Source organism: Grampus griseus, assembly GCF_964374135.1.
Source record: "Grampus griseus genome assembly, chromosome: 4".
In the NCBI taxonomy this organism is placed as follows: domain Eukaryota; kingdom Metazoa; phylum Chordata; class Mammalia; order Artiodactyla; family Delphinidae; genus Grampus; species Grampus griseus.
Window position 1 is genome coordinate 39,852,060 of NC_138997.1, and position 72,089 is coordinate 39,924,148.

The 72,089-nt window shown below is 38.5% G+C and overlaps 2 protein-coding genes across 6 annotated transcripts in view; one reads left to right on the forward strand and one right to left on the reverse strand.

The window, feature by feature from the left end:
* Positions 1-372: 372 nt before the first annotated feature.
* COPS4 (COP9 signalosome subunit 4) lies at positions 373-35,909 on the reverse strand. Of its 2 annotated transcripts, XM_082652953.1 has the most exons (10): positions 35,731-35,904; positions 27,038-27,117; positions 24,550-24,701; positions 23,351-23,454; positions 18,585-18,738; positions 18,274-18,424; positions 12,793-12,963; positions 7,950-8,065; positions 5,678-5,762; positions 373-875 (listed from the first exon to the last, which is right to left on the reverse strand). In XM_082652953.1, the coding sequence occupies exons 1-10, from the start codon at positions 35,802-35,804 to the stop codon at positions 742-744; spliced, it is 1,221 nt and encodes a 406-aa protein (XP_082509079.1). In that variant the 5' UTR covers positions 35,805-35,904; the 3' UTR covers positions 373-741. The 2 variants fall into 2 exon arrangements, with proteins under 2 accessions (XP_082509079.1, XP_082509080.1); XM_082652954.1 differs by lacking the exon at positions 5,678-5,762 and having other exon boundaries at positions 35,731-35,909.
* A 17,117-nt stretch (positions 35,910-53,026) lies between these two features.
* LIN54 (lin-54 DREAM MuvB core complex component) overlaps positions 53,027-72,089 on the forward strand; it is a 76,069-nt gene continuing 57,006 nt past the window's right edge. Inside the window, exons 1-3 of one of the 4 annotated variants that reach the window (XM_082652926.1) lie at positions 53,027-53,160; positions 66,747-67,459; positions 71,811-71,928. In XM_082652926.1, coding sequence (XP_082509052.1) covers positions 66,779-67,459; positions 71,811-71,928 — 799 coding nt within the window. In that variant the 5' untranslated portion in view covers positions 53,027-53,160; positions 66,747-66,778. Of the gene's footprint in view, positions 53,161-55,101; positions 55,470-66,746; positions 67,460-71,810; positions 71,929-72,089 lie in introns of those variants that run through there. The other 3 variants (XM_082652928.1, XM_082652925.1, XM_082652927.1) reach the window with 3 other exon arrangements.

The window sequence follows — 72,089 nt, forward strand, 5'->3', positions numbered from 1 at the left end:
AGACCAGGGCACGAACCTGCATCCCCTGCATCGGCAGATGGACTCTCAACCACTGCTCCACCAAGGAAGCTCCCAAACTCTTTTTTAAAAGTTCTTCCCTGTTTTCACTATAAAGCAAGGCTGAAATAATCCTGAGGAGTCTTCCCTGATCTCTCTCTGCTAAGTGAAAAGCTCCTGCCTATGTACTCTAGTACTTGGTACAACTACAAGTATTTCATATATTGACTCTTAGCTCTGTGACTCTGTGAATGCCTGGAGAACAGGCTTTTTGGCTTATCTTTGCATTTCTTGCATATGGTATAAATAAGTGTCTGCTTAATTGAAAGGAAAAAGGAACAAAACACTGTTCACTAATTAAAAACAAAGTACTACTTTTATTTGGCTCACTTCTCCATTTATTAGATAACCACATGTGGAGAGGCACAAAGCACTTAAGTTTTACATAACTACAAAGTTATCACAAATCCCAAACTTTTTAGCCACAGATACTTCACTTACTCTGTTTAAAGAAAAAGCTTTCAAAACATCTGAGTTAGCCTGATACAGAGACCCTGAATAAATGGGAACTACATATTTTTAAATGCTTGTACTTCCTGCTCTAATAATGTCTTCTTTAAATTGAATCCAGCATAAAAGGGATTGAAATATGTAAGGTCATGATGCAAATGCTTTTGAGAGATAGTGAAATTAATCTGTACAACATGGAAAAAGATGTAATGTGCACACAAGGTCTGCAAGGATTCACTGAGCCATCTGGGCTTCCATGGCTTGTGCTGTCCATTCTGGTGCTGTCTGACTGATTTTCTCCAAAAGGTTATTCACTTGGAAACAAAGCGATTGGATCTGTTTGTCCCATGTTGGCAGGGCTTCTCGTGCTAAAGAAAAAAGGAATAATGTACAAAGTTGAAATTACTCCTTTGCAACCACAGTGAATGTTGAGTTAGAAGATAAATACAGTAACATTGATTTTTAAAAGTTTACTCCAAAAATCTTAGTTAATGAAATTAAGCTAATTAAAAAATAGTTAAGAAAAGTACCCCAATCACTGGTACAAAGTATAAACAAAACAAAACAAAAAACACAAAATAAAACCAAACCACCTCAACTGCAGCAGTCAGACAGACAACTTCACTGAGGCCACCTGTTCCCTCACCAATGTCTACTGCTTCGTAAGACACTGCCACCAACTGGGGAAAGTGAAACTTGAAAACACTACGATCAGTGAAAGAAGCTAAAAGGTCACATATTGTATGGTTTCATTCATATCAAATATCCAGAACAGGTAAATCCATAGAGACAGAATAGAAATTGGTTGCCAGGGGTTGGGGAGAGAGGTATGAGGAGCAATTGCTTAAGGGGCATGGGATTTCCTTTTGGGAAGATGAAAATGTTCTGGAACTAGGTAGAGATGGTGGTTGCATAACACTGTAAACATACTAAATGTTACTGAATTTTTCACTTTTAAATGATTAATTTCATGTTATGTGAACTTCAACTCAATTAAAAAATAGTAGTGGAGGAATAGGTATTCCTTTATTAACAGTAAAATTTACTATAAATTTATTACCTAATATTGTTACAGATCAATGGAACCAAATAGAGTACAGAAATAGATCCGAACATATATGTGGAACCTAATATACGCCAAAGATCAGAAAGGATATTTTATTTAATAAAAGATATTTGCATAATTGGCAATCCATCTTAAAAAAAATAACTAGACCATGCCTTAAAATTATACACAAAAATGAACTGCAGACAGATTAAATTTCTAAATATAAAACAATAAATAAAATATTAGAAGAAATTTTAGGAAAATATTAATTTTATCCCAAAATGAGGGAGACTTTCTTTTTTTTTTAACATCTTTATTGGAGTATAATTGCTTTACAATGGTGTGTTAGTTTCTGCTTTATAACAAAGTGAATCAGCTATACATATATCCCCATATCCCCTCCCTCTTGCGTCTCCCTCCCACCCTCCCTATCCCACCCCTCTAGGTGGGAGGGAGACTTTCCTAATCAATACAGAAAACACAAAAGCCATAAAATTAAAAATGGACATATTTGGCTGCAAAAGAGCTTTTAAATGTGTTTATGGCATGCATTGCGTTACAGAAACACAACTGACAGAAAGAGAAAAATATCTGTAACAGATAGGAAAGGTGTGGAGGGGGAATGAAGGAAATAGACAAGAAAAACTAACATGAATTCACAGAAAAGGAAATACTAATGGCCAATAAATGGAAAGATATTAAACTTCACTAGTGCCAAGGAAATGCACAATAAAACAATAACAGAGTATTTTCCCCTCAACAATTGGCAAAAGATAAAAAGAAGAAGAATATCCAGATCTTAAAGATTCATTCTCTTATATTGGTGGAAGTGTAAATGGCTACACCTTTCTGGAAAGCAAACTGGCAGTAGCTATTAAGAATCAAAATATGTATATCCTCTGATGCAAAGTATGCAACTTCTGAGACTCTGTTCTATAGAACTAAGTGTCCCAGTATATAAAGATACGCACAAGGAAACCACCTGAATGTCCATCAACAGGTGAATAGTTGAACTCCACGAAATACTATGCAGCTATTAAAACAAATAAATTAGATTTATATCTAGTGACTTGCAAATATATTCACGGTACATTAACTTAAAAAAAAAAAAAAAACCACTTTGGGACTTCCCTGGTGGTCCAGTGGCTAAGACTCTGAGCTTCCACTGCAGGGGGCATGGGCTAGATCCCTGGTCGGGGAAGTTCCACGTGCCAAGCAGTGTGGCCAAAAAACCCCCCAAACAAACAAACAAACAAAAAACAAAAAACACTTCATAGAACACTATGTACTTTAAAGTATAATGCCACTTTAAAAAATCTCTACATGTTTTTACTTATCTATATAAGCATGTAGAAAGGCACACGAGACTTTAGACTGACATTAGTTATGCCAGGCAGCTGGGATCAGAAGAATGCAGGTGAAAGTGGAAAGACATTACGGACTCTTCCTTTATTCATCCTTGTAATGTTTTACTTCTTATTATGAGCAGATTTACCATTGTAGTTTTTAAATCTAAGAAAATTAGAAAGTAAAATATCCCATATTCTATCAAGTTGGTATACGTTAATTTAAATTGTGTTTACTTTGTGACGCTTCTGCTATACTCTTCATCATACACTGTGTTTGCTCATTCAATAATTATTTATTTCCCACTTACAACGTGCAGGGCACTGGAAAAGATGTTGAATATACCATGGAGAACAAGAGACACTTAATATCTATCACTAGGAAGCTGAGCTTGGTTAACAGAAACAGATATTTAGACAAATTCAGAAATTCAGGGTGACAAGCATGTATGACTTAAAGCCATACCTAACCTGGGAAGTCAGGAAAATCATTATTGATTAACATTGTTCAAACTAAGACATGGGGACAAACAGAAGATGGCTGGAGAGGCTGCTTGTGGAGAGGGATGACTATTTTGGAATGTTTCAAGTGGGAAAGAATTTACAATGCTGGAAAAAACAAAAAGTCCTGTGAGCTGGATTGGAAAGAGAAAACCATAAAGGATCATGCAGGACCTTTTGGAGACTTTGTAGAATCTTACTCTACAAGCAATGGGGAAGCCATTCATCAGCATGTCAAGGAAGAGAGTCACATTTAATAATTTGGTTTTTATTTCTTTTTTCTGTTTGTTCACATTTTTAAAAGATCACAATCCCTCTGGCTCTACTAGGGCAACTGGACTAGAAAGGAGCTATTGTAGATGTGAGAAAAAAAGCTAAAAGGCTATTTCTTAAGCCCAGAAGGGGTTTCAGGGGTTCAGAACAGGCTGGTGACAGTAAGAAATGAAGAAAAGTACATGGATTCCAGATACACTACAAGGTAAAATTCGAAGGATTCTGGGCAGTGAAGAAGAGAAGGGGTCAAGGATAAGGAATGCTGGAGAAAGCGAACAGTGTAGTTTCTGGCTGGCTGGCTGTTTTGGGAGGCAGGCAGTGGAGGAGATAGTGAATTCAGTTCTGGGTATATTCATTCTGAGAAGCCCACGAAGCAATCAGGTGGGAAACACCTATTAATCAATTAGAGCCGCTGAACCTGGGACTCAGAAGGGAGATTTACACTAGAAATCTAAGCGCTGTCTGCATAGAGATGGTAACTGAATCAATGGGAATAGGTGAGATTACCTAGGGTAACAGTAGAGGAGAAAAAGGCCGAGGAGTATGTCCCAAGCAACCCCAATATTTAAATTTAAAGCACTATAGAATCTACAAAGACAACTGGGAAGAATACCTGGAGAAATAGGAGGAAAAACAGGAGAACAGGGTGAAGGAGATGACAGAAGTCAAGAAGGGGCGGGGGCACTCAAAAAGGAGTGAGTGATCAACCCTATTCAATATGTGGAAAAGTCAGGATGAAGCCTGAAAGATAAAAGGATTTTTGTTAAAATGGAAGAGACCTGACCATGTTTAAATATTGATAAAAAGAAGCCAACAGAGAAGAAAAGGATGAAAATAGACAAAATAATTGCTAAGCTCAGGTTCCTAAAAAAGATTTCTTTTGGAGCAGGGAGTGGCAGAGTTCAGAGAAGGGATCCAAAGTACAAGAGGAAGAACTGGAGAGAGAGATAGAAACCATCTCCCATAAAACACGGAAGAAGAAAAAGACAGAATTAGATCTATATTGAACAGAGAGTGAAGGAGGAGAAAAGTCAGAGGTTTAGGAAAATGAAATTTGAAATAGTCATTGCAGAGTAGGGAAAAAGTGGACTAGAGAAAAGTATCAAGAATCCCAGGCAGCGTCGAGAATTCAGGACCTTGAATTTTGTAGTGGTATCAATCTGTCTGGTGCTCTGACTCTTCTCCAGCAACGTTAGTTAGTTACTTAAGTACAGGCATGGAAAAGATGGAGAATGGGTTCATTCAAGGTGAAGTTTTGCTGGACAGCAGGAACAAAAAGTTCGCAGGCAAGTGTTCTGGGGCATCTGTAAAAGAAGTAACTGAATCATGAAAATGATTGAAATCCTGATTTCATGATTCACGATGAATCATGAAATCTAAGCTGGATAGGAAGAACAGTAAAGGTTAAAAAAGGGCTGAGCTGACTGAAAGAAAGTGAAAGCAAATAGACCAGAGGCTCCAATGCAGTCAAGGAAGAGGTGAGGTAGAAGTACCTGAGAAAGACCACTAGAAAGGCTGGGAAAAGGTCATGGTCAGAGTGGGATACTTCAAATTAAAACTGTACAAGTGGAATGGTTCTGGGTAAGGTCCAGGGCATAAATGAGGTGGGAAGAAGGGCTGAGGAAGTATTAGACAATGAGAAAGACAAGAGATCTACTTACCTGTCTGTCTTCATCAGTTTAGTGAGCTGCTAAACAGGAAATGCAACTGTCATTTCTACATGCCCAATACACGGTATGTGGTCAATAAATGTTTGGTGAGTAAATGAGTGAACTAACATAACAATTCCAATTTCAAATTTTTCCACGGCATAGAAAATGCTGCATTAATTAGATTCATGAATATAAGTTCATAAAAATTATTTTAAATTATTTCTTTGGGAAATAAGCTCATTCCAGTAGTAAGATTCTGGGTCAAAGGAAATTGCTCAACATGTTTTAATCACAAATATACAACACTTCACTGCCATTTCATTATGATATAAACAAGCAAAACTTCTTACTTTCAAAATGAACTATTCCATCAATCTGATCAATAAATCCATTCATACGTCCTTCTGTTATCATTTGCGATGCTATCTTTTCTGCCTGTTTAAAAAAAACAATAAATTCTTAGACACTTTAATTATCATTTCTAGTTATTCACATATTCTCACCAAGAGAACTGAAAGCTCTTGGTTTAGCTACCCGTCACTAAACTTTACGTATTTGTTCATCTGCCAATCATTATAAGAATAAATCCTGTAAATCTGCCTGTTATATCCCCCCAATTCTTTCTGGGTACAATCCATTATTTTAAGTTAATTGGGATCTGTTTTTCTTGTTGTAAGATTTTAAGCAAGAATCTAGCCTTCTAACCAACTTTTCTCTCTGCTCAAAATCAAACTAACAATTTTTCCTCTCACTGGGATCCACATCTCAAAAAAATCCCTAGCTTTTCTTATTTTATTTCATTTCAATTTTCACAGTATTTATCACCCCCAAAACTCTCTAAGACAGTAATATTTTTGAAGAAAATATTGAAAGGAGGAATAATGTTCAAATTTAAAAGGGAAACGAAAGGATTTAAAAGACCATTAAAGGGGAGCAAAAGGTCCTCTACCTAATTCCTAAAGAAATACTTCATGTTTACTGTCTGTTTAGTAAACTGGGTTGTGACAGTCATTTTAGTAACTCTGACCATCTTCACAATCAACCCTAAATCACTCTTGAACAGACTGTGACTAGCATTTATTGTTAAAAATATATTCACTTCCCTTAGTCTCAGCAAGGGATCAATACGTCAAAGCCTAAGAAGAAAGCACCTTTTAATGGTAACTGAAGCCTTGGTTCCGAAATTGTTCCACGTCCTTTACTGTGTGTTGAATGTGTACACGTAAAGGAATTGTATTAGAAAATACTAAATTTAAATTTCAGTAACAGATAAAAGGGGATGTGACCATAACTACATGACTCTAAGCTCTACAAGTTTTGTAGTGAGGTGGATGGACTTGGAGTCTGTCATACAGAGTGAAGTCAGTCAGAAAGAGAAAAACAAATACTGTATGCTAACACATATATATGGAATCTAAAAAAAAATTGTTCTGAAGAACCTAGGGGCAGGACAGGAATAATGATGCAGACGTAGAGAATGGACTTGAGGACACAGGGAGGGGGAAGGGTAAGCTGGGACAAAGTGAAAGAGTGGCATGTACATATATACACTACCAAATGTAAAATAGATAGCTAGCGGGAAGCAGCCGCATAGCACAGGGAGTTCAGCTCGGTGCTTTGTGACCACCTAGAGGGGTGGGATAGGGAGGGTGGGAGGGAGACGCAAGAGGGAGGAGATATGGGGATATATGTATACATATAGCTGATTCACTTTGTTATACAGCAGAATCTAACACAACAATATAAAGCAATTATACTCCAATAAAGATGTTAAAAAAAAAAGTTGTACAAGTTAGGTAAAAGTAAGGTTGATTGCTTGCTTTTACTGTTACTTAAAATTAAGAGAATGTTTTATAGATGTTACGTGAAATACCCTCTACATACGACCGGTACTTTTTGGGAATTTATACATAGCCAACCAAACGTTACCATGATTAAGAATAAAATTAACTCCCTAATAACTCAGTCAACTTCTTAAGTTAAATCAAGCACAGAAGTTACAATAGAATAGCCCAGAGTATTACCATAGTCATTCTCTCAAAGAGATGAACTTTTTAAACTTTGAGTCAATCTAGGGCAGAAAAAAGAATTAAGGCATAGATCAAATGTTAGTTAAAAATCAGAAACCACTATGAAGTGGATTTAAACAGATACTAAACAAAGATATTCTTATAAAATGGGTATCATAACCTGAAACCCCTTTAAGATTTCCATTCTAGGTCACTTTACCATAAAATACAACTTAAAAAAAAAACCAAATCAAAGAAAATTCCATTACAGTACTATTTTGACATTCAAATAATTTATTTCCATTTACCTTAGGCTTTTAATGTATATTTTTGTTGCAACTGCCAATATTTATCAATTACAGTCGTCTCTTGGTATCCATGGGGGATTGGTTCCAGTAGCCCCCATGAATACCAAAATCCATGGATGCTCAAGACCCTTATATAAAATGTAGTAGTACAATGAATACAGTTGGCCCTCCAAAATATTCCTCCAAAATATCCACAAATTTTGTATCCGCAGATATGGAGGTCCAACTGTATATATTTTATTTTCTCTTTATGCCAATAATTTAGTCTCTTAACTTCCTTTTATGTATTGGAAATAAGAAAATACCTTAGCTGCAGGAATCTCTAAAAGGGCTCCAAGTTCCTCAAAGGTAATATTATTATATAATTTGCTTGCAGACAATAAATTGTGTTCAATAACAGCTCTGTCCAAGATGCTAGAACCTTAAATATAAATAAGAATGTTATAACTTTGAAACTAGTTTTACACTCTTAAAAGATGCATCTTGTTAAAAATTTTCTAGGCATGTACTAACTCATAATCATTGCCTTTATTCTTATCAAAAATTTAAAAGTAACCAAAATCCCTTAATACATTTTGAATAATATGCAGTTAAATACAAATAACATTTAGAAAATGATTGGCAAGTATTTATTAACTAACTGAACAGATTTAATCCTCTGGGTTTGGGGTTTTGCTTCCTCGGACTAGCTACCAACTTCACTAACTTTTCTTTTCTTGCTATAAGCACATACTTTTATTAGCAAGCAGCAGCAAAACAATCATGCAAACAATCATGCTGTTTGTAAGCCTGATAAGTCAAAAAATACTGCTCAATGGAAATATCTCTATTCCCCTGGGCACTTCACAAGCACTTTACTCTGAGGCAAACGTGAGAAATGTTTGGAAGGCAGGATCCCTTCATGAGATATCAGGCATAGGATCCTCCCTTAAGTAAGATAATACAGGGCATGACAAAGTTATGGACCTCAGGCCCCATCCTGAAGGTGTGGCTCACTCACTTCTTTTTTTTTCCTTTCCAGTTTTATTGAAATATAATTGACATATAACATTGTATTTATTTAAGGTGTACAACATAGTGAGTTGATATATGTATATATTGTGAATTGATTACCACTATAAGTTTAGTTAATTAACATCATCACCTCACACAGTTACAATTTTTTTTCTTGTGACAACTTTTAAGATCTACTTTTTTAGCAACTTTCCAATATAAAGACCTAAATAAACAGGAAAATATGGAAGACTTAATATTGCTAAGATGGCAGTACTCTCCAAATTGATCTACAAATTCAGTGCAATCCCAACTGGCTTCTTTGCAGAAACTGACAAGCTGATCTTAAAATCTATATGGAAATTCAAAGGACCCACAGAAGCCAAAACAATTTTGAAAAAGAACAAAGTGGGAAGACTCAAATTTTCTGATTTTAAAACTTACTACAAGGGACTTCTCTGGTGGCACAGTGGTTAAGAATCTGCCTGCCAAAGCAGAGGACGTGGGTTCGATCCCTGGGCCAGGAAGATCCCACCTGCCGCAGAGCAACTAAGCCCGTGTGCCACAACTACTGAGCCTGCGCTCTAGAGCCTGCAAGCCACAACTACTGAGCCCACATGCCACAATTACTGAAGCCCGCGTGCTGCAACTACTGAAGCCTGTGCACCTAGAGCCCATGCTCTGCAACAAGAGAAGCCACCGCAATGAGAAGCCTGCGCGCCACAATGAAGAGTAGCCCCTGCTTGCTGCAACAAGAGAAAGCCCGCGTGCAGCAACGGAGACCCAACGCAGCCAAAACTTAAAAATTAAAAAAAAAAAAAACTTACTACAAAGATACAGCAACCAAGACAGTGTGGTACTGGCATGAGGACAGGCATACAGAATAATGGAACAGAATTTAGAGTCCAGAAATAAACTCACATTTACAGTCAACTGATTGTCAACAAAGATGCCAAGGCAATTCAGTGGGGAAATAAGAGTCTTTCCAACAAATGGTGCTGGGACAACTGAATATTCACATGCAAAATAATAAAGTTGGACCCCTACTTTACACCATATACAAAAATTAACTCAAAATGAATCAAAGACCTAAATGTAAGAGCTACAATTATAAAATTTACAGAAGAGGGGCTTCCCTGGTGGCGCAGTGGTTGAGAGTCCGCCTGCTGATGCAGGGGACGCGGGTTTGTGCCCCGGTCCGGGAAGATCCCACATGCCGCGGAGCGGCTGGGCCCGTGAGTCATGGCCGCTGAGCCTGCGCGTCCGGAGCCTGTGCTCCGCAATGGAAGAGGCCACAACAGTGAGAGTCCCGCGTACCAAAAAAAAAAAAAAAAAAAAAAAATTTACAGAAGAAAATAGAACAACTTTTCATAACCTTGGATTAGGCAATGGTTTCTTAGATACAACACTGTAAGCACAAGCCACAAAAGAAAAAACATAAATTGGACTTCATCAAAATTAATAACTTTTGTGTTTCAAAAGATACCATCAACAAAGTGAAGAAACAACACACAGAATGGGAGAAAATATTTGCCAATCATTTATCTGATAATAAGATCTAGAATGTATAAAGAATTCTTACAATTCAATAATAAAAGCATAAATAACCCAATTTAAAAGTGGTCAATAAGCATATGAAAAGGTGCTTAACACCATTAGCCCCCAGGGAAATACAAATCAAAACCACAATAAGATACCACATTTCATACCCACTAGGATGACTAAATCAAAAAGACATAATATAACAAGTGTGGGAGAAAATATGGAGAAAACGGAACCCTCACACACAGCTGGCAGGAATGTAAAATGGTGCAGCCACTTTGGAAAACAGTCTGGCAGCTCCTCGAAAGACTAAATATAGAGTTACCATATGACCCAGTACTTCCACTCCTAGATATACATCCAAGAGAATTAAAAGCTTATGTCCACACAAAAACTTTTACATAAATGTTCACAGCAGTATTATTAATAGCCAAATAGTGAAAATAACCTAAATGTCCACTAACTGATGAAGAAATAAAATGTGGTTAACAGAATGTTATTTGGCAATAAAAGTGAATGAAGTACTGATGCACACTACAACATGGATGAACCTTGAAAACATCACGTTAAGTGAAAGAAGCCAGTCACAAAAGATCATATATTGTATGATTCCATTTATATGAAATGTCCAGAACAGGCAAATCTCTAGAGCAGAAAGTAGACTAGTAGTTACATTGTAAAACTCTGAGAATATACTGAAACCACTGAATTGTAATAACAACAACAAAACTATGTCTCAAGGTTGCTAGCCTTAGGGTTGTAATGACAATAAACAAAGATGTCCAAGAAAGATAAATAAGGAAGGCAATAAAGTCTAAAATGGAAGAGGAAGAAGACAAAATGCCTGTCCTATATATTGATACATAGTCTCCTATGAGAAATTTGAAAATCATTTGCATTCTCTGAGATCCTAGTGAATAGCCCTCATTTGAGAAAAGAACTATCTGATGTTATCTTTTTTTTTTTCATGGCCAGAATGCTCAAAGTCAAATGTGAAGCTCAACTACATCAATTCTAGAAACTCTTTCTTATTTATCTAGCTTTTGTTTGTCAGGTATCTTCTTGCAAAAGAATTTATTTAAAGCTGCTCAGAATACACAGAAGACAAGAAAATTTTAAAGTTAAAAAGAAAAAGAATAACAACAATCAAAACACACACATTACACGTGGGCTACAAGTTTAATTTTTTAAACTTTCTAGCAGCCCATCAAATTAAGAAAGCTGGGACTTCCCTGGCGGCACAGTGGTTAAGAATCCGCCTGCCAATGCAGGGGACACGGTTGGAGCCCTGGTCCGGGAAGATCCCACATGCCATGGAGCAACTAAGCCCGTGCGCCACAACTACTGAGCCTGTGCTCTAGAGCCTGTGAGCCACAACTACTGAGCCTGCACTCTAGAGCCCACAGGCCACAACTACTGAGCCCACATGCCACAACTACTGAAGCCCGTGTGCCTAGAGCCCATGCTCCGCAACAAGAGAAGCCACCGCAATGAGAAGCTCACAAACCGCAACAAAGAGTAGGCCCCGCTCACTGCAACTAGAGAAAGCCCAAGCGCAGCAACGAAGACACAATGCAGCAGAAAATAAAAATAAATAAATACATTTTTTAAAAAAAATTAAGAAAACCAACCAGTTTATCAACTCACAGTGTTTAAATAAGATAAAAATCAATTGCTCTGGAGAATCACAACTAATCCTAAGACTGAAAAGGAATTTTTCTGAGGATCTGCATAAAGAATATCCTATAGAATAAATATCTCCTTTAGACAGAAAGATAATAATCAATTGATTTGTTTCTTAAAGTACAATTAAATAAAAGAAATTCTATAGGTCAATATAATTGCTTCAATAATCTGTAACTCAGGGCAGTAAGACTGGTGAGGTATATACCTTTCAGCCAAATCTTACATAAATAATTCTTTACAGCTAGATTCTCTTCAATATGGGATGACAGTGAATCCAAGGCAATGAGTCTGACAGCTCTGCACGTTTGTCTTGACCTTTTCCATGTTTCTGGTGGCCTACATCTATATTTTTATTATCATGTGTGTTACTATTATAAGCTACTTAAAAACCTCTGTAGATAAACATACATAAAATAATTGATGTTATGAACAAGCATCTATTACAAAATTCTTTCCCAGCAAAGGCAGTCTGACTTAAGCAAATACCTAGGAAACATGACACCAAGTTCTATTCTTATTGGAAACACTTTCCCCTCAGTAACCTTGGGCAAGCTATTGTGCCAAATTTTGCTCTAAAATAGGACTGGATAATTATGCTCTGTTACAAATTGATGTTTAAGATTAATTAAGGTACTTATCAAATGGTTTGAGTCTTTAAAAAACCAGGCACTATAAGCCTAGCCTATAATTCTTCTGCTCTTAGAGTTTCCAAAAAATGCTTTATTCCATGAAATGCTTTCCAATAGAGCTACTCTTATACTTCAAACTCATATCTGTGTATAATATTCATCTTCAGTCAATACTTATTTTATCAAGTGTTACATAAAAATATTACAGAAAGATATCAAGATGCTTCAAATTTAACATATGTTCTACTAGTGTGACCTCAATATTTACTACCACATACTTATAAGAAGTAATCATTACCATCAGCTGTAGTTGCTTTCTGGTGAGGCATCAGCATGGCAGCAAATTCTTGAAGTTGATTTCCTCTGATGATCCTATCTAGGTACATTTTCTCGAGGATTCCATAAGCAGCAAGTTGCTGGCACCTTTCATCCTTAAAAAGAGTAGCAAGCATCCGAGAACGCTGCTGTCCTAAGGGGAACAAATGAGCATCACATATTCTCACAATCTGTTTTTTCAATGAAAAGCAATCTTTTTTATGACCCCATTTTTGCCTACTAAAATATGCAGGCTGATTCTCGTTATTTCTGGTAGTTATGTTCTATAAATTTGCTGCCAACACTGTATTAGTGAATACTCAACTCCTGCTCCTAGGGGATATATGGGGTTAGGTTCCATGAGCCTCTGGTCACAACATTTTTTTCAGCTGGTCAATATGTAACCTTGTTTTGTGTATTTCTGTTTAAAGGCACCACATTCAATACGTATTGTTGATTCAGTAACATTGAATTCATGGCTTACACTATAACTCATGCCTGAATTAAGCTTACCTAACTTAACACACATCGTTTCTCCAAAAGGCACATCACAGACTTCCCACACATAAGTACACAAGATAGTACTTCAGCACTATGCTAGGGGCCATTTTAGACAGCAAAACCACCAACAAAATGCATGAAAATGTGGAGAATGTGGTATTAAATAGACCACAAAAAGGACACTTGTTTATAGTATGAGAGCTGAAACAAGGTAGAGCATTGCCTTGTTCGATCCCAGCTAGAAACATAAACAGGGAGACTCAAATTTTTTGCTGCTCTGCACATGTCTGCAAATGACTGTGAAAGCATCATACTTTGAGTACTGATTTGGGGGTGATAAATTTTAGGAAGCAGGCAAAGTCACAAATGTGGAATCTGTGAATAATGAGGATTAACTGTATATTCATTTGTGAAGACTATGATATACAATCATTCCCTCAGTATCCAATGGGGATTGGTTCCAAGACCACCCCCCCAATAAATACCAAAATCTGCAGGTGCAAAAGTCACTTATGTAAAGTGATATTGTTTTTGCATTACCTTCATACATCCTCCCCTATATTTTAGATCATCTCTAGATTATGTATAATACCTAGAGATGATCTATCTATGTAAATGCTATGTAAAGCGTTGCTGGCACATGGCAAATTCAAGTTTTCCTTTTGGAACTTCCTAGAATTTTTTTTCCCAAAATATTTTCAATCCACAGTTGGTTGAATCTGAGGATGAGGAACCCCTGGATATGGAGAGCCAACTATATGCCAAAATGTTACATGTGGTTCCAGTTATAGTTGTTATTTTCTTCTTCTTGCTTATCTGTACTTCTACAATGAACATGCATTCTTCCCCTAATAATAAAAAATTTATAAAAGATGAACAAACATTTCTCAGATGGGAAACTTGATTTTCATAGTTTCAATTTATACCTTCAAGGACCTTTAAATGGTGAAAAAATACATGACAACTGATGACATTAAAAACTGAACTAATGGAAATAATATGAACAAACTTTTTCTTTTTAAATTTATTTTTAGCTCTATATACTGAAAGAGCCTAATGACAACGATACCCAGCATCAATGAGCATATCTAGTAACCTGATCTCACTATCCTCATTAAAAGGAACTAGAGATCCTCAAAAAATAGCTGATTTCATGTCTGAAACAGGGAAAATACAAAAGGAGCCTGAAGCATCTTTTTATGCTATTGATACATTTCAGGCAAGTACTCAAAGACTAATGGGGCTGTGTCAAAAAGACATAATTTGGTCATATTTGGGACAAGTTGAGCATCAAAAAGAATAACAACTATAATTTATTGTGACACACTGAATAAATAAAAAACAGAGTCAAATATACAAGAATGTTCACAGCAGTACTACTACTAATAGCTAATAAGAAGGCAATAGGATAAACAAATTGTGGTATATTCACATAATGGGATACCACATAACAATGAAAATGAAGAAACTGAATGTAACAATGTGGATAAATTTCATAAAGCTGAGCAAAAGAGGCAAGACAAGAGTATATATACTATATGATTTCATTTATATAAATACAAGAAGCGGGCAAAATAACAATTGCTCTTGGGGGATAGGGGTTGGGGCCAGTGGTTAGGAGAAAGCAGGACAGAATATTTCAGGGTGCTGGTAATATTTTGTTTCTTGTTCTGGATGTTGATTACGTGATGGTATTCATTTGTGACAATTCATCAAATTGTACACTTCTGATATGTACAGTTTTCTGTGTGTATATTATACATGCAGAAAAATAAGCTAAGAAAAAATCCACAGTGATATTTGGGAAAAAAAAAAAGGAGAAAAAAGGAAAGCTCCTGAAGAATATTATCTAATAAATACAGAAGAAAAGAATTAGTAAATCAACATTTTTCATTTTTATTTTATATTACACATATAATGAGTGATCCAGGCAAAGATTATTAATAGATATTAAATTATGGAAAGGAATATGTGAAAGGAATTTGGGGAACAGGATTTTTGTAGTGTCAAAGCAGCACCCCATGAATTATTTACAAAATACACAGAGGACAATGTACCTTTACAATGGAATTTCTACCTTAATCAAATGAACAAACTCAGCATCACTAACAGTGGGACCAACCTGACAGTGTGCGCTCTCTGACGTGATTCAACAGCAAGTACACAGCATCATTATAAGGTATTCTTGCTAGAAAAAAAATAACCTGAATCTAATCTCACCTCTGGCTAACTTCCATTTTACAGGAAATATAGGGGATTAAGGAATAAAAAAACAATATATATGTATCAAAAAATCTAGGATGAAGGACATTTTACCTAACAACTTCAAAGTCAGTATTTTTTCTTTTTTTAAGTGAGGCAACTATACAGTGTTGTATGTCAACTATATCACAATAAAGTTGGCAGGAAAAATAAGGAAACTACTCTAGACTAAAAGAGTCTAAAGACTAAAGAGCCATAATCACCAAATGCCACACATGAAGTTGCTCCTTGTTCAAGGGGAAAAAGGCAGGTATAAAAGATATTCTTGAGCTAACTGGGGCAGTGATAACATGAACCAGCTGCTAAATTCTACAGTGGAATCACTGTTAATTTTTTTAGGGATGATGATGCAGTTATGTAGAAAAATGTTCCTGTTCTACAGAGATACATAATGTATAAAGAGGCAGTGTCATGATGGCCTACAACTTACTTTAAAATGATACATCAAAAAATATGTGTGTGTGTGCATTAGAGTGAGAGAGAAAGCAAATATGACAAAAAGCCAGGAAAGTTTAGAAAAAGAGTAATGAAGGGGAAGTAGATCTGCAAGATAATAAAACACTATAAAGCTATAATAATTTGAAGAGCATAGTACAAGTATATTCATAAATAGACAGGCTAATTAACGGAACAGAATACTATGTCTAGAAATCTACTACAGTGTGCTTCAAATCAACAGGGAAAAAAAAGACGGATTATTCAATAAAGAATGCCAGGTCAAATAACTAGCCATTTAGAAAAACAAACAAACAAACGTTAATTTCCTATCTCATTTCTTACACTAAAATAATTCCAACTGGATTAGGATTTATAGGTAAATTTAAGTAGGTGAAACTAATCTATACTAGTGATTACTCTTGGGGGGCAAGGGTTAGAGATCATGACTAGGAGGAAGCATGAAGGTAAAAAATGAAACCCTGAAGCAGCGATTCTCAAAGGCGGTCCCCATGACCTTTTCAAGGGATCAGTGGTTGACACTAAATTTAGAATAACAAAGACATCCTGTGCCTTCTTCATTGAGTTGACATTTGCACTGCTGGTGCAAAAGCAATGGTGGCAAAGACTACTGGCACCATAGCACAAATCAAGGCAGTGGCACTGGCAACAAACTATATTATGCCACACACTCAACAGTCAAAAGAGATAGTTTCACTTAAGAATGTCCTAGCCGCAGTAAAAAATTATTTTCATTAAATCTTGACACTTGAGAACATACCTTTTTAATATTTTGTGTGACGAAATGCGAAATGTACTTACAGAACTTTTGCTATAAACCAAAGTATAATGGTTGTCCCAAGGAAACAGTGCAAGCTGAACTAGTCTCTCTTTCATGAAACACATTCACTTAAAATAACAACTGACAAATTATGGTTTCCAGACTTAGGTATTTGGCAGACATTTTCTTAAAAATGAACAAAGTGAGCCTGTTACCACCAATCAACAGCATTTGCTGCCCTTGATAAAATTTGAGTTTTAAAGAAAAAAATTAAAATTTCTGAAAACTTCTATCTGCCACTATGAAGCTGACAACCTTCCAATACTTAAAGGTTTTTCTGATGAGATCAGTGGTAATACATTGGATATTGGATAATAAAGTACATCAATATTTGGAAGCTCTGCATAAATCAGCAAACCAACATTTTCCAAACAACAAATACATGATGGTACAAAATCTTACATGGGTAAAAGATCCATCAATGTTGAAGACAGACCAAGATTTTGACATTATAGAGTGCAAAATGTTCACTGATATGGTTTCAGATGCCACATTCCAATTAACCCATAAGAACTACACTACTTGTCAAGTTATAGTATCAAAGATGAATACCCACGATTATCTGAAAAAATCACTAAACATGCCTCCTTTTTCCAACTACATATCTGTGTGAGGCTGGCTGAACATGTCATTAGGCTCTCAACTAAACACAGTTCAAAAATAGACATTCTGGGCTTCCCTGGTGGCGCAGTGGTTGAGAGTCCGCCTACTGATGCAGGGGACACGGGTTCGTGCCCCGGTCCGGGAAGATTCCACATGCCGCGAAGCGGCTGGGCCCGTAAGCCATGGCCGCTGAGCCTGCGCGTCCGGAGCCTGTGCTCCACAACGGGAGAGGCCACAACAGTGAGAGGCCCGAGTACCACAAAAAAAAAAATAGACATTCTAAAATGATTTAGAAAAGCAAGCCATGGCTTAGAATTATCAGCATTTCCTCTCAATGCCCTTTCCTGCTTTATAAGTTGAATGATTTACATGTTACAGTTTAGTAAAAAAGAATACAGAATAGTTTATTATTTATATTTATGGAAGAAAAAGATAAGCACCAGGTCTAAAACTGAGGCTTGAATATAAAAAAAAAAAACCCCAAAGCAGTACATTATCACAGCACTCATTTCTAGATTTTAATTTTCATTTCCCTTTGTCTAATTCTCAATTTAATATCCATTTTTTCAGTGATATTTTAGGAGAACTAAACTTCAGATTACCTCTTAGCTACTCCTAATACCTGACAGGCTGATAAATGCATATTTTAAAATGTCTTAAGTTAGCAATGCGCTGTTTTTAACTGTTTAAATTTATCATAATTTTATTAACAAGACATCCTCTTAAAGAATAGCTCCTTGCTAAATCCTCAAATAGTAATGAACCTGAAATTATTAAGCAAAGATAACTTACTGTTCATTAAAGTGTAAATGACATATTTACCTGCTGATGCTAAGATGGTACAGTGCAGAGCATGTTTTAAGGCCTCTAGTCTTTCACTTTCGTGCACTATTGTCTTGTAAGAGAGCTCGTTGTACCTTTGTGCAGCTTCAATGAATTTTCTTCTATAATCAAGAACACGTGCATAGCAGACCTATACGAGGGAAAATGTTTCAATTAGGGAGAAAAATTAAAAATAAAAAGCAAAAGAAAATTTCTATTATATAACAGTATTTATCAGATATTCTGGAGCACCTTATTACTGAAGGATTCTCCAATACAAAATTAATTTTCCAAATTAGCTCATCTGTTACCTTATAATGTATCTGTAACTGTTCATTGGTTGATTCATTCTGAAGCAATGATGCCCGATTTATGTAAGCCTCTGCCTGGACTGGATCATCATCCTCCAGATATAGCCTAGCAATCTTCAGGTATGTCTCCAGTTTATAATCTACATTGTACTGTCTAGGGTATAACAGAAAGACACAGAATAACTAAATATTTCATCAAGAAAATTTTGGGAGTGGTAGGAAATACATTATTTTTTCCTTATATATATTCTGTTAATATAAGGGAATCATACTTTTATTGCAGTATATTACGTAGACAAGCTAAAACATATTTCCAGAATAAGATTTATTGAATTTTTATTATTTTTATCATTGTTCATTTTATTTTAGCTTCTTCTAATCCTCAGATAATCTCACAAATCAAAGATCTTAAAAAAAAAAAAAAAGCTCAGTTCAGGGACATATCATATACTACCAGGGAAACTATGAACATGTACAGCCATCCTGGAAAACAATTTGGCAGTATGCTCTCCAAACATCCTTTGAATGCTTTAAAAATGCATATCCTCTTTACCTACTGTATTTTACCTCTAAAAAATAAATCCTTAAAAAAAATCATGGTTGTACATACATATATATGTACAGAACATTCATTTGTAAAGTTATTCATAAATATCCGTAATAAAAAAAATGGAAATCGCCCATAATCATATTTGTGGTAATCAATTAAGTTGTGGTACATAAAGATGGTAGATGCTATACAGTTATTATAATAATTACTTCTGATAATAGTCATAAGTTTTTGCTAAGTGAAAAAATTGGATAAAACAGTACATAAAACACCATCCAAATGTATTTCTATACATGCACATCAAGATAGTAATAGCAATTATCTCTGAGAATACAGGTGGTTTTCATTTTTCTTCTTTATCCCAATAGTCACATTTTATGCAAAAAATGTATAACTGAAGACCTAACATAATTCAAAACTCACATAATTCAAGATTGATCCTCACAGAAAAATTAATTCTATTTACCAGTAAAAGTGGAGCCACCATTTGGCAAGAACAGAGTTTACAACTGACTTGGCCCAGCTTTGAAATTAATTCTGCAAAAATTTTTATATCGAGCTTCCCTGGTGGCACAGTGGTTGAGAGTCCACCTGCCGATAAAGGGGACACGGGTTCATGCCCCGGTCCGGGAGGATCCCGCATGCCGTGGAGCGGCTGGGCTCGTGGGCCATGGCTGCTGGGCCTGCACGTCCGGAGCTTGTGCTCCGCAGCAGGAGAGGCCACGGCAGTGAGAGGCCCACGTACAGAAAAAAAAAAAAAAAAAAAAAAAAATTTATATCAATTCAAAATTTTCCATAAGTCATATATTATTATTTTTATTATATTATTTCCATTCACAACTCATATTTACATAAACTGCTACAAATAGCACCGTATTTTTTGCATTTCCATATTTTATGCCAAGATATCTATTATGTCCATTATTTTCAGAATCAGAGTGAATCATTTTTTAAAGAAACAGGCTCTCAATAATTTACCCAAATCACTTTAACTTGTTTAGAAAAACCACTGAATTTTCAGTTCTTGGTATCCTCACAGATAATGTTATAGTACTCTCAAAATGATAATTACCACCACTGCAAAGAACAATATCTATTTTATATTTACATCAACTACCAATGAAAATAAATCATTTGCTCTGTGCTAGGGAGAAACTGTTCCAGACAGAATAAGACCAAAGCAATTAAGAAAGCCTCCAGCCTTTTCAAACTATCCAAGAAAAAACCCAAATTAACAAGAGGCCTTAGAAAACAAAATTCAACATCTGCGTATGAATGAAGGCTTTTTAATATACTGATTGCTTTTTCAACGGGCATCACTGTCTAACAATTTCATAAATGCACAAAAGGCAAGATGCCTGAAGTAGTGTTTGACTTATGATCACAAATATTAATGAAGACAAAAAAAGAATCCCTTATTCACCTGGTAAAAGAGAAGTAACTGAAAATATTTTTTGTCATTCAGTTGGTATTTTTATACTTGCCAACTGAAAGAGGAAGTGTGTTTAATAATACAACCAAGAGTTTCACACCTTTCATCCTTCTATACAATATACTTTGGAGGAATGTTTCATAAAGAACTATAAATATTTTTTAAAATACATATCAAAGGTAAGACTGGCTGGATAACAGTCATCTTAATTTTTTCTAATTGTTTTTCCATCTCATTTTCTCTAGTATCTCAAACCTAACAATCCATTGAACCCATTGTGACTCCAAACCACTGATCCTACTACAGTTATTGTATTTTTCCCCTTAAAGGCCTCACTTCCTCCTTACCTGGCTTAATTCCTATGGTCAATCATTTCCATCACTGAATTGCACGTGCGCTCGTCTCCCTTGCCCCTCTCATGCTGTCATACTGGTTGGGCGAAATCATAATGCTGGTTAAACCTAATAGTTCATCTACTCCTTTCCTGCAACCATGTAGCCGAACTCTGATGAAGAAAAACACCCAACCAATCTGACTGATCCCATTTTAGTGACTACGACCTTTAAATGAGCCTTAATGCTGTACACCGTCTCACTCTCCCAGAGAATTTTTTTTGATATTCTTATATCTCCTCAACCTCACAACTCTCACCCCCATCCACACTTCAGCTGATGACTCTGATTCCAACTTCACTAAGAGTATTGAAACAATCAAAGAAAACAGTACTTGCACAAACTCCATCACCACATTACTAATATCTGCACCCATATACTCTGTGTTCCTGGCTGTTACCATAGATCACTGGGACTATTCTGCCCACCAGGGAACAATCTGCAATGTTTACAGACATTTTTTTCTTTTTTCGGTATGCGGGCCTCTCACTGTTGTGGCCTCTCCCATTGCGGAGCACAGGCTCCGGATGCACAGGTTCAGCGGCCATGGCTCACGGGCCCAGCCGCTCCACGGCATGTGGGATCTTCCCGGACCGGGGCACGAACCCGTGTCCCCTGCATCGGCAGGTGGACTCTCAATCACTGCGCCACCAGGGAAGCCCTACAGACATTTTTGATTGTCACAACTAGGCATAGTGGTGTCACTGGCATCTAGTGAGTAGAGGCCACTGATGCTGCTAAACATCTGCAATACACAGGACAGCCTCCAGGACAAAGAATTATCCGATCTAAAATGCCAAGAGTGCCCAGGCTGAGAAACTCTGCCACAAATGAACTGTCCATGCTCCTATCTGAAGCCTATCCCTCCACTGGATTCCTTCCCCTCTAGTCTACTCCTGCAAGAATCCTCTCCACTACTCCCCTATGTCAAATTTTTGCTTTCCACTGAATCATAAAAGAAAAAATAATCTCAGCCTAACCTCCGCTGTCATCTTCTACCCTACTTCTCTGCTCCGTTTTATGAAAACTTCCCCAAAGAGCTGCCCATGCCCACCATCTCCAATTCTTCTCTTCCCATTCTTTTTTAAACAGCTCCAATCAGGCTTTCACTCTCACCATTTCAGCAAAACAGCTTTTGCCAAGGTCACCAATGACCTCCACGTTACTACCTTTTACGGTTCACCTTCAACTCCTCATCTTACTTGACCATCAACACCATGTTGATCCCTTGCTCCTTCTTGATACATTTTCCTCATTTGGCTTCTGAGATATCACACTCCACATTCTTCTGGTTTTCCTCTTACCTCAATGGACAATCCTCACTTGCTGTATCTTCCTCCTGCCCCTGACCTCTTAATGTCAGAGTGCTCAGTACTCAGTGCTCTTCTCTACCTATATGCCCTCCCTTGGAGATCTCGTCCAATCTAAAGGCTTTAAGTTCCATTTATATATCAATGACTCCCAAATGTACATCTCTAGTCCAGACCTCTCTCCTAAACTCCAGACTAATATATTCAACTCCCTACTAGATATTTCCACTTGGTTATCACATGTCCAAAACAGAACTCTTGATCTTCCCTCAAAATCTATTCTTTACCACTCAGTAGATGGCAACTTTATTTTTCCAGTTATTCAGACAGAAACTCAGGACTTATCTTGGCTCTTTTTCTTGTACTCCATGTCCAAGTTGTCGAGAAACCCTTAGCTTTACCTTAAAAACACATCAAGGGTCCAACATTTCTCACAATCTCCATCTCACCTGCAGTAGCTCATAAGCCTCTTAACTAATGTCCCTACTTCTATCATCGCATGTCTACAGTTTACTCTCAACTCGGTAGTTAGAATGATCTAACATGATCAGATCATGTCAGTCCTCTGTACAAAATCCTCCAATGGCTCCCCACTGTTTTACTTAGAAAAAAAGCCAAAGGCCTCACAATGGCTTACAAGACCCCATGTAATCTGGTACCCAATACTCTCTGATCTCACCCTCTATCACACTCCCCTTTGCTCACTCCACCCACAGTGGTCTCCCTGCTCTTCTTAAAACACTCCAAGCATGTTCCAGTCTTAGGGCCTTTGCACTAGCCATCCTCTCTAAGAGGATCTACTGATAACTCTTCCCTCAGGCAGCTCATAGCTACTCTGTTACCTCCTTCAAGTGTTTGAAAAGGTGATATCAGGACTACCCTACCACTCTAATCACCCTATTTAATAATACATCCTGTCCCCACTTTGCCCCTTTTCCCCATAGCACTTATCACCTTCTAAAATAGTACAAATTTTACTTATTTATTTATTAAATTGTTCATTATCTGTTTCCTGTAACAGAATGTAAAAAAAAAAAGTAAGTGAACAATTATACATGTTTTATATCCACTATTTACTATACTTTTGTCCTGTTTCCAAAGGAATTCCCACCAACACTTGGGCTGCATTTCTCCAATCTTCTTCTTTTTCATATATGGATGCAAGATGCTGTCTTATGGAAGCAACCTGGAATAGGAGGTATACATGTTAAATTACTTCCGCTGATATTAGTAAACTAGTTAAAATAAATAGATGATAATCTATTGTGACAATGCTCTCATTCAACATATTATGCAGGCAAGTAAATAGTAAAAGTTTACCTAGACTACCCAAATTTTTAATGACTTTTGCATTTACAGAATATCAAAAGAGTGAACTAACACATTCTGCAATGTGGATTATGGCAATAATTTAGTTGAAATATTAAGTTTTGCTTTTGTGTCACTGCATATATAATGCTGGAGTTCTCCTATGTTCTTAGCCTAATCAACAATTTTACTGATTTTTAAAAATTATCTGGGGACTTCTCTGGTGGCACAGTGGTTAAGAATCCGCCTGCCAATACAGAGGACATGGGTTTGAGCCCTGGTCCAGGAAGATCCCACATGCTGCGGAGCAACTAAGCCTGTGCGCCACAACTACTGAAGCCTGCGCTCTAGAGCCCGCACGCCACAACTACTGAAGCCCGTGCGCCTAGAGCCCGTGCTCCGCAACAAAAGAAGCCACCGCAATGAGAAGCCCGCGCATCGCAGTGAAGAGTAGGTCCCGCTTGCCGCAACTAGAGAAAGCCCGTGCGCAGCAACGAAGACCCAACGCAGTCAAAAATAAAATAAATAAATAAATACATAAAATTTAAAAAAAAAATTATCTAAAGAGTAATATTTGGTTCATAAAACCAAATTATAGTATATGAGCAAATGTCAGCTGGACTTAAAACATCATGATATTTATTTGATCTTACATTGTAAAATGCTGTTTGGCACGCTGTTTGGCACACTGTTTTGTAAAAATGAAGTTGAATGATTACCTACTTTAAAAATTTAATAGTATCTCTCAAAATAACTGCTGCTATCTCAAGTTTAAAAATCGCCACTCTAATAGCCAATATTTTATAATAACTATAAATGGAATATAACCTTTAAAAATCGTGAATCACTATGTTGTACACCTGCAACTTATAATAATATTGTACATCAATTATATCTCAATTTTTTAAAAAAAGAAACACATAATAAACAGAGTCCTAAAAACAAAACAAAAACCACTGCTCTAGGCTTTTACCTGCTCCTCAAATGAAATGACTCTAGGCTGGATCTTTTCCAAGGTGAAATGATAGATTTCTTTGGCTGTGCTATCAGGTAGGTTAGGGAGATGTGTGCAGAAATCAGTCAGCAACTGGCGAGAGATCACGAGGCTGACATTCTCATTTACCACTTGTTAAAAAAAGTAAGGGATAAGAAAACATGAGTAATTTATGTTTTCATTAAGCAATCAATTTTCACCTAAAATTAATACTAAAAATAATATATACCAGTGTACTCTTCAAAGCATTATTTAGGGATCTCCACACCCCTGTGACCTTATATTATAGAACCAGTTTTCCTTATGCTGAATTATCTGATCACATAACAACTACAACAAAACAGTAAAAATACCACAACTTTTCTAAGAAACAGAAATGGCTGGGAAAAAGTTTTAACAGTTGAGAATTTTAAGTCATTCTTTTCTCTTCTTTATTTTTCTACAAAGTGAAGGCACAGAAACACTTAATATTTTTATTTATGTTCTTACATTCTACCTAGCTACAAAAAAAGAGTTAAAGAAGAAACAGTGAAATAATTTTCACGAAGTTTAAATAAAGCGAGTAGTGACAGTCACTGCCACTTGTACTTTCCTGATAAAAACAACAAATAAGAACTTAGGTCAGCACTAGATGCATAGACATATTTTATGACACTGTTTATAAACATTTATGAGGTATTATTATATATGATTAAGGATGAAAACTCTGGAGCCACACTGCTTCCAAATCCTCCTGATTACATGCCCTCAGGCAAGAGACTTAACTTCTCTGTGCTTCTCTTTCCTCTTCTGTAACATGTGGATAAGGTTGCTGTGAAGCTTAAATGCAATATACATAAAGTGCTTTAAACAATACCTGGCACATAGCACTCAGCAAATGTTAGTTATTATTATCACTATTATTACATTTTAAAAAGATGCATCATGCTTGTGAACCACTCCTTAGATAAGTTTAAATCAGTAGTTACTGGGGAAATAAATGACAGTTCAAAACTATTCAGTTGATGCAAATGATTTTAACAGTAGACTGCTTTTTTTTTTTTTTTTTTTTTTTTATGCGGTACGCGGTCCTCTCACTGTTGTGGCCTCTTCCGTTGCAGAGCACAGGCTCCGGACGCACAGGCTCAACGGTCATGGCTCATGGGCCCAGCCACTCTGCGGCATGTGGGATCTTCCCAGACCGGGGCACGAACCCGTGTCCCCTGCATCGGCAGGCGGACTCTCAACCACTGCGCCACCAGGGAAGCCCGACTGCTTTTTTTTTTGGTGGATCATTGGATTCAAAGTTTATATAAAGATCAAAGTTTATAAAAAGCACTACTCTTTTGCTACTAAGTGCAACGGTCTTAAAAAAAAAAAGCCACTAAAAGAGTTTTTCTGAAACCATTGCCAGTTTGTCTCACATTGCAGGCCCCAATTTTTTGAGGCAGTAACTGACAGGCCTTGTAACTAATCAGTTTATAGTATATTAATTGGAATTGGATGATACTGGATGTGACTGAGAACAGTTTCATTACAAGTGCCATTAGGTACCTATAACTGTTAGAAATTACTATACAAACTAGGACTTCTCAGGGAAATATAATTAAATAAGAACTATAAGTAAGAAAACTTAGTTTCTAGTCTGGGCTCTGTCACTGACTAACTGAATGTCCTTGGGGGAAAAAGTCACTTAATCCTGAGACTCATTTTATAATATTTTACATAGGGCTATCTATACCTGCATTGTTAGTCACAAGGTTATGAAAAGGAGCCTGTGTGATGGATAATGTGTATGAAAGCACACTGTAAACTGTAAAGCACTATCAAGTATCATTAATATTGTGAACTCAGGATAAATTCCAGCCTGAATGTTGAGTAATTTTCCAGATAACTGGATATGTTAGAAGTCAGGGAATGGGGAAGAGTGTCTTAAAGAATGGAAATTTCTAGCTCCCATTCAAAAGAAATGTTCTTAACATTAACAACAGCTAACACTTATCTAGTACTTATCATGTGCCAGGTACTATTCTAAGCACTCCATTATGGATATTAACTCATTTAATCTCCCAACAATTCTACAGGGTAGGTATCATATCCCCATTTTATAGACAAGGAAAAGGAGGCACAAAGAGGTTATATAACCTACCCAAGATCACATAGCTAATAAAATAGCAGACCAGGATTTGAATCCAGACTATTCTTTTTTATCATTTGCTATATTGTCTCTCCATCAGTTGCTTTATCAATAACTATACAAAACCTTAATTGTAAATGTAACAATGGCTTCACATTGAAAAACAATTGAAAAACAATCAAATATCAAGTTGTAAGTAGTTTAAATTCTAAAATCAATCAAGCTCAATGCATATTTAATTTAATCTCAATGTAAATTATACTGACAATCTGATATAAAACAAGGCTTGAGCAAGCTTTTAAGTCCTAACTCAGTAATACAAGGCAAACACAGAATTTTCATTCCACTTACTTGCTTCCACAAAAGCTTTCAAAGCTTCTAGCTGTTCTGCCCCAGATAACTGAATGGCTTTTTCCAGTATCTGACGATACCTAAAACAATACCAAAAAGAAAAAGTGTTTAGAAGGCATTATATAGTCTAATGCTAACTTTGATGTTTGTTCATTTCTATTTACCCTGGTTTCTTTCATAGTGCTCTAGTTTGTGGTTTTCTTCATAGTACACTACAGATTTTTTTTTTAAGTTTCTAGTTCATCACAAGAAACACTAATCTGTAATTCAAAGTGCTACTTCTTCTAGTTTTCTTTACAGTATATCACCATTTTTTAAGTTTTCATGTCTATCACAAAAAGAGTAAATCTAAGTTAATGGATCTAAGGTGCCACTTTTTCTTTCAAGTTTTAGTTTTGAATTTGAAACGTCAATTTTCTTTCAAGTGCCTCAAAAGATAAGCTATATTTCCTTCACTAAAGTACACACAAGAACATTACTTGAGGTGGCCCAGAACCTTTTCCTTATGGACCTAATGAATCTAGGTTTACCAACAATAGAATAATGTTGACTATGCAATGAAGCCAAATATTAGAGATTAAATGTCTTAGTGTGTACAAAATACATTCCACCAAGCCAAATGTCCTGACAGAACATCCTTCAGTGCCTATTAGTTCTTTATTTGCATTCAGTTCCAATAATCATTCTGCCTAATATTCATGATCACACAAAATTCAAATCAGCATTCTACAAATGATGGGGAAATGTTGAAAACAAGAACACTAACAATTATTAGGCAATGGTAAGTTCCTTCCTAAACTGTAAACTCCATGAGGACAGGGATTTTTGTTTTGTTTACTGCTATATATACAATGCCTAGAAGAGTACTTGGCACATCATAAGGACTCAAAGATACAGCAGTATTAGTAACATTTTATTTCTTAAATTGAGTGGTTGGTACATTGGTATTATACTATTCTTTATCCCTTTTGTTTGTCTCAATCATATTTATTAAAAGCATTAGTTAATGCATTTTACAAACCTAACTGCAATTATTCAGAGCATTATCCAGAATATAGTCAAGAAATAAAAATATACAAATAGGGCCCAAACTCATTCAAATTTATGACTTGTATTTGTAGGGCACACCCTCAAGCTACAATTCAGCACTTACTGATTATCAGCTCATACAATATTCTCACAGCCTTGGTGATACGATTTCTCAAAACAGCAGTGAATCAAACTGGCTTTGTAAGAAAGCAGGTATACTGACAGAAAAGATAGCTAACTCCAAAAGAAGAGACAAACAATTCCAAGAAAGCAAGGAAATATTATCAAGCTTTAAAATAAAAAATTGTCATTTTAAAAATTGCTACATTTGAGGGATGAAATACAGTTATCTAAAAATTTATTTACATTAAATATCTCATTCTCGGGAGTTTACCAGTGGCCTAGTGGTTAGGATTCGGCACTTTCACTGCCGTGGCCTGGGTTCAATCCCTGGTTGGGGAACTGAGATCCCACAAACTGTGCAGCACAGCCAAAAAACAAACAAACAAACAAACAAAACTCATTCTCTCTCTCTACATATATACATATATACACACACATATACACATATATTTTCCATATCTATATTTATACATTTACTTTATTGCCCTGGGCATGGTTCTAGTTAATGCATTCAATGGTTTATTATTTCTTTTTTAGATTGGCTTGTTTTTCATAATCAATTAAATGAAGACTATGGCTAAACCCTCTTACTCTTAAATCCCAGTTATTTTATACTAACAATATTGTATTCAAAGATGACAATGTCTCACTTATAAAAATTTGCTAATAATTTAAGTTTTAATATATAGTTTCATAACTTATCAATCAACTAATCTGTACTGAGAACACCAAAAAAAACCCAATCGAAATCAATGGAAAAGATGGAAAAGTGACTGATGTGGAGAACATGACAAGTACCAAATATTTTTTCATTAAAAAATATTATGGAGGAAAAGAAAATTAATTAAGGCACTTTGCATCTGTCCTATCCATTCATCATCATCAACAAATGTTTATCGAGCATCTATTATGTATGTGAACTAAAGTTCAGTATGTCAATTTCTGATTTCTTGGCACTTGAAAGGAATCTGGAGGTAAATAAAACATACACACATGAAACTGTACCACAGTCACTATCTATGCTCAAAATTAGTGTAACAGGTATGTATTCACAGATCTTTCATTTACAGTAATGGTGAAATAGATATTGGACCAATCCTGCCTCCAAAACAACATAAAAAGTTGAAAGAAATGAAAAAAAAATTTAATAGCATAAAATCCTAACAAGAAAGAGTAAAGAGAAGAGACTAAGCGCAAAGACGTGAACCATAGCTTCTGTCTGAAAGCATTTGCTGACTGTGGAAAGAGAGCTGAGAGGCAGAGAGGCACTTCTGCTGGGGAAAAGTGGGCTCGGCTCTGGGGTGTTCTGCCATCTGCTGGAAACGCTGAAAGGCAAGTTGCAATTTCCGGCTGACTAATAAAACTAGAACAGGAATCTAAGGTGTTTTACCTGCCAAAGGAGGAAACACTAGCACTTTGGAAGTATGGTTACAAATTCTATTCCAAGGATCATCTAGTAAGAAGACCAATAAATTTGGAAGCCTTGGTCCTAGACTCCTAACCCTGTCAGGTGTCCAGCAGAAGGAAATGAAAATCCTCCCTGAAAGGTAACATCATAGACCTCCAGTTGTTTCTAAAAATACATTTAAAAATAATTTGCCCAACAACAAACATTACAATGCATATGACAATATTAGCTGGAATCAACAAAAACAACAGTCAATAGCAACAAACAGGGACTCCAGATACTGGAGTTACCAGAAAGACTGAAATACACTTATGTTTATCAAGTTTATAGAGACAAAGACAGGCTTTTAAAAAGTTTCAGAAGAAACTAGGAACCATAAATAGTGTCATTTGAAAAAAGAATCACCAAAAGCTATAGAACTAAAAAATAATATTACCAAAACTTGAAATTCGGTGTAGTTCTTAACAGCAGACTAGACACATTTGACGAACTGACAAACTAGAAAGTAGGAGAACTTATCCAGAATAAAGCCTTGAAATGGAAAGTACAGAAGACAGAGTAAGGGGCACAGAGGTCACAGTAACAAGGCCTAACAAGGGTTTCACCCGGGGCCTAGAGGAGAAAATAGAACGGGACAGAGGCAACATTTAAAGAGAGAGAGGGCTTCCCTGGTGGCGCAGTGGTTGAGAGTCCGCCTGCCAATGCAGGGGACACGGGTTCGTACCCCGGTCCGGGAAGATCCCACATGCCGCGGAGCGGCTGGGCCCGTGAGCCATGGCCGCTGAGCCTGCGCGTCTGGAGCCTGTGCTCCGCAACGGGAGAGGCCACAACAGTGAGAGGCCCGCGTACCGCAAAAAATAATGATAATAATAAAATAAAATAAAGAGACAGCTGAAAAACCTCTCAGAACAATGAATGATCCAATCCATTGATTCAAGAAACAAAATGAAGCTTAACCAGGATAATGCGGTAGAGCAGTGGTCCCCAACCTTTTTGGCACCAGGGATGGGTTTCGTGGAAGACAATTTTTCCATGGAAGGGGTGTGCTGGGGCGTGGCGGTGGTTTAGGCGGTAACGCGAGCAAAAGGGCGCGATGGGGGGCGGCAGATGAAGCTTCGCCCGTAGCTCACCTCCTGCTCTCTTCTGCGGTCCGGTTCCTAACAGGCCTCGGACCATTAGCGGTCCAACGCCCGGGGAGCTGGGGACCCCTGCGGTAAAGCACTCACAAAAATTGCCCACATTTCTTTTACTCTCTGTATCTATGCCCCTTTGCAATGTGACTTCGTAACTCTTCACATCAAGAGGTAGAGTTTATCTCCCTACCCTTTCATCTGGGCTTGTTTTGACCAATAGAAGGCAACAGAAATAGAAGTAAAGTGCCCGTTCCAAGCCTGGACTTTAAGAGAATTTGTCTTTATCTGCTGGAACGCGGCTGTGCCACATAAATGGGTCCAGGCCGACCTATTGGATGATGAGATATGTAGCCCAGTCACCTGCCACCGCCACAGCCAACAGAGAAGCAGAGCTGCCTACCTGACCTGACTGCCTACATGTAGCTGACTACAGGTGCACCTGGAGCCCCTGTGGAACCAAGACCACGTGGAATAGGGAAGAATCAACCAGCTGGGCCCAGCCCAAAGTACAAAACAACAGAACTATGAGCTAAATAAATGATTGTTGTTTTAAGCCGTGAAGTTCTGGGGTGGTTTATTTCACAGCAGAAGCTAATTGACATAAGTAAAATCAAATCCACAGACACATCATAATGAAGTTGCAGAATATTAAAGACAAAATCTTACAGCTAAGTGCTAATGTAATTTTTTAGAAGACAGAAATAATTTCCTAATGAGGTTGATCTTTTTTTTTAACATCTTTATTGGAGTATAATTGCTTTACAATGTTGTGTTAGTTTCTGCTGTATAACAAAGTGAATCAGCTATACGCATACATATATCCCCATATCCCTCCCTCTTACATCTCACTTCCACACTCCCTATCCCACCCCTCTAGGTGGTCACAAAGCACCGAGCTGATCTCCCTGTGCTATGCAGCTGCTTCCCACTAGCTATCTATTTTACATTTGGTAGAGTATATATGTCAATGTTACTCTCTCACTTCATCCCAGATTACCCTTCCCCCTCCCCCTGTCCTCAACTCCTTCTCTATGCCTGTGTCTTTATTTCTGTCCTGCCACTAGGTTCATGAGAACCTTTTTTTTTTTTTAAGATTCCATATATATGCGTTAGCATATGGTATTTGTTTTTCTCTTTCTGACTTGCTTCATTCTGTATGACAGACTCCACGTTCATCCACCAATGAGGTTGATCTTTAAGCAGTCTAAATATTTGGACTTAGTTAGTGTTAAATGGGAAAGAGTAGGAGAAGACAGAAATTCTAGGCAAAAAAAAATTTGTCTGAAATGCAGTCCAGTTTGCTGAAAGTAATATAAAACCAAAAGGTAGGTAGGTGTTTCGAGTTAAGGGCTCTGAGCCAAGCAGACAGACTGTATTCTGGCTTTGTCACTAGCTATGTGACCCCAGAGCAAAGGGTTTCACCTCTGTTTTCTCACATGTAATGTAAATACTATCACCTACTGTTTAAGATTTAAAAATGTAAGTAAAGTTGTGCTTGGCATATGGTAAACACTAGATTTTAGGGAACTCCACTCTTCAGATGGGAACCGCTGAAACTTGTGTGTGGGAATAACAGAGAACCAGAGAATCTGCGTTAGAAGAGGACTTCGAGGTCTGACCTCTGTTTCGTGTGTGTGTGTGTGTGTGTGTGTGTGTGTGTGTGTGTGTGTATCCTCTATTTTTTGACAATTCTATTCCACTGTATTACTAGAAAGCTGTGATCCAAAGTCTACCTCTGTGAGGTAGAAAAGTCTATTTTCTTTTCTGCAAAACAGCTTTTTTAATAGTCAAGGGCAGCTAAAAGGTCTCCCTTTCTCTCCTTTCTCCAGATTGACAGCTTTTTGTAAAATGAAGCATTTAGATTTCAAAGGCCTGATATTTTCCTCTGAATACCCTCCATACCACAGAACTGGGAAGGAAAAAAAAAAAAGGTCATATTTATATAGGATTGACTCAACAAAGACCTATAATCCATGACCTCAAACCTGCCCTCAAAGAGATAACATTCTAGTTGGAAAAGCAAGAAGTAAAAAGACAAAACAAGTAAGTGCTATCATAGAGGTAAACATAGGATGCTACTGGGCATGGGAAGAGCAACTAACCAGGTCCTCCATGTGTTGATGGTTGTTCAGAGAAGGTTTTTTGGAAGAAATAACATCTGAACTGAATTTTGAAGAATCACACAGGTTTTAGCCAAGTGAATAAGATAAGCTATCACAACAAATGCTCCCTCTCTCAAGGCTTTTCGCTTCTTCTAAAACTTTATATGAGATAACGAACACAATGCATAATATGTACAAAAGCAGTCTATATAATTTGCAAAAATGCTTCTCATGTGATAATTTCTTACATCAATTTCAGACTGTTGTGTTATTTCATAGTTATGGGAAAGCATTTCTAATTGAAGTTTTGACAAGAAAAGCAGTGTAGTCTGATGGGTTAAAAATGAGCTTTTTAGAGTAGACAAACCTGGTTTCAAATATATGCTCTGCACCTTTTCAGCTATTCATTGAGTCAACCAATATTTATTGAATAACTACTGTTATAAATATTCTGCAAATTGCTGGTAACACACAGTATCAGTATTTTAAAAAGGAATTTACTCCATTACTTCTTAATATGGAATCCTTTGTTACTCAGCTCCTAACATAAAGCCTAAAACCACTGATATGTTCCAAGAGTATTTCTCTCATAAAGCATGTAGCTGGCAGAACTGTTTTCTTATGAAAATAAATATGACACGTTCTTGCCCAGATAGGACCAGATATGTACCCACAGGCAAGGCCAAGACTTTCCTCAGGAAGCACTGGCTATCAGTTATCAAGCACATTATTTTATTTTATTTAATCTTCATAATAATCCTGTGTACTAGATTGTTACAGTAATGGTATCCAGTGTAACTTGGCCACTCTTCCCATAAAGAGGTAGACTCCATTTCCCCTCCCCTTGAATCTGGCCTGGTCATGTGACTTACTTTGACCAGTATTTGAGAACTGATGTTGTGAGACTTCCAAGGGTAGCTTTAAGAGACCTCGCAGCTTCCACTCTCACCCTCTTGGAACACTCCCAAGGCCCTGTAAGGAATCCTCAGCTAAACTACTGAATGAGAGGCAGTGTGGAGAGAGACCCAGCCAACAGCTAGATGTGTATGTGAGTCCATTTTAGCCCCACCAACCCCAGCTGAGCTGCCAGTTGACTGCACTTGTATGAGTGGGCCCAGACAAGACCAGCAAAATAGCTCAGTAGACCCAAAGCATATTGAGAAATTATAGTTGTTTTACACCACTAAGTTTCTGATTTGTTTACAGAGCAGTAAATAACTAAAGCACCCAATAAGGTGGATACTATTGTTTATCTGCAATTCAGAGCAGAGGAAGTAAATGCTTAGCTTAAGTTTCAGAATCCCGCAAATACATGAAAACTTTATCTCTTCTGATAACTAATAAACTTTTTTTTTTTTTTCTGTACACTGTTGTGGCCTCTCCCGTTGCGGAGCACAGGCTCCGGACGCGCAGGCCCAGCGGCCATGGCTTACGGGCCCAGCCGCTCCGCGGCATGTGGGATTTTCCCGGACCGGGGTACGAACCCGTGTCCCCTGCATCAGCAGGCGGACTCTCAACCACTGCGCCACCAGGGAAGCCCTAATGCACTTATTTTTTTCACCAAAACAAAAAGGAGAGCAGGCATGGAAAAAAAAATATAAGCTAGTTTTACTTTCATCCAAATCTATTAAAATTACATGCAAAACGGATTGAGCTACAAGACATATTCAATTTATTTCCAACCCAGGGATTATTACGTCCATACGTATTTACTAACTGCTTAATAATAATAGTAACAACGACAATCCTATGGCTGTTTCTAAGTGTCAGGTACTGTTCTAAGTGATGAAAGTGTGATATAAGTGCATATACACACACATACTCATTTTGTCCTCAGACAGGATATATATGATCATCCCATTTTCCTGAGAGGGAAATTGCCCCACAAAGTAGTTAAGCCCAAGATACACAGCTAAATTTCCCACTGATAAAGCAGATTACATTTACCACCAGACAAAAACATAAAACAAAGTCAAGGTTTCAGCGGCCAGGTTAGAGCAGTCGTATCCTATTGAATGGATCAAAGTGATCTCAGCCGTCGGGATGTAAATTGGATCAACTTGACAAGCACACTTTAAATAGAATGCATGTTCATTACAAAAAAAACCAAAAAAACAAAAAACAGTGCTGTGAAATCTACAAAGAGAAAACTGACATCTTTCTGTAACTAACACCGCTTGCAGGGCAGGCACATATCACAAATTTTAAGTTGGAGTGCACCTAAGCCTTCCACATAAATTCCGACCAAATTCCTAAACAATCCAGATCCCTGCAAACATCACTACTCTAGACATCCCGACCCATGTTATGGTGACATGCCGCCTACGTGCCCTTCTTCAGAGTTGGTGGCGGAGAGTACCCAAAACACAACCCACAGAAGATGGTTCAAGTGGCTCTGAACGACATGATAGAGACCATACCTCCTCAGCCCTCTCAGCCTCAAGAAGCCATCTCCCCAGAAAACTCTACACCAAGGTCCCAGAATATAAATTTCCCTTCAACCAAAACGAAAAAAGGGGGGAGCAGGGGCAAAGAGAGGCCACGATTCAGTGTGAGAGGCCGGCAGGCGATGGGAAGGGGCACCAGGGAAGGCTTAGAAGGCCATGGAAGCAGTCGTCCCACAAACCGCGCTTCTAGAATCTTAAGATACAGGAAAGGATGCCATCAGGGACTGCAAACGTTGACAGTCACCCCAGATCTACGGTCCTGAGGGCTCCTTACACAAGGTCCCTTCCAGTTTTCTGCTGCTCCCAACATTTGCCTACACAACCGACCTCAGGCCCGCCCCCTTGGTCATCAGGCCCGCTCCTAGCCTCACATCCGAAAGCCGCCGTCAATCCAAGGAGAACAAGTCTCTGGCTTTACTCTCCACCTCCCAGGCCCCTGGGAAATACTCACTTGCCCGCCAGATCTTTATGAGAGCCGCTCGAATTCATGAGCTGGGCCAAATCCTGTCGCACGGCTGCCGCCATCTTTCTCCCAGCTCAGCGAAGGCTGCGCGGCCTCTCACGGCCAAAAGAAAACGAGTGTAGGCCTCCAGAGTGCGGCTAGAGGGAACCCGAGATGCCACAGAGTAGCGCCTGTGTGGGCCAGACCGCCGAGAGTGGGAGCCTGCGTTAGGCCCGCCCCCAGGGTTGAGTGACGCGAAGCTCCACTCCTCAAGTCCGAGGCCGGCCCGGGCTTCTCTCACAGGCTCAGGCTCGCACGCTCCCACTTCGGATTGGCGGATGAACTCCAAGAGGCTGTGTCGCTTGTGCAACCCCAACAAATGCCCGATACGCAAAACTACCGGATTTTCATCAAGTTCCGTGTCTCACGTCTGTGGTTTACCGTTCCTTGTTCTTTAAGGCAGCCCTTAACTACCCGTGGTAAAGAACGAGTTGTTTTTGGTTACAATTCACCACAGACCGGTACTTTTTGTAAAGTACAATAAAAAAGGTCCCCATTCCCCTTCCCACTCTGCCCCCTTTATATAGGTTGATCATACCTCCCAGTTTGTCCAGGACAGTGCCATTTTCCATCTGTTGTTCTGGAGTAATTATTAATAACATGCCCTTTCACTCTACCAACTGTTCCATTTGGATGACAAATTATATGATCACCTTACCTTGATATGTAATTATATTCATTACTTATGTATCCTTGTAGAATTTGCAATTTTTTTGTCCTTTCTAGCTTTTGCAAAAGATAGCACATTCTGCTCTTGATTTTTTCTCTTCTTGAAGATTTTGCCATGTAAGTCCAGAGAGCTTCCTCATTTTTTAGAGCTGGAGAGTATTCCATATAATGAAGGGATGCCATGGTTCATTTAATCCGTATAGCTAGACACTTAAGTTGTTTTTAATCAATCAACCAATGCTGCAATGAATAACCTTGTATGTACATCATTTTATATGTGTACAGGTAGAATACATTCAAGAAGAGAGTCAAAGCTTAGATGTACTTACAATCTTGAAAGATATTACCAAATTGCACTTTATAGGAATGGGACCATTACAAGCAGCAATACATAGGAGTGCAAATTTCTATAGCCTTGCCTACAAAGGATGTTAAACTTTTGAATTTTTGCCACTTTATATGTGAAAAGAAGCATGTTCCCTCTTTTGGGAAGGGGAAAGAAAAGAAGACCAGAACAGGGAAATCCTTTGGGAAAGTAATGTGGTGATTACCCACATCAATTCAGATCTCACTCCATTGTTAAGAACTTAGTCAAATCACCATGCCTGGCAACAATGAGACTGGAAACTTAGTTTCCTTTTCCAGGGAAAAAGGAAAGGATGGTTTTGGCGGGACAGTAGGCAGTCTTTACTGCCATCTGTCCCTCTGACCATAATATCTGTGTGTACCCTTCTTGTAATAGAACACTCATCTCTAAAGAAGAGTGTTCAATTTCCCAATTCAGTTTCTCTAGCAGCTTAAAATCCAGGATGTCTGATGATGCACAACCCTCTCCATCAGGTTGGGATGAAACTTTTCATGGCACTGTAAAACAAATTATCTGCCTCATGCACAAACATGTAATACAAAACAATAGTGGAGCAAGAACAGGAGGAACAGCATAACCACAGTTACAATCCAGAAAAAGTAAGAGTGGGAAACACAGCAGTTACTTGTCCACAGCAATGGTAGAATCCTGGGCAGGAATTATGAACACCCACTACCCTGGTTAGACCCTAGTAGTGCATTTTGAGAGGATCATTGCATTGTTCATTGTATTCTGTGAGCCTGAGCTTTGCCCTCTGAATACAAGTTAACTGGATGTTGGAGAGTAGTCCCTCTTTAGGGAAATGTTTTAGAGCTTGAACAAGTGAGGGCATTTGTAGGCCAGGTTTATCAGTGTTTTTTTTTAACATAATTTCACTGAATAGTCAGTAAACTCTGTTCGCTTATAGACAGTTTCAGGGGCCAATAATCACACCCAAAGTTTTTTCTAGAAGTAGTCGTTAAATATGCCCTATTTCCTGACTTCCACATGCAGCCCATTCTTAACATCTTAATCATGGCATCCTTGAAATCACCTGAAACAATAAGATTAGGTGTAAAGAGGACTCTTAGTTTGATTTTTGCTTCAGTTTATCTTTCTTTTCTGATGCTTTTTTATTTACTTGCATTTGCAAAAAAGTCATAATGGGCTCTGAGAGATCTTTAAGCCAAGTCTTCTCTTCTGTTATTTAAATTTATTTATTTATTTATGGCAGCGTTGGGTCTTTGCTGCTGCGCGCGGGCTTTCTCTAGTTGCAGCGAGCTGGGGCTACTCTTGTTGTGATGCGCGGGCTTCTCATTACGGTGGCTTCTCGTTGCGGAGCACAGGCTCTAGGCACGTGGGCTTCAGTAACTGTGGTGTGCAGGCTCAGTAGTTGTGGTGCACGGGCTTAGTTGATCTGCGGCATGTGGGATCTTCCCAGACCAGGGCTCAAACCTGTGTCCCCTGCATTGGCAGGTGGATTCTTAACCACTGCACCACCAGGGAAATCCCTCTTCTGTTATTTAGGTTTACACAAGCAGTTGGCTTTTTCAACTTAGTGAAGCTCCAGAATTTCTGGACGTTCTGTTCCCTTTTTACCCTGACTTCAAACTTTACTTGTAATACCTTGCTAAAAGACAAAAAGAAGCAGCCACATACACAAACTGGCTCTTTCCAGATATCTCCACTAGAGCTACAAGCTAGGGAGGGAGGTTGTCTGCCTTTCTAGTTATTGTAGGCAACAATTTTACTAAATTTTTTTGACATGACAAGGCCTCCCCCTTCCAAACTCTTTATTACCCCTGCCCAAGTTCTAAGGGAATACTACATATTTTTAGTTTTTGCTCATAGCATTGAGAAAAACAAACCTGGATGGCACTGGAAGCTTATTCTCTCCCTCTCTCCAGTTGCTTAGCAGGAAAGTTACTAGGCACATCCGAGTTAAGGGAAGTGCACTGATGCTAGTTCTTTTTTACTAGGTAAAAACTTGGATCCTAGCCCCAACATACTGAGTCAAAATTGCCATGTTAACAAAATACCTCTAGTAATTTTGCACATTAAAGTTTGAGTAACAATGCTCTAGCAGATGTCACCACTGGTATATGAGCTCTTCTCATTAAATGCTTATTTAATAAGGCCATTTCTCTGGCCAGGGATCTCCCATTTTCACATAATCAACTAGATGATCTCTACCCCCTCACAATTTCCCTACAAATATGCAAAGGGAGACATCCTAACATCTTTTTCCTAGCACATCTTCCACTCAGCATCCCATGTGCCCAGCTCAAATATGCCTTGCTATAGAAGTAATAGAAAAAAAAAGTATAAGTGAGTGTATGTAGTGCTGTTTTCTGAGCACCAATTGCTTCTCTGAATTTGTTCCATATGTTGTTAGTGCTGTTATCAAAATTGTTCTATAGTCATCTTGTGTGTTTACCAGCCTAGTCCCTGAATCAGCCATTTCTCCAAGAAGCCCTTTTTCCTTTAGTTCCTTTTAGGAATGATAGTTACAGATAACAACCTGTGTGCTAGGGATGCTTACTGCTACTGTGTTGGTCATTGGGAACCTTTTCATAGGATGGATGTAGGATATATATATATAGATATAGATATAGATATATATCCTACATATATATACACACATACACACACATAATTAAAGATAAAATAACTCATGAGTTCATAGTGATACTTCCAATTCCAATTTAGGTGATTTTACTTAACCTCTTCTGTATTACATCTGTATCTCCTTAATTCCACATCCAAAGTCCTGGTTCACAAGTACATAGAGGATTACAGAATCAGAAAATTCCATAATTATTCATTTAATTCATCCCACATTATACACACAACAGTTTCAGAAAAACAATACTAAAACTAACACCCTCAATACGATTGCTGAGAAGAGTTCAATCTTCTGCTAATCCTCTCCCATTTCCTTTCATTTTTCATAATTGTACTGTAACTATATGATAAGCAAATACAGCCAGTACAAATGGTACTTTCTTCCTTTTAATCCTTATTTAGTCTTAGTTCTATAAATAATACATATTTAATGCTCACCGTCAGCTCTTATATTGATATCTCTCTAGTCCTTTTTGTTGTCTGAAGGTAGTTCTTTAACAGGTTTCTCAGGAAGGGCTCATAGAAGGCATATTCTCAGTAACATCTTCTGCCTTTTATGTTTGAAAGTCAGTTTTGTTAGATATAATCAACCTTGGCTCACTTTTCTTGAGAATCTTGAATGTGGTACTCTATTTTCTTGGGGCATAAAGCATTGCTGAAAAATATCTCATGAGAGTCTAATTTTCTTTTCTTATAAATGACCTACTCTTTTTGCCTAGATGTCCCAAATTTATTTTCCTCTAACACCGAGTAATTTTACTAGACTAAGTGTTGGTATTGGTCATTCTGGGTCAATATTCTCAGGTACACAGTGTGCTCTTTTAATATGTAGTTTTAATTTTTTTCAACAACATTGTCTTTCATTACAATCTCTTGTACCTGCTCTATTTCTTTGGTTTCTTTCTTCAGAAACTACTATTATCTATATGTTAAAACAGAAGATCTACCTATCTTTAGTATTAGTCACCCATCCTCAAAATCTTTTTATTCCTTTTTTCACATCATTTTTATTTTAAAAAATTTCCTCCTTTTCATTCTCTATTTCTCTTAAGGCATTATTTTTCCTTTTTATTTACTCCTGGTTTCCTTCTAGTCTAGTTTTCATTTTGAAAGTAATATTTTTACTTCTAATTCGTTCCTGAATTCCACCGCTCATTCTGGGTATATCTGATTTTATTATGGTATCCTGTCATGTCCTATATCATATTCTTTTCTATTTAGTAATTACCTTCCCTTTTCTGACATTCACTATCAAACACTTTTTCTTTAATAATATATGAGAACAAGTTTTCAGCCATTTCCTTCCTTCTAGACACTTTAGTTCCCCGTTACCTGTTTATTATACCTCAATAAATGAGACTTTTAGAATATTTTCTCTGCTATACCCTTCACTCCTAGTGGAGACTTTCAGAACCTACAGTATTTACTTCTGCCCCTTCTACCTCCACTTAATTCCTAGGTTTCACTGAGAAAAGTTGGTACTTTCTTTCCATTTCACCAAGTTTTTTGTTTTGCTTTGTGGTATGTCTCTTCTATTTTAGGAATCCTTAATTTACCACTGTGTTATAATTCCCACATTGTCATTATTCACTTACATTACTATATAATAAATTCAAGGTGAATTACTCACCACAAATTTCCCTTCTCTTCATCTTCCCTATCTTGATATGAGGTGTCTGTTCTGATTGTTTTATTGTTTGGTAGTATTTACTATTTTTTCTTTTCTTTTTTTTTCTTTTTTTTTTTTTTTTTGCTGCACCTGCGCAGCTTGTGGGATCTTAGTTCCCTGACCAGGGATTGAACCCGCGCACTCTACTTGGCAGCAAAAGCACGGAGTCCTAACCATTGGACCGCCAGGGAATTTCCTGTTCATATTTACTCTTAAGTAGTCACTCAGATGCTGTGCATGGCTAACAAACTTGTGAATCTGTGTACATTCACAAATATCTTTCTGTCATCCTGACAGTTAAATGGGATTTTGTCTGAGCTGCCGTCCTTTTCCCTCAGTGACCTGCAAATGTTATTCCACAGTTTTCTAGCTTCCAGGATTTCAGATAAGTTCAATGCCAGTGATTTCTCTCTCTCCCTCTCTCTCTTCCCCTTCCTCTTTTTTCCTTCCTTTCTCCCTCCCTCCTTCCCTCCCTCCCTCCTCCATTCTCTCTCTCCCTGTTTTTCCCTTTCTCTCTCTTTCTTTCTTCTCTTTGAGAGACTAAATATGCAAACCGGCAATGGCAAGACCATATATGAAAATAAAACTCTGACCCACAATCTGTAGCAACCAGTCCAAAAAATCAACTCACTATCTGCAGCAACCCTTCTAGGATCCAAACAACAACTCCTGTAGCCATCAGCCCAAAACAGCCACTACCTGATCAATAACTACCAGATTCCCGAGTAATTTAATTTCTAATTTAATTTCTAATTTAATTTAGTTTAGTAATTTAATTTCTAATTTAATTTCTAATTAACTTCTAATTTATGACTAACCAGAGAAGGACAAATATGCCCCCTTACATGGGATACCCCACTTCAAGCTAGGCTGATTACAACCCCCTCAGGTCCACAGCCTCCAATCAGGGAACATTTAAATTCCTTTTTTTCCACTATAAAGCTTTCTCTGCCTGCCTCTGACTCGCTGTCAAACACAAGTGATGGTGACCAATTCCTTTGCTATAGAAAGTTCTGAATAAATAGCTTTTACTTGTTGTCATCTGGTTGGTCTTCCTGTCTATTTCCAACTTTCTTCCTCCTTTTTCTCCCCTGCCCCTCCTCTCCCTCTTCTTCCCCTCCCCCACCTCCGTGTCCTCCCCATTGTTCTTCTTGTTTTTCCTATTCTTTTTGTAGGAAACTTGTTCTTTCCACCTGGAAGTTTTTAAGATCTTTTCTTTACAGGAATTTCCCTCAAATGTGCCTAGGTGTGTCTTTTTTCATTGATCTTACCTGAAATTCAGTGACCCCTTTTATCTGCAAATGCAAGTCTATCTTCAGGTAAGGGAAATTTTCTAGTATTATTTGTTTAATATTATCTTCCTTTTATCGTTTCCTTTGTTTCCTTCTGGAACTCCAACTAGTCATATATCAGGTCTCTTGGGTTTATCTTCAAAGTGACTTGCCTTTTTCTTCATAATTTCTCTCTTTATATTTTCGCTCTGTTTTGAGATATCTTTTCCACTTTTCAGGCCACTTAGCAAGATTCAGTTCTCCTTCAATATATCTTCAACGTTGTATTTTAAAAATCATGATTTTCATATGTCTACTTGTGTAAAAATGTTATAGCTGCTTTATTTATAATAGCCCCAAGTGAAAACAAAAAAGTTGTCAGGAAAGTGGGTAGACAAAGTGTGATATATTCATTCAATAGAACACTACTCAGCATCAAAAAGAAAAACTGCAGATACATGCAACAATGTGAATGAATCTCAAAAACAATATGTTGAGTGAAAGAAACCAGACATTAAAAAAATACATGTAATAAGGTTCCATCTCATGAAGTTATGAATTAGAAAAAACTAATCTATGATGATAGAAAATCAGAAAGTGCTTGAGGAGGAGGAAATGGAGAAAGGTAGGAATTTCCTGGGAAGTAGCAGGAGGTGGAGGTGACGGAAATGTGCCATATGTTGGTAGGCGTGTGGGTTACATGGGGTGTATGGATTTATCAAAGTTTATCAAAGTATACATTTATGATCTATGCATTTCACTGAGTGTAAAACCTTAATTTAAAAAGGGAACAAAATCATGCTTTTTGTTCCATAGTCTTGTGTGTATGTTTTGAATTTAGTCTTCTTGAATGCTTTTATTTATGTATTTTTTGTATTTATTTACAGTTAAGGTGTCTTCTGTCTTCTCTACTAGTTTCAAAGGCTAGTGCTCTTCCAGCCTCAGAGGAAGAGATGCTCGAACACAACTGTTATGCTTCCCCAAAACTCCCTCTGGTATCAAGATGACCAACAGATCCTCTTAATAATAGTGTCCAGGTAGGTCTTATCCTTCCACTTGGAGGTCCATGCATCTTCACAGGCTACACTCTCTTCACTATCTAGTGTGTTCTGATACTCTTACCTTGCTATCTCTAGATTCCCTGTAACCTGAGGCTTCATTTGTGCCATCTAGTGCCCACCATGTCTTTCTGCTTGTTCCCTTGTGTTCATATTTCAAGTGGGCTCATATAGTTGAAAGTGAGTGAAAGAGATGTGGTAGCTTGATTGACTTCTATAAACCACCAGTACCCAGAACTATGTTCTTTGTATTAAGTAATCACTCAAAAAATACTTGTTAAATTGAGTAAAGAACATAGTTGGATAAATAGGAGACCTAGAAAATCCCAGCATCATTGAATGTGCTGGTGTTTCCATCTAAATCTCCCTTCTCTGGAGGTGGCACTAAAATCAAGGAGTATGTAAATCCAAAGGCTGAGTAAGAACTAATGTGGGTAAGATGGAGAAGATTATCCAAATCTGCCACCAACTGTGGCAACAACCAGAAGCAGATATTAAACTCGAGTCATAAAGCAAGAGTTCTGAGAGCTAGTAAGACAAATAGGAAGGGGTGGGTTAAGAGAGTAAGTAGAAGGACTATCCTGGGTAAAACTTGTGATAAGCACTGTGGTCCAACAATAGAGACCGTCTGACTCTCTTAATAAAATAACACCTGGAGGACTTCCAGCTTCTGCCTAGCTGGAGGGAGCTGCAAAAAAGCATTGCTCCCTCCACACAACAATAAACTAGGTAATCTATAAAATCATAATTTTTTATTAAGCCAATCAAAGATCTGAGGTCATAGGGCAACCCACTAACTTGAAATCTAAGGAAAGACAGGTGCTTCTAAACACAGATGAGATGCAGGCACTGTGTCATCTATGGCAGAGCATGGGAAGGAAGATGGGGCAGCCATACAAACAGGAAGGAAGAATTCTGCTAAATTTTTAAATAAATTGCTAAAGACTGAGTGTGGGCTGGCATGCTTGTAGAACACCATAGAAGCCACAGTCATAAAAGGAGTCACAACTATTCACAGGCTCTTCTCCAGAGACCACCACTGGGAAGCCAGGACAAAGACTGGGGGCAGGGTGGTAGGTAAGGAAAAGACTCCTGGGTCCTTCAAGCCTAGAGGAGAGGAGTGGCTGCCATTGCAGGAAAGGCAGGAAGAAACCCAGACACTTCTCCCCCAAGGAACAAAAGACTTAAATTGATGGGAGAAGGCAGCAAGCCCTGTTGTTCCCCAAGGCACCAGTAAAGATCCATTGCAGCTGGAAGAATAGGAAAAATGAAAAGAAAAGAAAAAAAACCCCAAACCTCTAATCCCAGGGAAGAGACTGGAAACTGTCTACTCTTAGAGGTCATAATGCTCTGGGAGGGTCTGGATTACCCAGACCCAGGGACACAGAGCCTGTCTAAGAATGAAGTTGGAACAGGACCACAGAGACACTGTCTTCCTTCCCCATCACTACAACCATTCTAGTAAGCACCAAGTAACAAGCAGGTTACTGCTGGGCGAAAGGCATGAGCTTAGAGTGACCCCCTCTGAGTGGTAAGAGCATAGAAAGCCTAAAGCTGAAAGTGGAATATCAGCACTGAGAAAAAACTTTAGCAAACCCGCCCCAACTCTAAGCACAAAATAACTTTAGAGGAATTTGAAAATGATGATGCACTGAAGGTAACCATAGCAACAGTAAAACCCAAGCCCAGTTCAACTCCTGACTAGAATAACTAAACCTCTTACACTAACAGCTTAGCAGAAAAAGATGCATGCCCATTTTAAAACATAAATAATATTTATCTCCATCTCTCCTGTCTGCACACAAGGTCCAGCATCCAATCAGTAATTATGAGAAACACACATACACACACACTCACACAAACACACACCACTTTCAAGAGACAAAACAATCTAGAGATGTTGAAACTATCTGACAGGGAGTTTAAAATAATTATGATCAATATGTTAAAGTCTCTAATATAAAATGTAGGTAACATGAATGAACAGATGAAGAATGAACAGAGAGGTGGAAAGTAAAAGAAAATATAAAAAGGAAATGCTAGAAATAAAAAGACATGTCAACAAAGATGAAGAATGCCTTTAATGAGCTCATGAATAGACTCAACACAGCCCAAGGAAAGAATCAGGGAACCTGAAGACAGATCAATAGAAAGAACCCAAAGTAAGAATCAAAGAGTAAAAAGAATGTGTAGGTAGAAGAGTGTGGGGTGGGTAGAGCATCCAAGGACTGTGGGACAAAGTGATCCAAAGTATGTATAACTGGAATCCAAGAAGCAGAAGAGAGAAAGGATAAGGCAGAAGAAAAATTTGAAGAGATAACAGCTGAGAATTTTCCCAAAACTATGAACGATATCAAACATATCAAACCGTATATCCAGAGAATCTCAGAGAGCTCCCCAAAGGATAAAACACTTATACACACACACACACACACACACACACACTCCTAGACACACAATATTCAAACTACTGAAAGCCAAAAATAAAGAGAAAAATCTTAAAGGTTTCTGGGGGGGCACATTACATGCAGAGGAATTAAAACAGACTTATAGTCACAAATTATGTGATTCAGAAGACAATGGAGTGACATGTTGGTAACGTAAGGAGTCTGGACTTTACATTTTAATGGTTTTCCCTTGAGGTGTACCTTCCCTTTGGGGATAATTCACTAAACACTATCATTCCCATAAAAGAGAAATGAAAAGCCACTGCTCCCCCATAACATTCTGACACCCATGTGGACACTGACTTTGCCTTTAATTTACCTCAGGAGTGGTGAATAATGGAACTATTCAGTAATGGTTAATAAGATCTTACTCAAGGCTTGGGGAGAGCAGAAGGAAATTACACATATGTGATATGGTGGACCTAACACTGGTATGGTGCTCAGGGAAGGTAGGCCTTTCTTCATCCCCCAAGGTATATCATGGTTGATCTAGGCAGGAGTCTGCAAACATTTTCTGTTAAGAGCCAAATAGTATTTTAGATATCGTGGGCCACATATGGTATCTTTGCTTCTTCTTCTCCTTCTCCTTCTTTTTGCATTTAAAAATGTAAAAGACACAAAAACATTCTTAACTTGTAGGCCTAACAGAAACAGGCCATGGGCTGCATTCAGCCTGTGAGTCTTAATTTGCTGACCCCTACTCTAGGCCATTTATGGTAATTCCATTTCCTTTTGCTAGTGAATGGTTTAAGAAGACATATATGGTCTGGGTCTGACCAGTGCATCATGATGGGAAGTCTTCTGGGGGACTTACCTTGCAGATAAAAAGTGGTGCATGGGAAGAAATACCCTTCCTCTGTGGCTGATATTTGTGTGTGGTGTGTATTATGTCTATGTATGGTACTAAGTGACAGCCACTGGAAGGCAAGCCTACAATCTAAGACAACACCCTGAGACTGGTGGTGTGGAAAGGAGGAATGAGCCAGGATCTTTGATAATATCTTTTCTCTGCTGAATTATCCTGGGAAAGCCTATTTCTATACTATTTATTTTATGAGCTGTGCAGACAGTTATGAAATATATAAGCAACTTTTACTTGCAGCTGAAAGCAGCCTAGTTAACTGTAGCTAGTAAGTTACAACTATGTAGCAGATAGCTTTGTGGGTAGCTTTGTGAGTTCACAGGTCCCAGGCCAGAGCCAACTCTAGAATTTTTACATTGGAAGAAAAAAGAATAGCAGTTTAACTGGAATAAGGAGGTTAATGCTGTATAGGTATAGCAATTTACAAAGGACTGAAGAGTCATTTGTATTTGTTTTTAAAAGGGGTGTTTTCATGGAGATTGTAAAGTATTAAAGCATTCTGATCTCCTCCCTAAACACCTGTTTAGGCCGATGTGCAAGGTGTCTTCTTGTGCTGGTTTGGATCAATACTCCCAATTCTTTATTCCCTCTTTGTACTAGAATTTGTACTACATCTACACCCTGTGCCATGTACCTTTGCAGTACCTCTCACTAGAGTACCAAGGAATGCATATCCTCCATCTCATTGGTGCTGGGCTTGGCAGTAGACTTGTTTTGGCCAATGAAACATAAGCAGAAGTGACAGTGTGCCAGTTGGTTGAGGGGGAGGGGTAGCCTTAAGAAGGATATCATGTTTCCACTCATTTTTTGTTGTGTTCCTGTGATCGACTAGAAGAGCATGCCCTAGGTAGCTAATGCCCTATCAGCTTGGGCCCAGAATTAAGATATATGGAATAGATGGGAACCCAACCAAAAGCCTGGGTTCCAACCTGGCCTACCTGAGCCCAGCCTAGATCAATTCATACAAATCATGAGAAAAATAAATGCTTGTGGTTATAAGCCATGAAGAATTTTAAGATGTTTTACAATTAAAACAAAAAACAGAACATCAAACAGTCCCTCTGGAGGCAGACTTTTCTTTCCCCGACTAGGTGGAAAGGTGGGCACATTCCTTCAAACACATTAAACTCTCCGTGTCCGAGTCCAAATAAGTAAGGCTGAGAGAAAGGAAGTACCTCCCTCTCTCCGTGTGAGCCCTTCTTGCAAGTTCCCATATGCTGTCTCAAGATGTGCCTCCTAGGATGACTGATACTGGCAATATCTACTTCCTCCAAGGGAAAACCCTGCTCTTAACCACAGGGATGGTTATACCCCTAGCAGGACAAGTACATCAGAACGTTACAGAGGAGCCCCTATTTCTATCCTTTTAATTAGAAAGACAAAAATGACTATTAAGGAGGCCAAGAAATCATAAAGCCAGAGTAAAAGTAAATGAATGCTGCCTGACACCAACAGATGATTTTAGTGGTTAATTTTATTTTTTTAGGTGGTTTGACATTATTAATCACATCCTGCACCATAAGTGAAAAAACTTGGAGTGTGTTCAAAGTGATACTGATCTACATTTCCTTATTCCAAACCCTTGGGTACCAATGTGTTTTGGAATTGAGGATATTTTGGATTTTAGATGGCACATGCACAAATTTTAAGAATTGTCTTTTTTTTTTCTTTTAAAACCAACTTTAGGGACCTCCCTGTTGGCTCAGTGGTTAGGAGTCTGCCTGCCAATGCAGGGGCCACAGGTTCGATCCCTGATCCAGGAAGATCCTGCATGCTGCAGAGCAACTAAGCCCCTGTGCCACAACTACTGAGCCTGCTCTCTAGAGCCCGCGAGCTGCAACGACTGAGCCCGTGTGCCACAACTACTGAAGCCCACACTCCTAGAGCCCATGCTCTGCAACAAGAGAAGCCACCGCAATGAGAAGGCCGTGCACCACAACGAAGAGTAGCCCCCACTCGCTGCAACTAGAGAAAGCCTGTGCTCAGCAACAAAGACCCAATGCAGCCAAAAAAACAAAAACAAAAACAAAAACTTTAATGGCGTATAATTTACATACAATAAAACACATCCGTTTTAAGTGTACCCAATGAGTTTAGGCCATTGTATATATCCTTATTATTTTTTCAGGGTGGAATAGTTTTTTTTAATTAATTTTTTAAACGTATATACCCTTATGTAACCAATACCACAATCAAGGTCAAAAACATTCCCATCACGAAAGATAGGATCAAAAGAATGTGTGTAAATAATGTTAAATTAAATATATACACATTCTGGGAAGGGTACCTGCTGGGGAGCAAGCCTGAGTGGGAGATTACTTTGGCTATGTAAGGTACTTTTTTTGTTTGTTTGTTTTGCCATATTGATGTGTAACCTTTATCAAAATAAAAATGTTTAACTTGTAAAAAGAAAAAATTCCCATCACCTTGAAAGCTCCTTCCAACCCCTTTAGCCTTTAACAAACTCCATAGTGAAACACACTCATGTTTCTGCACTGATATATATTCACACTAAATGTTCTAGAGACTATTAATACCTTATGTCATATTGATTTTCCTACTGAATGCGTTTGTCATAAGCTTCCAGAAATTTTTCAGTTTTCAAAACATTTTGTATTTTAAAATTGTTGATAAGGGGTTATGGATCTGTTACAAAAGAGTTATGTGATGATGAAAAATAAATAAAGGTGATAATTACACTTGTATAGATTTATACATGATAGTTGCTTTACAGAGACATCCTAGATTTATGACAAAGGAACTAAAGAGCAAAGGAACGTCTAAATAATCTTTTGGAACTAATATATTTTAAGAAAATTTTATTAACTAGTGTGTACTTTGTATCTAGCAGTATATCTGGCACATAATAGGTGCCCCATAGTACATTTTGTTTTTTCTTCTATGCAACTCATACCTCTATACAATCTTTTTATTTTTTGTATTGATATCTTCTTCAGAAACTCTATTTTTATTTAAAATCTCTAATTTTTTCCTACTAGTTTTTGACTGTCACTTCCTATAGAACTGTGCTGTCCAATGCTGTAGTCATTGGCGACATGTGGCTATTTATTTATTTTTAATTAATTTATTTTATTTTATTTATTTTTGGCTGCGTTGGGTCTTTGTTGTGGTGCGCGGGCTTCTCACTGCGTTGGCTTCCTTGTTACGGAGCATGGGCTCTAGGTGCGCGGGCTTCAGTAGTTGTGGCACACGGGCTCAGTAGTTGTAGCTTGCGGGCTCCAGAGCACAGGCTTCAGTAGTTGTGGCGCATGGGCTTTGTTGCTCTGCAGCATGTGGGATCTTCCCTGATCAGGGCTCCAACCCGTGCCCCCTGCGTTGGCAGGCGGATTCTTAACCACTGTGCTGCACCACCAGGGAAGCCCCGACATGTGGCTATTTAAATTTAAATTAATGACGATGAAATGAAATGAAAATTTCGTTCCTTATCCACACTAGCCACATTTCAGTTGCTTGACAGGCACAGGTGACTAGCGGCTACTATATCAGACAGAGTGGATATAGAACAGTTCTACCATGGCGGAACATTCCATTGGATAGAGCTGCTCTGTCTTGTTTACCACTTTATTCCCAGTGTCTTGTCAGTGCTTAGGATTTGGTAGATGATCAACAAATACTTGCTGAATAAATGCTTTTAGTTCATCTAGGAAAGCTGTCATGCAAATATAAACAGATTCTGTTTTGTTTGAACAGCAGTGGTTCTTAGGGGCTAAAAATGCTCTCCTTGAAAAAGTAAAAAATTACATTATATTTTAGACTGTATTGTAGCTTAGATTATTATTAGTTTTCAGTCATGAGCTCTTACCATATACCAGGCACTATTCAAAGTGCTTTACACATAGTACCTCATTAATCTTCACAACAACCTTATGATGATACTTTATTCCCAATTTACACATGAGGAAACAGAGGTTCAAGAGGAAAGTAACTTGCTTAGGTTCACACAGCTATTAAGTGGCAGGGCCAGAATTTGGATCCAGGCAGTCTGGCTCCAGAGGCCAAACAGTTAACCACAACACTGAGCTCTTTGTGATTATTTTTAATAAGGACAATTTTGTCTCTTCTTTCCACTATTTCAAGCTTTTTTTTAAACGTTCTTATTTAATTGCATTTAGCTAGGACGCCCTGAAAAATGTTAAATAGCTACTATAGCCCTGCATCCTTGTGGGTCCCTGATTTTTTAAAAAGAATATTCATTTATTTATTTATTTGGCTGCACCGGGTCTTATGCGGCACTCGGGGGCATGCGGGATCTAGTTCCCTGACCAGCGATGGAACCCGGGCCCCCTGCATTGGGAGGGCAGAGTCTTTATCGCAGAACCACCAGGTTAGTCCCTGGATCTGTGATTTTAACGAGAGTACTTCTGCCATTTTACTCTAATGTATGATATTACTGTCATTTTTTTATAATTATCTTGATCCAATTAAGGAACTGTTCTTTTATTTCTAGCTTACTAAGAAATTTTTAAAATTCAGAAATGGCTGTTGAATGTTATATGGTACATCTCTAGAGAATATCATTTGGCTTTTCTCCTTTACTTTAATAAATGTCATGAGTAGATTTCTTAATGTTAAACCACCATTCTTTGTTATGGTGTGAATTCTTTTTACTACCACGTTACTGGATTTTATGTCTTAATGCTCAATTTTGTCGTTTTAACAAAGTCATGGTGAGAATAGAAGAATTTTCCTTTTTTTTGGTGCTCTTTGCCTTGGGTTTTGGTAACCGGTTTATGCTAGCCTTGTGGAATAAGTTGAGAAATTTTCTCCTTCTGAAGGTGATTCTTTGTTTCCCTAGATTCCAGCTGGATTTGGGTACCCCATCTCACTCTCTTCTTCCTTCCAGAGGTGCCCCACAAGTACCACCCATCATTTAACCACTTTTTTTTTTTTTAACTGCCAAGGCCCTTTTCTTTTCTTTCTTTCTTCCTTTAATTTTTGGCCGAGTGGCTTGTGGGATACTAGTTCCCCGAGTAGGGATGGAACCCAGGCCCCCTGGGGTGCAAGCATAGAGGACTAACCACTGGACCACCAGGGAATTCCCACCACCAGGATGTTTTCTTACACCAGCTCTCAAAGCTTCTCATAAACTGGACTCACCTACTGATCCTCAATAAAGCCTGTGTATCATGCAGGTTTCTCACATTCCTTGCACAGGCTCCAGACCTTCCGGCTACCAAGCCTTTGCTAATTTCATGCCACTTGCCTTGCTAAATCCTAACCATAGAGTTTGAGGTGGAAGGTATGGGGTGCTGTTGATTATGGTAAAATAGAACTAACATTTGAGGCAGAGACTGTGTGTAGCTGCTTGACACCTCTCACTTTATATGATCCTCAGGATCTTGGAAAGCTATGTTATTTTTCTTTTGTAGATGGGAAAAGAAACTTGATAAATGTTATACACTTTAGTGGAGGTGCCAGAATTTAAAACTAGGACTGCTTAACCCAAAATGATTGTTGCTTCCACTACAGCATGTCTCACCTCCTCCTTTGTGTTTCCAGGTTACAGTCTCTCACGTTGACCTGCAGGTCCTCCGTGCTTCACTAGCAATTACAAACTGTACCACACCATTTTATACTACGTATATACTCTTTTGTATTTTCTATTGTTTCCTCTGTAGTCTTCTCATACAGGGCAGTTATTCACTGAATCTCTGCCTGTTTATCCGACTCCAAATTTGGGCATCTTTTCTTACCTTATAAAAAGAATACCGGGAAAAATAAAAGTAAAAGGTTACCAAATACAAAGAATTTTGATTGTGTTAGTCTTGACTGTATACCGTAAAAAAAAGTACCTTTCAAAATAAGTTTAACTCTGCGTGGTCTTCCAGGGGCTTTTTTAGCGACCCCTGCAAAATCAGTGCCTAAAAAACAAAGAGATTTGGCATTTGTGATTACTGATCACTTCCCCACCCAAGAACATCAAACAACGGCAAGATGCTGGAAATCGCACCTACAGCACAGACTTCCTAACAAGGAAAGCTAGAAGATAACACACTCCCTCCCAAGCTCGTGCGCGACCCTGCCTTCCCCCTCCCAGCTTCAGCTGGATGGAACATTCCGTGCGAAAGCTTTGACAGAGCGCACACTCGGAGTCACGTGGAGCAGGAGCGTACTCGCGGCCGCCTTGCGGGATGACGCTAGCTAGGGTTGCCAAGGGGCGGGGCAAGGCGCCGCGGAAAGGGCGGGGAGAAGGAAGCCGTGGAGGCGGGGCGGGCAGAGTGGAGGGGCGGGCGGAGAGGGGCGCGCGGGAGGGGAGGGCCCAGCGTATTATGGGATGCGGCGGTGGAATGGCGCTGGGCGCGTGATTTTGAACAAACCCGGGTCTGTGTCTTGGAGGCGCCGCCGCCGCCGCGGCTGCGGGGAGCCCAGAGATCGCGGCGTGAGAAGGAGGCGGCGGCGCCGCCGGCTTTGGTGAGTGTCAGCCCCCGGGGTGGGGGCCTCTGGGCAGGCGGGCGGGAAAGGGGGCGCTGCGGGTGGTGGCGCGGGCGGAGGGCGCCGGACCGCCCCCTCCGGGAGCCCGGGCTAGTGGGTAGTGGCGGAGAGCGGGAACCTGCAGTCTGGGGGACGCCGCGCCGCATCCCTGGGCCGCAGGGGGAGGGAGGATCCTCCGGGCTCGGCCCCTTCCCGCCGGCACTCGGGAGGGCGGCTGTCACCCAGCGGGGCCGGCGCTCTGCCGGCAGCCCGCCCTTCCCGGCGGTCTGGAGGAAGGGCTCCCGCGGCTGTTGACACGCACACTGCGCGGTCCGAGGAGCCCCCGTGTCGGCCCCGGGTTTCTGGGAACCGGTTTTGCTGCTGTGTCATTTTGTACCAGCTCCTCCTTTCCCTACTGCCCGCCGCCCCGTTCTTCCTATGCCCCTTTGTATGGTGTCTTCTTCGTGTATGTCCGTTTTCCTCGCGAAGCCCACCAGTCAAATGTCACAATGTTCCCGAGGTGCACGGGGGAAGGGAGCGGGCCAAGACTTAGCTTGGCCAACCAACGGTAAACACCAAGCAGAGTGGGGGTGAACAGGGCTGGCCGTGGGGAGATAAAGTTTAAAGATAAAGAAATTGGGAAGACTTGATACTCTCAGAGTCTAGCAGGCTGCATATAGAAACGGCGACTGGGCTGGGTGACAGTACTTGTTTAAGCCTGAAGCTACCGACTTTTATATGGAGTTGTCATTCAAGCAAGGTAAGGAAATTAAATGCCTTTTTTCAACTTCTGCCTTTCTCTTTTTAAACTAACTTTTAAAAAAGGCGGTAGAGTGGCTCTGTTCGAAACCTTGAAATTCAATTTGCTCATTTCAGACAGGTCTTTTAGAGCTTATGCTGTAGTTGAATGGTAGGTATAGAATTCAGCTTTTCAATGGGTGGTTATCAAATCTGAAATTAACAAAGGTAGTCAACTTAGTTTTTTTTTTTTAAATTCTGTTCCCATCAGAAGCCTTGCAGCTTATGTTTTCCTGATATTTCTTTGATGATTAAAATTTGCGTATATTCTCTTTTAGTTATTTATTAAACTGCATGATGAGAGGAGCTGGTGGAGCTGGGTGGGTAACTCTAGGGTCTTGCTCTGAAGCAAGCTGCTTATTTTCACAGTATCAAATAAACATATCAGCGGCAGATTTTTTTTTTAATTTGGTGACTTAGATTCTAAAAGCATTTGGCAAAGAATTTTAACTTAGAGGTATATTTTCTGTATTTTAGAAATTGTTCACTTATGAATAGGTTCAGTACATTTTAAACCTAGTGGCACTTTGACGTCTTAAACCAATGACAAACGAACTGGAAGTCACAGTGTTTATGGACAGAAATGATCAGACGAAATTAAGTGGAAAATAGTTCAGAAATTTATTTGAAAACTAGACCTTTTGACTACAGTATCTGCGTGAGAATCAATGCCTGTAACTTACAAATGTATCAGAGAGGTCGGACGTGCAGTTGGAAGTAGCCCATTCTGTCAAAAGTAGTGCTGACGGTGGAGGAAAATGTCAGAGCTGGTGAATGGCATTAAAGGTCTTGATCCTGTTTTTAGTGTCTGAGAGGGACACAGTGAATAAAAGGCATTCCGTCAACTCTCTCAAGTTGCTTTCCTGAAAATGAGAGAGTTTGGGCTCTTTATTGCCCTTTGCCCCCTTCCGCATGTTTTTTGCTCTTCAAAACAAAAATGTGCCGGACTTGGGGCCCCGCAGGTAGCACGACTTGCTTTCGCGTTGCTACCGGGCCCGCCGGAGCACCATCTTTCGTGGCAGGGTGAAAGGTCTCAGCGTGGACTGTGTGTGCATTAGTATCTCCCTGAGCATTTGAAGGTTGGCGGGGCCGGCGGGAGGTTTCCCCGGATATGTGGGTGTGCGCCTCTCCGGAGGGGAGGGCCGGGGAGGGGAGGAGGAGGAAGGGGGAGGTTACTGGCGGCGGCGGCGGCGGCGGCCCGGGCTCCGGCTGTCGGGGAAGCTGCTGAGCTGTGATGGTGATGACGAGGTGAAAATGGCGGATCTTTCGAAATACAATCCCGGCCCCTGACATACCAGAGGCGGCGGCCGCGGCGGCGTCGCCACCCGGGCTCCCTCCTTGGCCCCCGGGATCCCTGTAGCGCTCCAGTTCGTGCAGACTGGGGAAGGAAGCGGCTGGCCGGAGCTACCGTGCACAGGCAAAACAAGCACCGCCCGGGCTCGGAATTGCCCGGGACCTTCTGGAGTCCCCACCTCGGAGCCGGAGGGAGGAGACAGCGGCAGCCGCCGGAGGTAGAGGAGAAGGGGATACCCGAGGGCTGCTCTGTTTTGAGCTCTCTTTATTTGGGGGGAGGGGGTGGGTGGGAGAAGAATTGCGTCGTGGGTCAGGGAATGACTAGTTCAGAGGGCAAAGAATCAGTAGCCTCATAATGACATCAACATTATTCTTTGAGTGTTAAGAGGGCTTGAGTTTGCTCTTACACCTAAGGCTGCTGCTGAGGCCTAGATGAACCGCTAGCAGTTATCATGATTACCTGATTTAATATTTAAAATATCCACTCTGGCGGGTGTTGGTTTGATGATGTTCAGCAGTTTATGGGGTTGTATGTTTCTTTAGGGAGGCAGAGCATTGACATTTTATTCTGCATTTAAGCTCTGTGTCTTAGATCATAGTCTGTGACTTGTTGGGGTGTGGATGTTCACATTTTTTGAGCATATGGACCAGTTTTGTAATCATTAAAACTGTTGTCGTTTTCTTTTATGGCTCTGTCATCTATAGAGGACCCCTTGGGCCCTGCCATTTGGCAAATAACAATTGAGATACTGTCAGTCATATTTGATATCCATGTTTTTCCCTGCCTCTCATCCATTTCATGAATTCAGAGAGTAAAGTTATGGAAAATTTCACAGTAGATTTTATGATCCAAGTGAAGTGCAGCTCTGGGCGCTCTATTTTTGTTCACAAGTTTTACCTTCATTATTAAGAAGGAAGTTGTGATGGCTTGATGCTCGCACTTGATACAAGTCAAATTTTAAGTTGGTTAAAGATAAATTGAGACCTTTGTTTTATTTTACATACTTGACTTGTTAGCCCTTTGTTTAAAGAGCTGGAGAATTGGCTTGACTGACTCTGTGACAGCCATTGTCTAATTTTGTTAGGTTACCTAAAGATTCATGTATGTTTTAGATTGTGCTGCAGATCCCCAACAGTAGTGTTACTGAAAAGTTACATGTGAATCAAATTTTTATACATTAATTTGGGGCCCTCTGTTTTTTTCCAGCTTTTGTAGTGGAAGGTTGGGTCACTGGAAGGTTGAATATATGAGTGAACAGAGAGGTGAATGTTTAAGAAATGGCCCCTGGTCATGTTTATGATAGCAGTGATTTTCCTTATCCAAGTTTCCTACAAAGAGATGATGTCATAGTATGTCATACAATATTATTCACTGAGTGTTTTATTCAGAGAGGAAATATTTGTGTGTATAGCTTGGACATTTGAGTGTCCGAATTCATTCACTAGAAGAATAAGAGACCAAAAAAAATTTTTACGGGAAATAACTGAGAGGTACTCAGAGGTTTTAGTTAATGAATTTTCTAAATCATTTTTTTTCCTGATATTCTCGTTTTATCCAGTAGGAATTTGGTTGTTTTTGTTGTTGTTGTTTTTTCTTATAATGTTTATGTTGCAGTTATTTGGGCCATGCCAACCAAGCTGCTAAGTTAATAGTAAAACTAAGAATTTTTAAAATAATTAAAATAAAGAGGGAGATTTAATGCTTTTTCACTGGCTTTCTTTTTTTTTTTTTTTAAATCACCGAGTGCTATTGTCTTTTTGTGATTCCTTGTGATTGTCTTTCAAGACCAGCTTTTAGATTATTGTGGTTAAAACAATTAATAATTAGAAGTGTGTTAGAAAGAAATGAAGAGTTATGCCAGTGGAGGTAGTCGGTCGTCTGTTTTGGTGGAGAGGAGCATTACAGATTCCTGTTACTTTTTTCAAATATTACTATTGGGTATCTATTATGTGTCACATACTATGCTAGGGATGGGCGATACCTCAGTATCTTTGCCTCAGGAAACTTTCACTTTAGGAATTGGAGATAAAGTTGCTAGGTTGGGTAGGACCTTAATACAGAAGGCCTTGAGACTTACAGAAAATTTTTGAGTAGGAGAGTGACAGCCTCAGAGATGCACTTGAGGGAGATAAGTCCTGTAGCTTTTTCTGTAGGAGGTATTGCAGGTGAGAGGAGATAAAGGTAAAAATACGTAGTTGGCTCTGAGCTTTGGAGATTTGGAAACTCTTGGTTACAGTGGGAAGGAGACATTGTGAAGGTGTAATCTGCATGATATATGACAGATTAAAAGTTCTATGGAGAGGGAATTCCCTGTGGTGGTCCAGTGGTAGGGACTCCATGCTGTCACTGTCCAGCGCCCAGGTTCAATCCCTGGTCAGGGAACTGAGATGCCATGTGGAGCTGCCAATAAATAAATAAATTAAGTAAGTAAGTAAGTAAGTAAATAAAATTTTTAAAAAAGGGAGAAATCAGGAGAAGCTAATTTAGATAGAAAAAGAAGAGAAGAATTTTCATTTGAGCTTTACTGTACCGCATAACTGTCTTCCCAGTAACCCTGCAAGTAAACTAGGGCTTAGGGCTTCCCTGGTGGCGCAGTGGTTGAGAGTCCCCCTACCGATGCAGGGGACACAGGTTCGTGCCCTGGTCTGGGCGGATCCCACATGCTGCGGAGCGGCTGGGCCCGTGAGCCATGGCCGCTGAGCCTGCGCGTCTGGAGCCTGTGCTCCGCAATGGGAGAGGCCACAACAGTGAGAGGCCCATGTACTGCAAAAAAAAAAAAACCCAAAAAACTAGGGCTTAGAGAGATTATTGCTTAGGGTTACATGATAAGCAACTAGGAGAGTCAAGATTTGGAAGCAGATCTTTCTGATGTGAATCCCCATGTTTTTTCCACCAGGTTAATCTTGAGCATGAATAATATACAATCTCCCTTTAAAGGGAAAAAAATATTGTGGATCCTCAGTATTGGCCTAAATAGTTTTATTTTATTAAAATATTTAATTTTTAGATGTATATAAATTCCTTATGGTTATTGCTTATATGGAAGTATAAAAGAAAAGTAAATTTATAAATGAAATATAAACAAAACTATAAAGCCAGTAAAACCAGTTAAATTTAGGGTGATGGATGATGTTGTTTTGCTGAAATGAAATCTTTCTTTGCATAGTGAATATACTATTGTGGGCCTTGGCTAGGTGTGCAGTTTTCTATATGCTGTATATCCTATGATAACTCAACTCCTACACTACTTTTCTGTGTTTGAATGCTGCAGAGCTTTCCTCCTTAAATCACTGATTAGGTGGTTTGGCTTTCACTTGGCATAAATATATCATTTACCTTTTAAGACCCTTGTATGCCCACTCTAATTCTGGTACCATTGATGGTAGATATGAGGTGGTTATCAAGGTGATCCAGAATATACTTTTAAAAAATATATATTATTGAAATGAAAATATGAACTTCTCAAAATTTCTTCAAGACTCATGTTTTATAGTTCACTGCTCCCACCTTAGTTTGAGAAATGTAGTTCTGTACCTAGTTTTTGAGTTGTTGATGTTTGATCTTAGAAATGAAAGCTAAAATCCAAGTAGTATAGTTAACCAGATAGTGCTGGTGGTAAGCTCTAGGTACAAAAGTGTAATTCTTAAACATTCAAATGTTTCTGTCCCAACATCTGACCAATTACTCACCTATAATATGATGATAGGTCATCACCATTTTATATTAGTATGTGCAAGAATGAAAACAGTTGTTTACCAGGTTGTCCTCCACCTGTAACTAAGGGAAAGAAGAGTGTTTCAGCACTGGTAATATTCTCTAAGAAACCATTTAAAAATGTGAAAGCATAGAGCATTTATCATTTCTATCTTATATTATTTTTTATATTATATTTAACTCATTTCTTTTACTGCCCTAAATCCGTCCCTCCATTTATCTCTGTCTTGAACTAATTACTGTAATAGCCTTCTAACTGATTTCCCTGCCTCCAGTCCAATAAAATACTGAGATGAAGTTAATCCTCCCGAAGTACAGCTGTGATCATGCCACTCTTCTGTTGATTTCTGAGGTCTGTCTGGTTAATTTCCCTCCACAAAGTTGGGAAGCAATACATATTAATTAAATGCTGATAAAAAACATAAATAAGTTTAAAACTAAGGCTTTTAGAACTTGATTTTATGAGCAGAAATGTTGGAGGCATGGAGAATGCATTGTATGTTCAATATTCTTTTCTCTCCATACCTTGAAAGGTAACCTTTCATACAGATGTGGTAAACTAAAGCTCCTCAGTCCCATTGGCTTGTGAAGATCCTCTCTTTTCTTGGAGTGGTCCTCAACACAGAGATGATGAGGTTGCATGTGCTAGTACATATCTTCCATTCCTAAGGGATAAAATTAGAGTGATGATTCATGTAACTAGATGGCCAAACCCTTTCCTGCCATGCCCACAAGCTCCTTTTGAGAGTTTCTTTTCGCATAGGCCACCATGCCCTGCATGTGACCCTGACTGAAACAGATATGGATGTCTAATCATAAAGCAGTTATCACAGTCTGCTCAGTGGCCTGTGAGGTGTGCTGGCTCCTGAACTCTGCACAGCCCATACTGCTTAGAGACTGGCCAAACGAATCAGACCTTTTCTTGTTACAAGTTTGAACTTTACTCCTACTTCCAAGGGAGACTCCTAGGTCTATAGCTCCTAGTTCCTTTTAATAGGACAAATAGGAAGACATGTTCTGCCTAATAACAGAGCTTTAAAATATATGAAGAAGCAAAAATGCATAAAAGAGGAGAAAATGACAAAGCCACAATCGTATTTGGGAATTTTAACAGCCTTTCTCAGTAATTGATAGAAAAGGAAAAAGAAAGACTATGGAAGATATGCACAACACTATCAACCAACTTGACCTAATTGACTTTTATAGGGTGCTACCCTCAGCAACCATAGAATACATGTTCTCTTCAGGTGCACGTGCAGTGTTCACCAAGATGGACCATACACTGAGCCTTAAACTAGTCTCTAAATTCCATCTACACATGATGGAAATGGTAATTACAGTCTCTGACAATAGTAGGAGCAAATTAGAAATCAATAATAAAAGGTAGAAAATCCCCAAATATTTGGGAATTAAATAGCACACTTCTTTATTTTCCGTGTATCAAAGATGAAATCACAAGGACTATTAGAAAACATTTGAAGCGAATGATAATAAAAACATATTGAGATTAGTAGAATGCAGTTAAAGTAGCATTGGGGGAATTTTTAACATTAAATGTTTATTTCAGAAAAGAAGGTTTAAAATCTTTATGGTAATAAATTTGGCAACTGAGAGGAATAGACAAGTATCTTAAAAGATACAAACTATCAAATATCAAAGGTTTAAAATCAATGATCTAAACCAAGTGTTGACAGATTTTTTCTATAAAGGGCCAGATGGCAAATATTTTAGGCTTTGTAGGGTAGTGTGTGTGTGTGTGTGTGTGTGTGTATATATATATATATATACACACACACATACACAGTGTATATATATGTATGTGTATATATATGTCTGTGTATATATATATACATATACATATGTATATATATATACGTATATATGTATATATATGTGTGTGTATATATATATATACACACACACACACATATATACTCACTCTCGCCCAACTATTTACAAATGTAAAAATCATTCTTAGCTGCAGAGAAATACATAAACAGACCGTGGGCTTAATTTGATCTGTAGGCTATGGTTTGTCGAATCCTGATCTGTGCTTCCATCTGAAGCTTCTAGAAAAAAATCTAAAGTAAGCAGAAGGAAGGAGATAAAGGTAATAGTTAAGTAAAAAATGGACAAACTGTTGGGAAAAATCAATGAAGCCAAAATCGTTCTTGAAAAGATCAATAAAATTGAAAAATCTCCAACTAGACTGATCAGAGAAAAAAAGGAGAAAAGACAGAAACTACCAAAATGAGGATGGAAGAGTTGCTATCTCTACAGACATTAAAATAAAAGAATATTTTGTATAACTTTATGCTAATAAATTTGGCAACTTAGAGGAATAGACAGATTCCTTAAAAGATACAAACTATCAAATGTCAAAGGTCACTCAGAAAGAAAGAGATAACCCGAGTAACCCTACTCGTATTCAAGAAATAGAATTTATAGTTAAAAACCTCACAAGAAAGCTTTATGTCTAGATGGCTTTACTGGTGAATTCTAACAAACATTTTAGGAAGAAATTGTAACAATTCCATGAAGACTCTTCCTGAAAATTGAAGAGGAGTGAAGACCTCCCAACTCATTTTATTAGACTAGCATTATCCCCAGAGAGCCACTACAAAAAAACTACAGACCAGTAGTCCTCATGAGTATAGACAAAATTGATTAACAAAATATTAGCCAGTAGAATTTGGCAATATGTAGAAAATATGATTTTATACAATTTTATATAATTTTGAGTGGAGTTTATTTCAGGAATGCAGAATTGGCTTAATAAAAAATCAATATAACTCCCAGACTAAAAGAGGAAAGCCATATGATTATCTCACTAGTTGTAGGAAAAAACGTATGATTAGATATCCATTTATGATTATGATTGAAAAAAGAAACAACTACAAACTGGTACTATAAGTTAGCTTTCTCAACCTAATAGAGGGAATTTATGAAAAACCTACAGCTAAGGGTAAGTTTGGGAACAAGGTAAAGATGTCTGCTCTTACCACTTTTATTCAACATTTTACTGTAGGTCCTAGCCAGTGCGGGCGGTAAGGTAAGGAAAAGAAACAAAAGACATGCAGATTGGAAAGGAAGAAATACTGATCTTATTCTCAGACACCATGGATTATCTTTCTAAAAAATCCTAAGGGCTCTACATCGAGATTTAGTGAGTTTAGCTAATTGTTAGATACATGGACAATATAAAATAATCAGTTGAATCTCTGTATACTAGCAACAAACAGTTGGAAAATGGAAAAAAAAAGACCACTTACAATGCATCAAAAAAACGTGAAACACTTAGGGATAAATTTACCAAAATATATATAGAAAGAAGACCTATACACTAGAAGTACAAAAAACATTGCTAAAATAAATAAGTAGAGAGAGATACTTTTGGGAAACAGTTTTCCCTGGGTCTTTGCATTTCTGTACTTCTTACAAGTGAGGCGGTGACAGCCCTTTTTTCTACTTTTTTTTTATTTAAAAAACTTTATTTATTTTTGTCTGCGTTGGGTCTTTGTTGCTGCGCACGGGCTTTTTCTAGTTGCAGCGAGCGAGGGCTACTCTTCGCTTTGGTGCGCAGGCTTCTCACTTCAAACTGAGCTGTTGTTGCAGAGCACGGGCTGTAGGCATGAGGGCTTCAGTAGTTGTGGCACGTGGGCTTCAGTAGTTGTGGCTTGCAGGCTTTAGAGCGCAGGCCAGTAGTGTGACAGCCCTTTTAAACAATTTTTTCCAGGATGTTTGTATAGCATAAAGCCTTGGATGATAGTTAGCGACTCCTGCTGTTGCAGAGGGCAGATTTGCTTATTGTCCAGTATAGTAAAGATAATATCGCCCTTTGGACAAAGGGCAGGTGTGCTTCAGGTTATAAATGATTCAGGTTCCTTAAGCTCAGGGTCCCTCAGTTGTGATGCAAACCTGCCTGCACAGTGTCTACCTGGGCTCCTCTCCACATCTGCCCTGTAGGACTTGGGGGCAACAGGGGAACTGATACACGCATGATACTTATGTTCCTGGCTGTGCTTGGAGTAGTAAGTCCTGTGTCTCTGACCTAGGCCTACTGTGTTGTCCGCCAGTATCCACGAAACAGTGACAGGCTACTTTGTTAGCTTGCAAGGAGAGGCTAAAATCTCAGCCCCCTCCCAGTACTTGACAGTTTTAGCCATAAGAATGGAGTGCTGACAGAGACATGGCTTTTTGAAAGAGGAAGGATGAGGACCTTGAGGGCTGGGCTAGGAGATATTGAAAGACTCTCTGGCATCTGGCAGCAAATGCTCTCACCCAAGTGGTGGGCAAGGGTGGCAGAGGCAAGGGAAGTAGGAGCCCTTTGGTGTTCTACCTCTTAATGAATATTTAGGGGCTGAGCTGAGAGATAGCCTGAATGGTTACCTTGGTTGTTGTACACTCAACTCCATGGCCCTAGCAGAAGGGCGGTGGGGCTGTAGCTGCTGAGTCAAGGAGTCCCCAAAGCTGAGAAAATGATGTTAGAAATGAGGATCTGGGTGGATCGAAAACATTAGAAGTTTGTTTGGTTGAGCTGCAAGTGTGGGGGCTTGAAACTGAAAGTAAATGCACCGTCTGACCACTGTCTCCTTCCGTGGGGTGACCTCTCCTCCTCTTACACCTTGACTTCAGGTGTTTTAAGGAGAAAGATGAATAAGGGTTGGGCTGAGGTCTCCCTATCCTTAAGGGAGACCAGAGGCCACACCCATCTGTCTAAACGTGCTGGGGGAACTTCAGGGAGAAGAGGGAGTCAAACTTTTATGGTTGTGTTGGATGCTGACACCCAAGTCATCATCCTACCTTGTTCTATGGGGGATGGAATGTTCAGAGACAACTGACAGGCCTTGGGCAAGGTCCACGGTAGGGAAGGGAAGCTAATGTGGCACTGTGGGTGAGGCCGTTTATTGTTGTGTACTGTTATCTGGCTTCCACTGCAGAAAGTATAATTGGTGTTGATGTTTTAAAGAGCCTGTCTGTAAATGCCCTGTTCTGTAAGTGCCAGAGGGGATTCTATTGATTAGGAAGAGCCGCATCTAGAGAAGTGCTCATACTTTGGAAACCTTAGTGATTCCTCTGAGCTACAAGTTACTGTGACTGATGGTTTTGCAATATATGTAAAGAACTCATCCAACTCAACAAGAAGATAAAAAAACCAATATTTTAAAAATTTGGCAAAAGGCTTTAACACAGGCACTTTTTAAAAGAAGATACACAAATAGATAACATTCATATGAAAAGATGCTCAACGTCTTTAGTCATCTGGGAATTGCAAATTAAAACCACAATGAGGGCTTCCCTGGTGGCGCAGTGGTTGAGAGTCCGCCTGCCAATGCAGGGGACACGGGTTCGTGCCCTGGTCCGGGAGGATCCCACATGCCACGGAGCGGCTGGGCCCGTGAGCCATGGCCGCTGAGCCTGCGCGTCCGGAGCCTGTGCTCCGCAACGGGAGAGGCCACAACAGTGAGAGGCCCGCGTACTGCAAAAGAAAAAAACCCACAATGAGATACCACTTCACACCCACTAGAATGGCTAAAGTTAAAAAAGACCGACAAAACCAGTTGCTGGCGAGGATGTGGAGCAGCTGGGAGCCTCATGCATCGCTGGTGGGTGTACAAAATGGTACAGCTGAGCTGGGAAGTAGTTTGGCAGTTTCATGCAAAGTTAAAAATAAACTTATCTTATGACCTAGCAAGTCCACTTCTAGGTATTTATTCAAAAGAAATGAAAATATCTATCCATAAAAAACTTGAATGTTCATAGCAGTATTATTCATAATAGTCCCAAAATGGAAACAGTCCAAATGTCCATCCACAGATGAATGGATAAACAACTTGTGGTAGATTCATCCAGTGGAATGTTACTCAGCAATGAAAAGGAACTGAGCTGCTAATAAGGGTAAGAATAAAGATAAATCTTAAAAAACATACTGAGGGAAAAGGCTTATACTGTATATTCCTTTATGTCATGAGTATGTAATATATGATTCCATTTATATGAAGTTCTAGAATGGGCAAAAAGGCAACACTAATCTAGTGAGGTGATAGAACAGACCCGTGGTTGTGTAGAGTAGGATTTTGGGGTAGGAGGTTGACTGTAAAGGAGTAGACTTTTTTTTTTTCTCAATTTAAAAATACCAGTGGTAAAAATTTAAGGCAGTAAATTTTGTGATTAAAATTATGAACTTTGTGTCATAAAACATATCCTGAGTTTGAGTTCTGGCTATCATTTACTGGGTAGCTGTGTGACCTTGGGCAAATAGTTTAACCTTTCTAAGGTTTCCTCATATGTAAAATGGGGGTGATAATGATACCATATTAGAGTTGTCAGGATAGATTAAGTTATGTCAGGATAGATTAAATTAAATTATGCCATCACTGGTAGATAGTAAGTGCTCAATAATGAAGATTAATTTTGGCAGTATTAGTATTTGTCAATGCTAATAATTATAATTTGCTGTTCATGTCTGTTACTCTTAATCTTGGAATGGGTATTGCATGTTTATATTTTTTAAAAAAAGGGAAAAGAAAGAATTACTGATTAGGTTCCTATGGATCTTAGACGTTCTCTGGGCAGATAACTTATTTAGTCAGTCATAAATATGATGAACTCTTTAATATGTGAAGATAATGGTACTGACTCCTTTATTGGAAGTTCTGCATGACCTTTGGCTGAAAGCATTGCAGTTCTGATTTGTTCGTAATCTGCTTTATTATTATTACCATTTTTTTTTCTTTATGGGGCCTAGCTGTATTCCTCTTAAATGGTTCCCTTTGTGACATTTTGAATGGCTGAGGAGGATTTGAGAATCTTCTTTCCAAATAAAGCTTTCTTTAGTATGAAGCAAATTGATCAAACTTGGGCCAGATAAGCCATTTGACCTACAGTTGCTGAGATGGATTACTCTAGAAACTCCTTTAACATTAATTTGAGTCCTTAATGGATTTTTTTTTCTTCACATCTTTATTGGGGTATAATTGCTTTACAATGGTGTGTTAGTTTCTGCTTTATAACAGAGTGAATCAGTTATACATATACATATGTTCCCATATCTCTTCCCTCTTGCATCTCCCTCCCTCCCACTCTCCCTATCCCACCCTTCCAGGCGGTCACAAAGCACCGAGCTGATATCCCTGTGCTATGCGGCTGCTTCCCACAAGCTATCTACCTTACGTTTGGTAGTGTATATATGTCCAGGCCTCTCTCTCGCTTTGTCACAGCTCACCCTTCTGCCTCCCCATCTTAATGGATTTTTATAAATGGTTTAGTAACCTCATTTTAGGACGTCGCTCACTGGAGATTTGAATATGTTGTCTAAAATCTGTTTATATCTAAATCTTTATTTCCTTGTGCAAATCAGCAGTTTTCAAGTTTGTCGGTAGGAAAAAGAAAAACAAAACCCATAACTGGGAAGAAGTAAGATGATCAGACATGTCAAAGATTAAAAGGTTTTATTTATGAGCAGGAACTGGAAAGGAGTTTCCTGTAATTATGTGACTTAGTGTTGCCTGAATGCAGTATACTTTTGGGTTGAGACATGGCGAATGAGAATGTTTGCTTTTAGTTTTGTGTCCCATATGACTTATATTTCAGATTCTTGAAGGTTGAGGATTTGTTAAAATGGTTTAACCCAAATATGCATCAGGAATGTCCTTCATTCAGTTATACATAAGTAAAAATTTTTGTTTTGTCATTTGCATTTTTCTTGAATAATTTTTTTTCTTCTCTTAAATCTGTTTTGAAACCTAGTAATTTATTCATTTTTCAAATTTTATTGCAGTGCCTGATCAACTTTCTAGCAGGAGAACGATCATGGAGGTGGTGCCAGCTGAGGTGAATAGTTTGCTTCCAGAGGAGATAATGGACACTGGTATAACTTTAGTGGATGATGATAGTATTGAGGCTGTTATTGTTTCATCCCCAATTCCCATGGAGACAGAACTGGAAGAAATTGTCAACATAAATTCTACTGGTGACTCTACAGCCACGCCCATTTCCACGGAACCAATAACAGTGTACAGTAACCACACTAACCAAGTTGCAGTGAATACCACAATTACTAAAGCAGATTGTAATACCACGGTGAAACCAGCTTTTCCAAGTGGCCTTCAAAAACTTGGTGCTCAGACTCCTGTGACTATATCAGCCAATCAGATTATTTTAAACAAAGTATCACAGACATCTGATCTTAAACTTGGCAATCAGACCCTTAAACCAGATGGACAGAAGTTAATTTTAACAACTTTGGGCAAGTCTGGTTCACCAATTGTTTTAGCACTACCCCATAGCCAACCCCAGGCTCAGAAAGTTACAACTCAGGCCCAGTCAGGAGATGCTAAGTTACCACCGCAGCAAATTAAAGTAGTTACCATTGGAGGGAGGCCAGAGGTGAAACCTGTCATTGGTGTCTCAGCATTGACCCCAGGAAGTCAACTGATTAATACTACAACTCAGCCCTCTGTGTTACAGACCCAACAGTTAAAAACAGTACAGGTAAAAAAAAAAAAAAAAAAAAAAAAAAAAGGGCGCTTACTAGTTAAAATGCATGTTAAATTGATTCATAGTTGCGTGTGTAGGGTGATTAAATGCATAGTTGTTACTGAATTCTTTTGAATGTTGCTTTTAGTAATTGTGTGGTTTTTTTTGTAAAGTTTGATATGTGCAATGCTTTTGAAAATTTCTGCCAGAGAACTTAGAACTTAATTTTGGTTAAATTCCAATTTAGTGTATTTATAGCTTTTTACTCATTTTAAAACAATTTTATTCTCAGTAGTAGTTTGAGTACAAGGATGTTCTGCTGGTATAAAGATGCCAGAGTTGATGTCAGGCTGTCAAAAAATCATTCAGACATGATATTTTCAGCTAACAGATGGCCAGAGTCTAGGAAAACTTGCTGCTCTGAGAAACCCTTCAAGCCAGCAGTAGTGCATACCAGCCAGTGTGTGCCTCTTCTTTGGAATTTACTGTCCATTGCATCGCTCATGTTTGCAATGTAGAAAGGCAGTGCCATGTGATGGAAGGTTTAGAATTGGACCAACTGGATTTCAGTCTCTTCTCTGCTGCCCTCCCAGCTGCGGAACTTTGGATAGGCTACTTATTTTCTCTGAGTTTTTGATTTTAGCTGTAAGATGGCTATTTGATCGTGATGAAACACATAAGAAAAGATAACTCTTTGGTATGGTTCTCAAAACATTGAGAATCCTTCAAAATGGTACCCATTGTTAGTATGAATAGAAACCTAAGATAAAAGGTTATAAGAACATATGTTAAGTATTTTTTCATGCCCAGTAGGCCTTTTTAGGTCACCACTGCTCTTAGAAATACAATGATCCACTTAAGACCACAAATGCATTTCCTGTTTGAAAGAGTTGGCTTTTAGAAAGAAGGCATGAGTTAGAGAAATAAAGCAGGTGTATAAGGAAGGAGGAAGGTTTGGGGAACTGTCCACTCTCAGCTGATATTAGAAATATTGTTTTGGTTATTATGTTGACAAAATAGTTAGAAACTTATTTTTCACAGGCTTTTTATTTAAGAACTTCATAAGATTTCTCAAACTTTATAATTTGTCCATGTCCCTTCTGCCACTATTAAACATTTAGTGCTCTTTCTTGTTCATTATCATCTCTCACTTAATTCTGACTTCCTTTTACTTTTTTTGGTGAGGATCTCTTGAATGAGATATCCTATCACCATCAAGCACCTTGTCCTCAGCTTGTTTTTTAATCAGTTTTAAAACTTGTTTTTATTGGTTTACCAGAGTTTATCTGGCTTTGGGGATATGGATCGTAACCATGTTCGCAAGATACTGTAAATGTAAATCAGAATGTCATTTTTTTTTCATTTACAAGAGCAATGTATACATACTATTTGTAAGACCAGTTTACTTGTATCCACTAGTTTTCTACTATAATCCCCTAAGTACCAACAATAAAAACAAAGACTGGGGTCTAATTCTTATAACTTCTCTTCTTGTCCTTACTTTTACAAAATCTGATTCTATTTATTTAAAAAGACTTCTATTTAAAAACAAAAACAAGGGCTTACCTGGTGGCGCAGTGGTTGAGAGTCCACCTGCCGATGCAGGGGACACGGGTTCGTGCCCCGGTCCGGGAGGATCCCACATGCCGCGGAGCGGCGGGGCCCGTGAGCCATGGCCGCTGAGCCTGCGTGTCCGGAGCCTGTGCTCCGCAAAGGGAGAGGCCACAACAGTGAGAGGCCCGCGTACCGCAAAATAAATAAATAAATAAAATAAAAACAGAAACAAAAGAAACCCCATTTAGAATATTGTTCTACTTGTCCAGTTATTTTTAGGCAACTAAATCTTTTCAACTCAAGAGTAGCCTATAAAGCTCTGAAGCACTGAAGCACAGAAAAAACAAACAAAAAGCTACACATCTATCTGTATCCATTTTGGGCAACAGAATATTTGGTTTACTTTTACATGGTGTGTATGATCCCCTGATTTTTTTCCCAGACGGTTCTCAGCATTGTCTTAAGTTTAATCAGAGTATTGAAACTTATTAGGGTGTGGACAATAGGAAAGGGTGGAAGAAGGAGACCCATCTCCAAAGGTGACAGTTGAGGCCAGAGGCAGTAACAAAGAGGTATAGTTACACTTAGTTACAGATATATAAACACTTTCCTGTGTTTCTTTTGCATAGTATATAAGAATAATAGATAATTAGCCATATGGAACAACATAACTCCTTATTAGTTCCTGAATCTGTATAACACAGTGCCCAAAATTACTGCATGTATTATTTGATCACATCTTTGGCAGTCTTATTTGTAAATTTCCTTCTTTGATTCATTTTTGTCTTAATCTGCTAATTAGATACATTTGTTAAAAAATGATCCTTTGGGCTTCCCTGGTGGCGCAGTGGTTGAGGGTCCGCCTGCCAATGCAGGGGACACGGGTTTGTGCCCGGTCCGGGAAGATCCCACATGCCACAGAGCGGCTGGGCCCGTGAGTCATGGCCGCTAAGCCTGCGCGTCTGGAGCCTGTGCTCCGCAACGGGAGAGGCCACAACAGTGAGAGGCCCGCATACTGCAAAAAAAAAAAAAAAAAAGAAGATCCTTTATGCTCTGTTTTATTTAATAAAGTAAATTTGTTCTAGGGTAGTTTAGAATTCATAATGCAAAAAGCCTGGTTCCTTGACAGAATTGGAAATCCTTATTTTCAGCAATGCTACACTAAAGAAACAAAACCACAAGGACAAGTTGAGATTGTTCTTTTGAATAATTAATGTGCTCTTGGTCGTATTTACATTTTTTTCCTGGTTGGTAAGTATTCATATAGTTTTATGATTGTGAAAATTAGTTAAAAATGGGGAAACACTTTAAATTCCCAAACTCTATAGCTAAGATTATCTATTTCGAGACACAGATTTCCAAGAATATCAATACCTCTACCTCTTGAGATTCTTAATACTAAGTCAATAGACAACATATTCTAACTTATTTTAGAGTTTTAGGCCTGTAAATACACTTGGGAAATATTTTCTCTGTGTGTCTCCCAAATTGCATCAGTTTTTAAAACTACAATTATGGATTTATTTGGGTATATCAGAGTTTTACAAGCTGGATATTTTTTAATATAGTAGGGAATCTCTTTGGTTCGTTTTTTTAAAAGGTGATTTGTGTTTCCTTTACATTTTGTTTTGTCAGTAATATGTTCTGAGTGTAAGAAAGTAATATATTCTAAGTGTAAGAAAATGTTATTAAGTTTAATTTATAGTTTGAGCACAAAGCTGGTATTTACTTAGTTCTGTAATCAGTTACAGCTTCTGGTATGTTTTGTCGTTTTAAGTTGGTCATGTTTGTTCATTTTGAGTTATTATTTCCAATAATAGTACTTTCAGGGCCTCAATTTTCAATCTGCCAAAGATAAAATTAGTATTTAATGTCCTTCCTGCTCTGAAAGTCCATGATTTTTATCATAAACTGATAAAAAAGTCTATGATTTTTATTATTGCTAAAGGCTATGATTTTTTATCATTGCTAAATTTCTGCTTCTGACTTTTAGAAAAAGCTGTGCCTTGCATACATTGCAATTTCAGTATAAGGACATTGGTAACTCTACCTTCCTTGACTTGTGGAGAATTTTAGTTTAGGGCAACAGTGTACCGTGTATAACGTAAAAGCAGAGATGAATAAAACATAGACCCTCCCTTCAAACAATTTGTAGTCTAGTAAAGTGTATTTTAGTAAATAATATTTCAGAGGCTTCACCTTTAGAATAGTCTGTGTTTTGCCAAACATGTCTCTTTGTATCCTAGGGTGTTAACTTGTGCAGTTCCTTATTTATCTGCCCCTGATATATAGATCTAAAGTTGAAGATATAATCATGAGCCTATCTTTTATGTGTATTTATATTTTGCTTCCAGGGGCCAATGAAATTATATTTATCATTTGCACTATGCTTTCTTAACATACTCTACTCCATCTTTTTATTATTGAATGATTAGCTATTTGGAGAAGGATATTGCTGTGCCATATTTGTGTTTCATTATTATTATTAAATGGTTATTTTAAACATTACTATTGAACATTAAACATTATTTTTACAAATTAATTTGTTTTTCATTATATGCATATGTCCCAGAGACTAAAATAAGAATTTGCAATAAAATCCAAAGGTATTGTTGTATAATGGCCTAAGGATGTGATCATATTAGTATTTTGGTGAATGGCTGCATTTTAAATGTTTTTAACGTCAGTACTTAGATATGTTTTGTTAAATGAGCTGGTTTCACATGTACTTCTGTATATCAATCTTGTCTAATTTTGATTGAATAGGTGTTTTATAGAAACAATGGTCTTTATAGTTATTTATATATTTCAGATTGCGAAGAAACCTCGAACTCCAACCTCTGGTCCAGTAATCACGAAGCTGATTTTTGCAAAACCAATTAATAGTAAAGCAGTTACAGGACAGACAACTCAAGTACCAGCCATTGCAGGTTATATTTCTTTATAGTTTGTTTAGCTAAATATTTACCTTCCTTTTAGGTTTAAAAAAGGCTGTTCTACTACCTTGAAATGTTTTAGTGCTTATTACTGTAAATCAGACTGGTTAGTAAGAAATATTACACCTATTAAATGTGTCCTTCAAGCAAAATGC

Excerpts from the sequence above, each read along its gene's own strand:
- COPS4 (XM_082652953.1), bottom strand. The coding sequence starts at position 35,804 with ATGGCGGCAGCCGTGCGACAGGATTTGGCCCAGCTCATGAATTCGAGC. Across the intron at positions 23,455-24,549 it reads TCATTTCATTTGAGGAGCAG|GTTGCTTCCATAAGACAGCA; the intron begins GTAAAAGCCTAG and ends CTCCTATTCCAG. Across the intron at positions 8,066-12,792 it reads GAAAGCAACTACAGCTGATG|GTTCTAGCATCTTGGACAGA; the intron begins GTAATGATTACT and ends TTTATATTTAAG.